General features: G+C 36.9%; 4 protein-coding genes across 9 annotated transcripts; 2 read left to right on the top strand and 2 right to left on the bottom strand.

The window, feature by feature from the left end:
- Positions 1 to 2,188: 2,188 nt before the first annotated feature.
- Positions 2,189 to 4,461, top strand: LOC140765182 (beta-1,2-xylosyltransferease XAX1-like). Its single transcript, XM_073104130.1, has 4 exons — positions 2,189 to 2,559; positions 2,656 to 2,730; positions 2,815 to 2,937; positions 3,045 to 4,461. Exons 1-4 carry the CDS (start codon positions 2,364 to 2,366, stop codon positions 4,229 to 4,231), a joined length of 1,581 nt encoding a protein of 526 aa, XP_072960231.1. The 5' UTR covers positions 2,189 to 2,363; the 3' UTR covers positions 4,232 to 4,461.
- Positions 4,462 to 22,693: 18,232 nt separating this feature from the next.
- On the top strand, positions 22,694 to 25,362 carry LOC140765577 (alpha-1,3-arabinosyltransferase XAT3-like). Its single transcript, XM_073104727.1, has 7 exons — positions 22,694 to 23,068; positions 23,147 to 23,221; positions 23,312 to 23,359; positions 23,435 to 23,563; positions 23,674 to 23,826; positions 23,917 to 23,955; positions 24,034 to 25,362. The coding sequence occupies exons 1-7, from the start codon at positions 22,927 to 22,929 to the stop codon at positions 25,188 to 25,190; spliced, it is 1,743 nt and encodes a 580-aa protein (XP_072960828.1). The 5' UTR covers positions 22,694 to 22,926; the 3' UTR covers positions 25,191 to 25,362.
- A 3,129-nt stretch (positions 25,363 to 28,491) lies between these two features.
- Positions 28,492 to 30,333, bottom strand: LOC140765873 (alpha-1,3-arabinosyltransferase XAT3-like). The gene is made up of 3 exons (XM_073105164.1): positions 30,107 to 30,333; positions 29,933 to 30,019; positions 28,492 to 29,842 (listed from the first exon to the last, which is right to left on the bottom strand). The coding sequence occupies exons 1-3, from the start codon at positions 30,228 to 30,230 to the stop codon at positions 28,635 to 28,637; spliced, it is 1,419 nt and encodes a 472-aa protein (XP_072961265.1). The 5' UTR covers positions 30,231 to 30,333; the 3' UTR covers positions 28,492 to 28,634.
- Positions 30,334 to 35,138: 4,805 nt separating this feature from the next.
- Positions 35,139 to 61,113, bottom strand: LOC140765284 (CDP-diacylglycerol--serine O-phosphatidyltransferase 1-like). Of its 6 annotated transcripts, none has more exons than XM_073104280.1 (13): positions 60,945 to 61,113; positions 59,370 to 59,571; positions 55,643 to 55,708; positions 55,302 to 55,361; positions 54,545 to 54,635; positions 53,946 to 54,000; positions 53,764 to 53,843; positions 53,544 to 53,660; positions 53,391 to 53,475; positions 50,266 to 50,357; positions 35,911 to 36,176; positions 35,617 to 35,705; positions 35,139 to 35,534 (listed from the first exon to the last, which is right to left on the bottom strand). In XM_073104280.1, exons 2-13 carry the CDS (start codon positions 59,528 to 59,530, stop codon positions 35,407 to 35,409), a joined length of 1,290 nt encoding a protein of 429 aa, XP_072960381.1. In that variant the 5' UTR covers positions 59,531 to 59,571; positions 60,945 to 61,113; the 3' UTR covers positions 35,139 to 35,406. The 6 variants fall into 6 exon arrangements, 5 of the variants coding, with proteins under 5 accessions (XP_072960381.1, XP_072960382.1, XP_072960385.1 ...); XM_073104281.1 differs by having other exon boundaries at positions 60,949 to 61,113; XM_073104284.1 differs by having other exon boundaries at positions 35,923 to 36,176; positions 60,945 to 61,112.
- Between the last annotated feature and the right edge of the window lie 10,976 nt (positions 61,114 to 72,089).

Here is a 72,089-nt window from a genome sequence, read left to right as displayed (position 1 = left end):
TGGCAGCTCATCAGAAGAAAATATAACTCACCTGATTCTAGTCATACTTACAATCACATTAGACCATTGAAGTTGCTACTGATAATTGTATATCATCTGGCCTTCATATCTGGATCTGGACTTGGGATTCTAAGATTAACACTTCTGGCAGCTCTGAAGCAGACCTTTCAGCAGCCAATTAAGTGACAGAAGATGCTTCAATTCTAAGTGATCAAGTAGGAGGAACTAAAATGTAGTAAAGAAGCTTTGACTTAATCAAGTAGATTGCAGATTAGTTTGGCATGCCATGATCTACGGCAGGCTACTAATTAGGAGAATCTTGTCTAGAACTGGCAAGATCTTAGATAGGATTAGGTGAGAGTTAACAGCATAGGTATTCTTTCTCTTCTCTTTTTAGTTCCATGCCATGTTTGTATAGGTTGGAGATTATCTTCTCGGTCTTCCAAAACTTTGCATGACCGTGTCTTCGACTGTCGTAACTAAGTATGAAGCTTGTGTTTATATATAAATAAATAAAGAGAAAGTTGTCAACTTTAAAAGCTGGAAATTTCAATTGTTGGCCCTCTTTGGAATCTCTACCAACACTGGCCAGGACCATAACAAAAGCATGCTTTGATATGCATGACAACTTAAAACTAAAAAAAGCTTAGCTGTGTTGGATGACTGGATCAAGAAATGTCTGAGATGATGTTTCATCTGATTTGATGTGGATCATATCGTGATCGAAAACTTCGTAGGAATTTATTTTTATAAGCAAAGTAACTCCATTTTCAGCATTATATTTATCATTATAAGATCGATAGGTGTGCTAAATAGAAGAAATATATAGTTCATGGTGTATAGTCTTTTCTACTCTCTTTGATCATTTTCGCCGACACTTTATATTCTTCCGGAACTTTTTAGTATTGTAGTTGAAGAGAAGACATCATCTTTAGTAACGCATAAACTTTATCAATAGTATCTTTAACAAAAGAAAACCTTGCCTTTCTGTGCTTCTAAGAGAAGCTCCAATTCAATAACCAAACTAGTTTTTATTAGATTAATATATATATATTTTTAATTTTGATAGATCATGAGCAGCATATAGACTATTTATAGGTGAGACAAAAGAACTAATTAAGTCACTATGATACATAAATTGATTTCGATTAAAAATGAATGAATGAATTCTTTCTTTGGAAAAATGATGAAATTTATCCGATCTTGTCGTTTGGAATCCACCCAAATCTAATGAAATCAATTAAATTTCACATCACTCCTCAGTTCTAGACAACAAATTGAAGAAATAGGGCGCCAGTGTGGTAAATCTAGCAATTAAGTTCCTACAACCTGAGCTGCAGAGGATCCCCTTCCAAGGATGTAACGGTCAACTTTTCTTTTTTTTTAAAAAAAAAAAGAAAAACTCTCGGGCAAAGTCGTGGTGTCTTCAAACCCAGCATCCAAGAAACTCCCCATTCTTATCCATTTGATTTCACTCTAACAATTTTATTAGCATCTAGAATGTATTTTTATTCATACTGTCACCAAACACCCACCCGGTACACGGTTTTCCAAGCGAAATCTCTCGCCTTGTTTGACCAATCCAATTTCCTCCTCCTTTTTCTCATTTTTCTTACAACCCCCAATACTCCATAACTCTCGTATAAACTTCCAATCCGTCACCACTTTGCACCCATCACCTAATCGAGCATGGCAGATTGCTCTCATGGAAGGTGAGGTGTCAATTTATTTTAAAACTGATGGGCTTCAAAGTGGTGCAGTTGAGGCCATGACTTCACCCCTCCCTACCACCAGAATAGACCATTTCCCGTAGACAGTGTGTCTCTTATTAGTTGCTCATGAGATATTTGTTTTTTTTTTTTTTCCCTTGTAATCCCAAACCACTTGTTCTTTGACATCTTCCTTGTGCTAGGCCCACCATTGTAGATGGATAGATAGATACCAGTTCAATTATTATTGTTAGTATTACTATTATTATTATTATTCTTTTCCCTCTCAACTAACAGCTCAGGATAGAATATATTTTCCAGCTCAGCCTTGGAGAGGAGCTGCAGCCGAGGTAGAGTGTCCAAGTGGCCAACTCTTTAAGTCTTCTATGACTTCTTAAAATAATAGAATTACCAAAGTAATTTAGAGAGATTATGGAGGAGTAATTAGTCTTGTAAATTGGAAGAGTCAAAGGTTGGCAGAGGGGGGGGGAAGGGAAGGTTTAATCTAGTTATATGGTATTGAATAATATGAGATTGGTGAGGAGTAATGAGCTACAAATGAATGCGGAGTAGCGGTTAGTTTGTCTTCTCTCTCTCCCCCTCCCTCTCCCTCTCCCTCTCCCTCCCCCCCTGAGCATTCCTCTGCTGCAAAGTATGTCTTCTACTGCTTACGCGCGAGTTCCAAAGACATCAGGGGAGAGGAAATCGAGGTATGACGGCAAATTGGTGAAGAATTTAAGCAAGATTGAGCCCAAGAAGCTCGGCCTTGGATTGGTTGCAGGGTGTTGCTTTGTTTTGCTCACCTATATCTCTCTGGCAAAGCTCTTCACCATCTATTCCCCTGTTTTTGGTGAGTTTTTTTTTCCCTCCCCTGAACTCCTTATTCATGACTCTTCTCTTTCCTGTTGATCTTGATGTCTTCTTACAATTCTCGTTCTTTATTCAGCTAGTAGCACAATAACCTTGTCGGAGACTTTAATCGTTCCGAAGAATGATACGACATCGAATCCTGAGTCGCGAGGTTGGAATTGTTCATGCGATTGAAAACTAGTATCTTTTGTGATTTGAATTGTTCCAATAATTGGTTTCTTCTTCTATGGAACAGTTGAGACCAAGGTGAGTTCAGAAGAGGAAGAGGCTATAACGGATCTTGCAGAGAGGAATGACTTCGTCAAAATGGAAGAGATCTCCGCAAACGAATTAGAGAAAAAGGATATTCCTCAATTAGGTGAAGAATTAATCTTTGCATTAAGTTTAGACTAATTTTTTTTGCAAGATAAAGATGTTTAATTTACTTAGAATTCATTCCTTTCTTTTAATTTAATTTTAATACAGACGAGAAGTTGGAGAACAAGCTCACTTGTGATGAGAACAGTGTAGACGAAGGCTTCCCCTACGCCCGGCCGGTCGTCTGCGAGATGACCGGCGAAGTCCGAATCAGCCCGAAAGCATCCTCGGTCTTCTTCGTTGACCCGAAAAGCCCCGGCGACGGCCAACCGGAGCGTCGCGTCCGGCCGTACGCCCGGAAGGACAACTTCCTCCTGCCGGGCGTCCACGAGGTCGTCTTGAAAACGGTCCCGCCCGGCGCTGCCGAAGCCCCCGTCTGCGCCGTAAACTACAACGTCCCCGCCGTGATCTTCTCAGTGGCGGGCTACACCGGCAACTTTTTCCACGACATGGCGGACGTGCTCATCCCCTTGTTCCTCACCTCCTCCCACTTTAAAGGAGAAGTGCAGTACTTCGTCACCAACTACAAGCCTTGGTGGATCCAAAAGTACTCCCCCGTACTAAAGAAGCTCTCGAACTACGAGGTGATCAACTTCGATTCCGACGACCGTGTGCATTGCTTCCCCCACGCATTCCTGGGCTTGATAAGAGACCGCGACCTCATCATCTACCCGCACGCCACAAGGAATCCTAGGAACTATTCCATGGTCGACTTCACCAGATTCCTCCGCGGCGCCTACGGGCTACCCAAAGATTCTCCGGTGGCCCTCGGCCTTCAACCGGCGAAGAAGCCGCGGATGCTGATCATCTCGCGGACCGGAACGAGGAAGCTACTAAACCTCAACGAGGTCATCGCCGTGTCCGAGGAGCTCGGCTTCGAGGTGGTGGTGTCTGAGGCCGGCGGCGACGTGGCCCAGTTCGCAAAGCTCGTGAACTCCGCCGACGCGATGCTCGCCGTGCACGGCGCCGGGATTACCAACCAAATCTTCCTACCGACTCAGGCCGTCATGATCCAGATTGTTCCGTGGGGGAAGATGGACTGGATGGCCACGAATTTTTACGGGCAACCGGCGAGGGACATGAAGCTGCGGTACGTGGAGTACTACATCGAGAAGGAGGAGAGCACTCTCATCGAAAAGTACCCAAAAGACCACCTCTTGTTCACCAATCCGTTAGCCGTCCACGGCCAAGGGTGGACAGCGATAGCCGATACGATTATGAAGCAGGATGTGAAGATCAACCTGTGGCGGTTTAAGCCTTCTCTTCTTGAAGCTCTCAATCTTCTCCAGGAGTAGTACTACGTAGTAGCAGTACATAGATTGATCGAGTTGGATCATCTCTCTCTCGTTGTTGAATTATTTGTTGTTTGATACGATCGAGCACTCATTTTACTCAAAATTTTTTCCCCCGGCTGGATGGGTGCCCGGCCATTTCGAAAGTTTCTTAAAAACCGTATTATTATCATCATTATCATCATCATCATTATTTAGATCAAATCCATAAAAGATGTGGAGGTTTGGATGTCTCTTTAATTTCTTTATGTTGGCATCCGTAAAGTTAATGTAAGCTTCACGAGTTCATCTCCTCCCTCTTCTACCTATTGAATTAATGCTGTTTATATTATGCCTCCCCTTTGCTTCTAATTTACTAAACGCCAATTTGCCAAATACGCCATTAATCCCCAAAAGTGCAAGTAGAATATAACTCGGTGCACTGGGAGGAATCAAGATCCATTCTTTTTGTTTCAATCATTCACCAGTGTGCTCTATAACATACGTAATTGGAGTCAAATACAAGTATAGCACTTCCTATTGGTGTCAGGACTTTTAGAGCTGGTCTTCCAGGTTGTATTTCTAATGGTTAGACGAGAGTGGTAGCTAGTCTCCATCCCTACCGACTTAATAACTACTTTACTTCGTCAGAATGCAACAAACTCATCTTACCAACCATATTAAAAGAATTATTTTTTAATCTTTTCTTCTTCTTTTTTACAGTATAAAACACGATCGTACTCGCTCCAATCTTATGATTCTTTATATTTAACTTTAAACGTGATCGAGATCGTTAATTACACTCAACGGTCATTCAGCAATGCACCTAAACTGGATTGACCTAGAACTTAGAATTATTTTACATAGTATAAATGGGAGTAATATTTTGTAATTAAACGTGTACTAAGTCAATGGAAATTTTACCCTCTCCTTGTAAACATGCACATGGACATAGACATGGACATGCACATGCACATGCACATGCACATGCACATGCCATAGCTAACATCAAATTAATATATATATAAATACCACCAGTTTTAGTACCTTCATTTATAACAATACTTTCTTCTATGTTTTGATGTAGCTTCTCATTTGGTGGTCTTGGTTTTATAAAATAAATGCGAATTAATTTCTCCTAAACATATTTTAATATCCATTGTGACAAAAAGAAGAAGGAGAAGAAATTAAATATGATTAAGACGATAAACGAAACGTGGCTAGCAGCCCATTATGTTCCCAATGCATGGTTGTGTCCTGCATTAACTTCCAACATATAATAAACCCTTCTTGGGGACGTGGCACTGCCGTTTGGAAGTTTCTTATAATAATATATATATATATATATATATACGATTGATAGTAGTCCGAAGTTGAGTTTTTTACCAGACTACCCCTCTCCCAAACTATTCCCTGAATTTAATACCAAAGTGAGTGTTTCAGTCTTAAAACACTGATCTTATTAAAATTTTATTTTTTTAAATAGAAAATTTAGTGTTTATATCTGTAAATTAACAAAATAAAATGCTAATTTTGTTGACAACTTATTAGCATTTTCTTTCTCAGATAAAATGTCGATGAATTTATTATTTTCGGAATAATTACAGTGAAAAATATCATTTTGGGTATTATAATATTTAGAAGAGAGCAAGTTTGGTCAAAATCTCTTCAGAACTTTACCTTAGGCGGAATTTGTTGTGGTAATTAATGTGAATTAGTATTAATAAATAAAGATCACGGATTTTGATGCACAAAAAGGAGTTTACCAATTTACCCCTACAGTAAAAAAAGAAAAGAAAAGAAGGGTGGCAGGGTATCTGCGTCTCATTTAATTATCACTTGGATTCTCACATGGCCAAGTTGGTACTTTGCCCAAAGTTTTAAGGCCATCAATTAAACTCTGGATTGCTATGATTGGAGTGAGTTTGTCTTGTGTTGTGGCTTTACTTGTTCACCTCTTTGTTGCCATGCTAATTATTTTATCAGGAGCTAATTATTTTAGAGTTTGTATGACTGATGGATCCAAGAAAGAGTGGCTGCCATGCAAGTGCAGTGTTAACATCACATCATGAGAACAAGGAATAGTTAATTAATTAATTCTATCAATGCCCTCTTCACCTATTTATGGTAGCATATTGATCTATAATTTTATTTTTTTTAACAAACATATGTTGTGATTGGTTTTAGAACTTCAGGAACTATTTTATCTGGATTAGAAGAAAGAAAAAGGAAAAAAAAATTGAAGGATAAGATGAATACTTCTTCATCAATACTATCAGAGAGAGAGATATATATATATATATATAAAAGTATCACAAAGTTAAATGAGATGATCTAAGGCAATAGTTTTTTAGTAGCCTGTCATATTCCTCTCAGCAAACCTCCATCCCAATTGGAGAAGCTTTTTATTTATTTTATAGAGTCAAAAGTTGTTCTAATTAAGTTGCATGGAAGACTTTTATTTAAAAATTATATAAAAAAAAGGTTGCCTGGAAGAACATGTTGGATTCTCTTTGTCGAGCTGTAGTATACATTTTATATATAAAACAACTGCATGACTGCACCAATATATTCTTAGTGACATATTTGCACTCTTGGACCATCACATAAGAAGCTCTTAAATGTGTAGATTAATGAATTAAGCTCTTAGGTTTATACTAAAAAGCTTCCAAAACAATGCTATGAAAGTGATAGGAAGAAAATAACCTTGCACTTTGTAGTAATGGAATGTTAGTCCCACTGGAAGCCAATCTTTCTGGTGGATAACCCGACAAGGGGAGCATAAGCTTATTCTCTCATATTCCCATGCTGTGACACCAAATGCTTGCTTTTATCTCCTCAGAGCGATCAGAGCCAATGAGATGCGTCCTGAATAATTGCAGCAATTACGCAAGCAGCTTTGTTCATATCTGAGGAGGATAAAATAGCGTTTTGTGGCTGCCAAAGATTCCCACTTCCGGACTTGTGGCCGTGAACAAGATGCCAAGATCAACGCTATTATACTCTTTCTCGAGCAAAGTGGGGGTGGATATGCTCTAATTTCCATGGAAAAAGAGGACCTGTGCATACAAACTGCTCCACCACATCAGATGGCAGGATATAAATTAAGGAACTTTGTATTATAACACTCTGGTTTTTAACAAAATTATAATTTATACTTTATATTTTATTATTTATAAATTAAGCTATATAATTTAACGAATACTTGCAAAAAAAAAAATTCTGAATTAGATTTGAACTAATACTGTGAGAATATTGTGTTAAGTAAAGATATTTTATTTCTAAAATAACTAAAATCTTTTTAGTATGGTTTGATTGAGGGTAATTTTTTTAATTTTTTATTACAATTAATTTAACTCAGATGTCAATCACAGGAAGCGGTGAATTATAGATTCTAATGAGCAAGACTGAGAGAAATAAAGTCGTAGAGATCGATGTGTTGTTATGTAAGTTAGTCTTGTAACTGCTATAAGTTTAGTGATTGATTTTGATCCGAGTTTAGATCTGTAATTTTTTTCTATTTAGGTTTTTTCACGTAAAAATCTTAGTGTTTATTTTTTTGCTTTACTCTTTAATATTTATTCCGTATTTATTTGAGCAATATCATTACCTAGAATTTAGATACATACACGTGTTAAATTTTTTTCAATAATGAGTTAAAAACTCATGATTTTTTGCTCTTAAAGCACACCGTGAGCTCATAAAGTAGCATATTTACTTATATTTTGAGCCTTATGCTTTCTTTTATTCTCACAAAACACTCGGGAACTATCTCTAGAGGGAAGAAATTTTCTTTTTGATAATTTAAAAACATATAAGCTATAAGTCGGACAATAAGATTAGTCGTCCTCTATAATTAAGTTAAACAATTGAACCAATTCTCCTATTAAAATAGGCTACAAGAAGCTAATTTCGGTCACAATGCACTCCGTGCATGCAATCATCCTAACAAGAAAAATTTTCTCATCGTCTAAAGTGAGAATTTGAAACCCTAATGTCTTGATTTATAAGATAAGATCTCAATGACTTATGCTAGTGGTTGAACATAACATAGAAATTTAACATTATATATTTTGAAGAAAAAAAGACCTCCTAAACTTAAAAAAGCAAGTACTCTTACAAAACTATTCTTGATTCCCACGAATTATTCTACTTTCATACTTTATATATCAAAGTCTAATGTAGGACTCCAAATGTAAACAATGCAAAGGTGTTTATAAATCATCGACTTGTGAAATGTAAGTTATCTTTGGTATGCTTCCATTAATGTTTACGCCTTCTTTGAACTCTTTCCTCCACCGCATTCAATAAGGCTCCTTACGTATATACTGCACATTTATTGCTAGAGATGAATTTCAACTGAGCAACATTTATGTCTAGTGAAGTGAAATATATATACAATAAATATGTTACCACTTTGAAGCATAACTTTGGATGACACGGTGGTCCTCTTTGCCTACTATTCACACTTTGCGGCCAGATGAGGTTGATTGCTTGTAAAAATTCAAGGGAAATAGGATTCTTCGTTTGACTATGATTTAGAGACATAGGAAATAAACGGGCAAATCAAAATTCAATGTCAACAATTAAAAATCATATCCCACTAGGTGTAGAAAACCAATTAAGGATTGAAACTTTAAACTCGAAACTAAGTAGGAGATAGAAATTTGCATACTTCTCTATCTATCAAAACTTGAGTAGGAAGCAAAAATCTGAATACTACTTACCACCAAACACGAGCCCCTCATGTGTGTAGAACCAATGTGATTACCACATGACTTACGGGTCAATATTTTAATACAATATACAAATGAAAAATTCACATTTGTACAAATTAAACCGACAAAAAAACCCATAACACCAAAGCCACAATAAACTCAAATTACATATCCATAAAAATATAAGTCAAAACCTATGTAGGAAAATATTCGTTAGATATACATAGCCACAATAAACCTACAAGCCATTTAGCTTAATTTACATGAATAGAATAAAAATACGAATTAGAAGACTAAAAGCCAATCTTCATGAGATCCTCCACGGGCTCGGGCCATTTACTAATCTAGAAATAATCCACCAGACGGTGGTGAACATAAAGCCCAGTGATAGGCTTTGATACCAATTGATAGGCTCTGATACCAAATTGATAGGATCTGGAACCAAAAGATCGGCTAAAAACAATTCATTAAGATCTGAATTTATTGCAGGTTGTAGTCTATGTAACCATGGGAAAATATTCGTTAGATATTCTTCGATAGTCAAAAAATTACAAAATTAATTGGGTTGGATTTGTAACTTCCTAATCTACAACTTTTGTATTTACACCCTTCGTAGATTGGAACTGTAGTAGAGAAGAAAACACGGAATAACATGGGTGATAGTGGTGGTGACGGGTGGAGTGGATGTTAGGGTTATGGATGGGTATGGAGACGAGGGAGGATTGTGGAAGTGGTTAAGGGAAGTAGATGAAGTGAACGAAGTGGTCGAGATCTCAAAGAAGAGGGGTGGCTCGACAGTCAAGGGAGATTAGAAGCGAGGAGAAACCTTGCCAACGGTAGATGTGGAAGGATGGTGAAGAGGGAGAAGTAGGGGTAAAAATGGATCGGATACGGATTGGATAGTGCTCAACCCATATCCGGATCCGTATTTTTAGTTCGGATACGGATTCAGATACGAATATTGGACGGATAGCAAAATTTAAAACCATATCCTAACTAAACGGATACGGATAATTTTCGGATAAAGGATCGGATCTTAAACAGATATTGATTAAATTTAAAATAATTATAATATTTTATTTAAATATAATTAACACAAAATTATTAAGAGTTTTACAACAAATAATTTTTTTGTATGTCAAATATATAAAATTAGATAAATTAATCTCTATAAATAATATATAACGTATTATTAGTAATAATATTAATACTTACTATTTAAATAAGCAAACTAAAAACTGTAAATCATTTAAAAAAATATGCGGATAAACGGATATCTGATAACCGTATCCGAATCTGAAAAATATATCCGATCCGTATCCGAATTTTTTTCAAAAATTCTATCCGTATCCGAATCCAAATCCGATCCAAGTCGGGTCGGATAGCGGGTCGGGTCGATCGTTTTTACCCCTAGGGAGGAGTCTAAAGAAAAGATAGGAGGCAAGAAATCAAGAATCCAATAACATTATGAAGTTGGTTACCATCCACATATTTATAGAGGCTAGCCAACAAGTCCTAAAACAATATGAAACCATAATTCTAGAGGATTCCCGTCGATCGCGTTCGAACACACTCAAAAAAGCCCTTTCTCTGGATTTGTAAACGCAACACAGGCGTTCAAACGCGGGTGTTCGAACTCGCCTGATTGCGTTCGAACGCGGGCATTCACAAGGGCATTTGAACGCGAGTACGCAACTCCACCTACGTTCGAACGCGACCTACAAGAATTTTATTTTAATAAAAATAAACACCTAATGCAATAAGAAAATATCATAACTAAGTGTATCACCTAGCAAGTATCTGCTGCTATAGTTTAAAAGTAGTGCAATATAAGATACAATAATATGTAAATATGAATATATGCATCATGATTAAATAGAATACATCAGTACCACATACTCGTCATGCTCATCAAATGTGCACATGTATTAGTAATCGATAACCTACCATGCATGTCAAACTCAAGCTCGCATTGAGCTCCGCCTAGAGGCCATGTTAATATTACATCACATAACATGCATTCTCTCATACTATCAAATCTATAACTTAGGTTTTTGTAGAGCTACGCTTGTAAGATACATTATCATCTCACAACCGATCACATGCATACCCCAAGGAAGGGTAGATCCTAGCAGTAGAATCATCAGCCCATCACCTAATAAACAGCATGGCTAATTATTCGCCAACGTAGACTAAGGACCTCAGTTGTGAGCCCATCATATAGGTCTATCGCATATCGATAATACCATCCGAGCCCTCTGCTCCATATCCTCGTACCACCATACTGAAATCATAAGCCATCGCTCACGGATGCCCTCACCTTACATCATCGGGTACTGCTAGATCTATATCATCATACCATTCTCTATATCTTAAATACCCTAAAGGTATAACTCTCGTAGTCGACAGTAAATCACTCATCACCCAACGAAACAGCTACATGATTATCTGTGATCAATAAACTAAGACCTCAGGCGTGGGTCCTAATATGTATATAAGTATAATAGTATCTCTCACCCCTAACTCTGGTTGGGGAGGTATCAAGTGTTATCGAGATGTAGTGGTGACCCCCTTTATGGTCGTGCATGTGTGCAAGTGACATGATATTATACAACACAAACATAATGTAACACATGCCATTATTATATTTTGCGTGCTAACACATATGTTCATGCGCAATAAATATGAGCAGAAATCATGAAATACAAAATCTTATCGAACAACAATATAAAATTATCATAGATGACGTGCAATAATAACGATAAGAAAAATGTATGCACATGCATGTTATGAATATGACGATGTCATAAAGTAAGTTATTTTATTCTCTACACTACTCCTAGATTATAGGTGTTTTATTTGCCTGAATTATTTTTCTAATACTAACTGCAACTACGCCATGGTATCATTTTCATATGGTACAAAGTCCACCTTGATAAAGAAAGTAAATAAAAAATATAAGCATAATATTCATATCACTAATTAGCTAAATAATCTTACTGACGTTCATTATAGGCTTGGGTAGGTCCATCTCACAATTTCCTATCTTTATTAATCAAGTAGAGTTGGCACAGCTATACCAATGCCTGACGCGTTATTAAATATGAAATAAAATATTCTACTCAAATTATTGCCCAAATCGCTATTATCAAATTTACAGAAGATTGTAGAGACAACATTTAATTAATAAGTTTTGTTAAATAATGCAACTTGCTTAATATTATTTTTCTACATTGATTTGTATTTTTCTATAAAATTATAATAAACAAATATTAATATCCAATTAGAGCAAGTTCCTATTATGTGTTATTCGTAACGACACTCTTAAGCTATGGTCTAATTCATTAAAATTAATTTATAAAATAATTAATATAGCGAACACTACTATCAGCTAAAAAGGATACATGATTAATTAAGGCTCACGGTTACTAGCACTAAAAATAATTAAAAATAATTTAAGTAGTTTAAAGGGATAATTAGAGGATAATTACTTGGGTTGGGCTACACCCAACTTGACCCGGCACTCGGGCTAGCTACACCTAGCCCGAGCTATAGACACCCCCTTTCCTTCCTCACCAACACTTGGGCTGGCTACATGCTCCCCTCAACAAGCAAAAGCCTACCGAGGGGAAGCCCAGTTGCACGAGGTGACCGGCGACGAGAATCCACCTCTCCTCAATCAATAATAGAAAATTAAGTTCGTAAAGAGAATTAGAGAACTCTTTAAGTTAAACTTGAATTGCCTTGCATTCTCTCTTGGATGGATGCCTTTCCCTCTGTCTTTAGTTCACTTAAATATAAATGAGGAACATCTCTATTTTGTACTAGGAAAGTTCCATAAGAAGTTTCTATTTTCTTATTAGACTGTCATGTATGCACTTGACTTACTAGAAGTGTAACCAATTTTGAATTATAGATAGACTCAATGCACATTTTTTGCCAGAGTATGTACCACACTATATTGACTTGATTTTAGTTTTCTTCTTCACACAAGCATTCTTTCATAAATCATATATCTTGATTTAACATTAAGACTAGATTGTACACTATATTATAGATTGTTTTGCACCCACGAACTTGTCATTACATAAATTTGCAATTATAGCTTGCATGCATTAGTTTTTGTGAGGAGATCAAAGCTGCTTTGTGGAGTTTGCCCAAAGCAAGGCTCTAGGCTTGGATAGTTTGCAAGTCAAGTTGGACAAGCAATATTGGGATACGATGAGTAGGAGCTTGTGTGATATTGTTGCTTAGTTTTTCTTGTAGTGTGCCATGCATATGTTGTGCAATCATAATTATATTACCTTGATCCCTATAAAGGAAAATTCCACTCATGTCAAAGACTACTGACTTATTTTCCTATGTAATGTTGCCTATAAGATAACAATCACAATTCTGGTTGGCAGGTTGAAACCACTGGTTCTTAATTTTGTCAAGACAGAGCAAATGCCATTCGTAGTGGGTAGGAATAACCAAGATAATTTTCTTGTTGCCTAAGAAGTTGCACACTCTCTAATCAATGATAGGTAGACCATCAATGATAATGGCGTAGATGGACATAGAATGTATCTTAGGAGATAGTTCTCCATATCTTGTCCCATATATGGTTGCCCCCTTCCCTAATAGTGCTTCTGGGTTCGGGCGTGCATCTAGTCCTCCCATTTCTAGCTTCTCATTAATGGATTACTCTTCATTAATGAATGGATTACTCTCCCTTGTGGGCACAAGGTGACCCACTATCCCAATACCTGTTCATTTTACTTCTATTCTCAATTCTTTATTGGCTGATGGACATATAGAGGGATTGCTTAAGTTTGTTTGATGTGGGTGTATAGGGGGGTTGCTCAAGTTTGTAGTCGGGAGAGCTATGGCTGGGTCTGTCAGCCATCTCCTCCTGCATTCGTCGCCAGCCTAGCTTAAGTGCAGAGGACCCAAGAAGGAGACCGAATGTGGTGGTTTGGCCTAGAGGGGAGGGGCTGGATCAATACCAACTGAAAACTAGAGTTTTGGGCCCTAGCTTCCACTATGGTTGGGGAAGACAACATCGAGCCTGTCACTTGTGCGACTAGGAGGGTCTGTGAGTTGGACTTGTCGCTTGTGAGGGGAGGAAAGCCGCCTATGGCGCACATTAGTGTGCTTTCTACTAGTTTTTAATTTCTATCTTTTTTTCGAAGGGTAAAAATAGCTCACACTTATAGAGAAGGGAATTGGGCTACTGATTGGGCAGCCACTTTTGAGAGGTAGGCAAGATGATGCATGTTTTGTGTGTGTGAGGGGTAGGGTAATAGTTTCCTAGGTTTCTCGATTTCCCTATAACTCAGGAACTAGCTTCCATTCTTTTGATTTACTCTATTAGTGTTGGCTTCATTTGTAAGTTATGGCTAATTTCTCAACTCCTTTAATAAAAAGAAACTTTGGATGATACTACTAGAAGAGGATATGGATATCAAGAAAAATCAAGAGTTCCTTTATCTATTTTTTCTTTCCTTTATAGGATAATTTTGCCATGTTGCGAGAAGTATAATTACCGTATATGTAAGAAAATTTTGTTTCTTTATCATGTGATATATGTTCTCTTTTAATAATTATTGATGAATTGTAACTTAACATTTTGTACTTCAAACTTAAGAAATTAATTTCTCTGTAGCCTTTTATAATTTATAACTATTTGAATTTTCATCCAAAATTTATGGTGTAAATGCCCTAATTAATGTGGTTTATTTGTTGGCACCAATATTTTTGGCTATAATTAAGTTTCTAAATAACTAAACTATCTCTACCATCCTTAAATCAAAATTGTATTGCTGTGAAAGTAAGTTTTTTTTTCTTTTTGTTTTTGTCTTTGTCAATGGAACATAGTGTTCAATTAGTTAAAAGGGTACATGTTGTATAGGATTTTCTAAATTTGAATTCTAGTGGCATCAATATTTAGTAGAACATCGTTAAGTTTTTACTTCTCCCAAAAAAAAAGAAAAGAAAAGTAATTAAGTATTTTTATTACAACTTAATATATACAAGGATAAGTTCTTAAATTTTAAATACCTACAGATTAACTCTTCAGCGCACTTCTAAAATTTATTTCTAAATGTGCATCCTGTTAGTAACTAAAGCTTTAAACAACATGATTTCTATCTTAAAAAAAATAGATAAAAAATTATAATTGACTGTCATATTTAAATTCAAATTCAAATAATTGAAAAAAAATGTTAGATAATTACCTGATTAACTGATGTTGTCATTGTTGTTTTCCAGAAGAAATCATCTTACTCGCTGTTGCCCCTTATATTGATGGAATAATGATTTAGCTCCCTTTCACTTTATAAAATAGGAATAATTTTTTTTCAGAATAAGTCTCTTTGTTTTAGTATAGCAACTAAATAATAACATAACTTCTTTTGGTATACTTATTCATCATTCTCTCTCCTCCTATTTGTGAAACTTTTAAAAATTAATTTAATAATAATCTAAAATTATTATTTTCCCTTTAGATTGGACACCATCTAATTACTACTACTATTTTATATCCAATATTTTCATTATTTATTTTAAATATCATTAATTCTGAACATAAATTTACTATTATTTATTACTTTAATATTTACTTTATGTATATTGGTTGAAGTTTGGCTCAAATTCAATTTTTCAGCATTTTTCAGTTTTATTGTGCCAGTGCGTAAGAACGGGCCTTAGGGGCATTCAAACGCAGTATCCCGAGAGTAAATACTTTTGTAGGCATTCAAACTCAATATCCCAAAAGAAAATGTTTCTATAGGCGTTCGAACAAGGCCCTGGCATTCAAACGCCAGTCTGCATTCCACATTTGAATTCTGAGGGCGTTCAAACGGGCCTCGCAGGCGTTTGAAAACCCCAGGGGATTTTCTAACTTAAACCAGCTCTATAAATTCTGAAGGAGGTTTTTTAAGGCTTTGAAAATGCTTGAGGGAAAAGAAAATTAAGAGAGCTAGCCATCATTGTATTGAGGAAATTAGAGTTAGGTAACTCTTTGTAATTGGATATTTGTATAGTGAAGGAAAATTGCTTCGCCCGTAGACATAGGCACATCGCCGAAACATATAAATTTTGTCTCACTTTTTCTATATTGTCTCTATTATTTCTATTCTTGATATTACTTGCATTAGGATGTCTAATATGTGATTAGAAGTTGTTTATTGCTATTCCATCACTATTAGCATCATATTAGAGTTTTTCCCAAATTGTTTGGCTTTGCCATTACTATTCCATTAGTAACATTTAGGGGTGAAGGTTTTGCTTCCGCTTCCTTCACCCATTGGGCATTTAGCACAACAATATCAAATATAATTATTATCCCTTATACTAGTATTCAATTAAATAATAGAATAATTTATACTAATATTAGCTCTCTTCTTTTGATATTAAAAATTAGACTACTTCTAGAATTAGCCTTATTTCATAAGTAAACAATGTCTTAACAACATTTTATTTCCATACTTCTTTGAAGACAAAAGGAAAATCATTGGTGCACTGAGCTTAAGGGCCCGACACGTGTGCTGAGCTTAAGGGCGTGCATGTGCGGGGCAGTTGCACCCCTTTCCTTCCCCTCACTCTCTCTTCTTTCTTCTCTTTCTTACCTTCTTTCTTTTTTCCTTCTCCCCGCCAGCAATCCTCACCACATCTCCTTCCCGTCGCATCGGAGCGCCATCAAAACCAGCGACCCCTAAATCAAAGCGCCAGAGTTCTCTCATCCTCCAAGTAAGTGTGATTTGCAATTCATTGGTTAATTAGAATTTTCCTTTGATCTTTCTCCTCCTCTCGGTCACGTTGTGATCCGACCAATCGGTAGCCTCATGCCCTGCCACGTTAGTCTGCTGAGCTTCCCTATTTCGCAAGGATGCCCCTAGTGGCTACTTTCGACGCCCTCATGGCTTCTTTTAGCGCCCTCGTGGTCGAAGCCATTGGCTTCTTCTTATCGAGGGGAGCGTGTCGGTGGGTTCGACAAGGTTGCTGGTGGCTGTGTTAGCCGATGGCCCTCCTCCCCCCTCCACTCACCGATTAGGTTCTTGCCATCGGTGGGTGGTCCCCGTCTTCCCCACAGTCGAGTAGGCACACTGGGTGCCTTCCTCCGTTGGAGAGGCATTAATTGGTTTATCTCCTATCTTTTGATCGAGGTGAGGAAGGAGAGATGGGAGTGCCTCGAGGCTCGAGCTAGGTGCAGCTAGCCTGAGCGCTAGGTCGAGCTGGGTGCAGCCAACCTGAGTACTAAGTCTAGCTGGGTGCGGCCTAGCCCAGGGCCTGCGTACCATGCCAAGCTCAATGTAGTCCAACCCGAGGCTTGCATGCCGGGCTGGGCTAGGTGCACTACATGGAGCCCAGTCTAGGTTTCTATTGGGGTGTGGTTGGGCTGCATGCAGCCCAGCCCAGCCCATGTGTTGGGTTTAGGCTGTAGGCAGCCCAACCTATGTGACGAGTTTGGGCCCTGGCAGCCTAGCACAAGCTATGTTAGGTTTGGGCTGCGACCCAGCCCATGAGGTCTTTAGACCTAGTTCTCTTAGGGCTTTGGCCCATTTTTTTTGTTGGTTTATGCTTGGCCTTGAGCTGGCCAAGCCAATTAATTGCTTAATAATCTTTTTTAATTTATGGTAGTTATCTTATTCTTTTATTTTTGTCAACCTAAACCCTAATCATTAATCATTTTTAGTGAATAATAGTGTTTGCTTTATTATTATCTTATAAATTAATTTTAATGAATTAGATCGTGGCCTGAGAGTGCCATTATAAATAACACATAAAAGAAGCTAACCCTAATTGAGATTTAGTGTGGTCAAGTATACTTGGTTAACTTAATTCTAGCAACCTGGGTGTATCTGTATTAATTGCTTCTATCGGAGTATTAATACAGATTACTATAGGGAAAGTATATTAAGCAGATTATCTAGTACGATCTCCTCGTAGGCCAAGGCTCAATTTATCTCAAATTTTAGATCCGGACATTTAACACGAAACTTTGAAAATAGATCCTGAAAGATGCAGTCGTCGGATCGACGTGAAATTTTGATATGTTGAATCTCTAGAAAAGATCTTTCTTACAAATCTAGTTTCAGGTGAATCGGACGGTGGGATATCTAGATATCATCCAATTAATAGACGGACGTTAAGAAATTCGTCTTTGGATCCGTGGATGGAGGCACGAGATCCCAGGTGATGATGGATGGTGGTGGACCAACAGTAGTGGGGTGGCACCAGTGAATACGTGGAGGTGAAAGGGTTATGGGTGATGGTAGGGGTTAGGGCAAGGTGATAGATAGATTGAAAGAAAGGGATGGAGTGGGCCGCCCCTAAGGGACTAGGGTGATTGGTCAGTCGAGGGAGGTTAGAAGCGGCGATGCCGGGGAACGAGAGAATGAGAGTGAAGAAGACGAAGAAGACAAAGGCAATACTCCATTCATTCCATTCATGATTCCATGGTTGCCATCTACACTTTTAGTGGCTAACCAACAATTCAAAAATAGCAATTATTAATCCTAGATTTTCGCCGACCGTGTTCAAACGCGCCTTGATCGCGTTCGAATGCACATTTTGCATTCTTTGTATGTGTGAATGCGATGTAGGCGTTCGTAGGTGCGTTCGAACGCAATGTTTGAACGCACATTTTGCATTCTCTGTATGTGCGAACTTGATGTAGGCGTTCACAAGCGTATTTGAACGCACTCCATCCGTGTTCGAACGCGACATACAGAAAACTTACTTTTCTATGAATTAAACACTAAAACAAGAATAAAAGACATCCCTAAAGTGTATCCATGCTTGAGACGACATCGGTGAAACCCAAATTGTATCATTATCTTAATTAGCGAAGCAGATTAATTCAGTGTCACCCATGTGATTTACTTAAGTGATAATAATTAGTGGACGGAGAATTTGAGATAAATTAATTTAAATTGATTTTAATAACGTGCTAGGCGCCAGTACAACTATGCTAGCTAAACCTAATTAATAAATATAAGAATCCATAGATGAACCTACTTAAGCCTATAGTGAACATTAATATAGTTATTTAATTAATCAATGGAAATTATTTGTGCTTATGCTTTTTATTCCTCTTCTTGTCGATGTGGACTCCATACCCTATGAGGATGATCCCGTGGCGCAGTGGCGGCTAATATCAAGAAAGCAGTTCAGACAAATAAAACTCATATAATCTAATAGTAGTATAGAGAATGAAATAACTTACCTTATGACATTATCTCATTCATAGCATGCATGTGCATATATTTTCCTTACTGTTACTATTGTATGCAATGTATGATAATTTATTTTGTTGTTCGGTAAAATTTCATATATCACGAGTTTTGCGCATATTTATTAGGCATAAACATGTGTGTTAGCACGTAAATATTATGCCACTTGTACACGTGTAGGGCCATAAAGGAGGTGACTACTACGTCTCCATAGTACCCGACACCTCTCTAATTAGAATTAGGGGCGAGGGATATTCTTATACTTATACTTATATATATTAGGGCCCACGCTTGAGATCTTAGTTTATTGATCACAGACAATCAGACAGCCATTTCACCGGACGATGGGCGATTTACTGTTGATCAACGAGAGTCATACTCTTTAGAGTATGTAAGATAGAGAAAGAGAAAGGTAGGATGATATAGACCTAGTAGTACTCGATGACATAGGGTGGGGGTGTCCGTGAGCGATGACTCATGATTTCTACATGGTGATGCGATGATGTGGAGCCAAGGGCTCGGATGGTAGTATCGATGTGCGATACTGACTTATGTGATGGGCTTACGATTGGGGTTCTTAGTCTATGGCGGCAGAAAATTAGTCGTACTGTTCGCTAGGTGATGAGCTGGCAATTCTATTACTAGGATCTACCCTCTCTTGGGGGTGGCGAAGACTGACTTGAGTCTTTTAATTCTTATTCCTATTTTATTCTTGTAAATTAAGGTAAATGGCTTGTAGCTCCTGCGTAGGCTTTGTCTTATTTTGTTATGGATATATATTTTGGGTTTATTGTGGCCTTGGTGTTATGGACTTCTTTGTCTGTATTATTTATGGAAATATGAATTTTTTTGTTTGTATATTATGTTGAAATATTGACCAGCATGTGGATTTACCCAGAGACACGTGTTTGGTGGTGGATGTTTACATATTAGCTCTGTTCTTCTGATATTAAAAATTAGACTACTTCTATAATTAGCCTTATTTCATAAGTGAACAGCAGCTTAAAAACATTTTATTTCCGTACTTCTTTGAAAACAAAAGGAAAATCCTATTTTCAAAGTACATTTTTTAATCATATCATCTTCTACCTATTTATAAAAATCCAAGAGAAGAACTTGGATTTTTTTTTAGCACCTAAATTTTCTGATTCTTTCTAATTTAACTTTCTATCTCCATGAATTAAAAAAAAAAGTTAAATATATTTTATCATCATGTATTTATGCCCAAAATTATTTTACTCTATGTATTTTAAAAAAAATCTCAAATTAGTCTATGTACTTATGACTATAGTAAAACCGCTAATTTTTCTATTAAATTTAATTACGCATCATAGCTATTTTAGTCATTTAGCAGTATTATCTCAAAAACCCACATGTCTTGTCTAACAAATACAATGAAATATTTTAATTTTTTTGGTGCTAAAATTTTTAATGGTTTTAAAGTACAACAAGGTAAAATAATTTGGGATAGTAAAATATATTTAACCAAAAAAAATCATATCGTAGTTAAGTGAGTGAGGACCACATGATTAGAGATAAAATAGAAAAACATAATATCGGTTTTTTTTCCTCTTATTTCCTTTGATCAAAGTCCGAAGACAAGAATGAATGCAACTTTTTAACACTATTTAGCTACTAGTGAAAACGTAGGAGAGTCCCACATGAATCAAAAGAGAAAGGTGTTGCCTTTTCTTTTCTTTTCTTTTTCTTTTTCTTTTTCTTTGAAAGGGATTGCCTTTAACCTGTAAAAGGATGCCAATCTTGAGATATATGCTGTTCTTCTTTACTGCAGAGAGGACAAGATTGCGACACACATGATATCCACAGCAACGTACACCGTTGTGCAGCCATCAGAATTGGCTGGCAGAAGGACTAAATATCTATGAGGGTTTGCACATTTGTAGTTATCACTAAAAAATACTTCTAACTCTCCACCTACCTTCTTAACAGCATGCATGTCACAATAGGAGTACATCAAATTAAAATGGTATATAGATATCATGTTAGATTTTTTTATTATTTTTAATTTGATTGATCACCGGACTTCGATAAAAGAGTCGATCCGACTTCCTTTTAATATATAGATTGGACAGTTGAGTTAACTCTTTTAAGAAATGGATCAACTATATGTGTTGTTGTTTTCTTCATTCAAAATTAGACTACCTATGAAACCAAGTGTTATAATTATGTTTACCTCTCAGGATTTTTTGTGTTACTATTGGTGCTCCTTCCGCTCTCAATGTTTCTTCCACGCAACTACTTTCTCCTAATCAGTGAATTATTCTATTACTATTGCTATCAATTTAAGATGCTATATATATATATATATATATATTGGAAAAGGCCATTAATTTCCTTGGCTCAAACGACAAACAGTAACAAGATTCACAGTGACGGTGGTGATAAGGAAAAGTGTTAGCTTCTTCTTTCTGCAGGGCTTTTAGGACGTCAAAGGGGAAGAAATTATTGCAATGCCTGCCGAGTGGCGAATGAGGTATCCATCCCTCCATCTATCTATCTATCCACTTGTTTCTTGGACGTTCAAGGAGTATTGTGGGACCTACAAGTGGAGGTGGTCAGTTTTGTTCTCCATTACTTCATAACAACCACCCTAACCCCACCTCACAAGGTTACAAAGGCCATCTGTTCGCCATCTTATGAGTTCCCATACCACTTTGATGAGACAGCTTTTTTTTTTATATATATAATTTTTGAGTCCATACCTACCAAAATATATTTATTTGTTTTTTTTTTGGGCATAGATGGCATTGATACTAATTGTTTTAATGAATTATAAGGTAAAATGTTAATTATTTAAAGAAAATGCTTCATATCCTCCCAAGTGTCATTCTTTGTAAGTGCTACCCATTTATAAGGTGTTCTACGTGGCAAATTTGTTATCATAATATTTTATTTATATATATATATATTTTTTTTATCTTTATTGACATTCAATATCTTTTTATGCATTATATTTTACACTCATTTTATTAATAACTTAATACTTTTCTTTGATTAAAAAAAGGAGCTACTAACCTAACTAAAAAATAATTAAAACAGTTGGGATAAAAAGCCCTAAGGGTGTCAATAGAGAGGATACAATCAAGTTTAGAAGGAAACAGTAGTACTCAGCCTCTTAGAACATTCCAAGTCTATATATGCTTATAATGTCCCGAATGACCCAAGAGGGATTTTTCTGGGTTTCTCATAACATCAATGACTATGCTAGAGTCATGTAGGTAAATAAGAATATGCATATTCAAACATTTTTATAGTTAAATTAATTAAATTTTAATGGTTAATAGGGATTTCTTTTAAAAATAAAAATAAAAATAGGGGGTTTTGGTAGGTTACATAAACAAATATTAACTTTAAATGGATATAAACGTAAATAAGAGAATTTAGAAGGGTATATATGTAAAACTACTTTAGCTCCAACCAAATTGTTCAGTCCATTATTTGGCTAAAAGGTAAGAGGTGGGATGAGGGTGGAAATAGTCGTTCTTACCTTGTTGCAGTCTTTGTCAACTATGGCAGTCATGTAGGATTCCAAATCAGTGAGTTGAACAACTCATGCAGAATAATAAAAGAAAAAGGAAAAAAAAAATCTGGCTCTCATTATTCAACCAAGCCATAGGCAAGCAGGTAGGAAGCTCAACTCCCTGAAGGTCAATACAAAGATGCTTATTCTTCCACATCTCTTCTCCTCCACATCTCCTTGGTAGTAATAGGATCATTATAGGAACAGGCAGAAGAAGATCCAGAACTCTTTGCCAGTGCCAAGATGGGGGACAAGTCCAAGCTGGTTAGAAATCTCAGGGTTGAATCACAGAGATTTAGGCTGCTTGTGATTGTTATTGGGTGTTTTCTTGTCACCTTAACCTTCATTGTGGTGTCCAAGCCTGAAGCAATTCTTTTCACCAGCTGTAAGTTTTCTGAGATCCTTGTCATGTTCTTGGATGCACATCTTCCTGTTTTGAGCTAATTCTGAACACCTGTTTCAGCAAGCACAAAGCTTTCACTGGATGAATCTTTGCCTGATTTCACTGACACAGAAACCATCACTCATCAAGACCCAAGTGAGTTTCTTGTTGTTCTGAAAATCCTTATCTAAGCTAGAAATATGCCATGAATCATTTTTTTCACCCCCATTTTTTGGTCTTTTTCAGGTGAAGATTCTGAGGCAGGGATTGAAGTAGAAGAGAGCAAACCCAAATGTAATGGTTTTCTCAATTCTTGATTTGGTTTAGTCCAAAGTTTTTGATTTCTTAAAGGCCTTAAAAATTTTACAGGGAGCAACAATGAAGCTGAGCAGAAAATTGAAGATGTGCCAAAGCATAAACTTACTCTCCCAACAGTTTCAAACTACACCATCAAAGACTCAGATCAAGAGGAGAAAACATTTGAGTTAGATCAGCCAGGTTACAAGTTTCATGCAGTCTTAAAATTAATTTTCATGCCAAATATTTTCTCCTCTGCAGCTCTCTTGATGAGTCCCGATTTTGTGACTAATCTTTTACAAACATCACAGGGACTAAAAGAGAGGCCGAGGAGAAGAGTGACCAATGTAATGATCCAGGATCTTGTGTAGATAAAGAAAAGCATAAAGTTACACTCCCAACTGTCTCGAATTATACAATCAACGAGTCAGACCAGGTGGAATTAACTGAGACCAAGCAACCAGGTATCCTATGATCATTCTTTATTTGCTTTGTTTTCTTTAAGGAAATCATGATTGCATACTTGATGAGATAAGTCCTCCAAATCTTTACAGAGAGTGAGAGAGAAGAGACAGCAGAATCCAGGCAGCCAGGTATGTTTCATCAGAAAAATTTACTGCCTACATCTCAGCAAGTGATCAAGGTGTCCTAATTTGGAGGTACAACAACAGGCATGAAGCTGGAGATGAAGCAGCTTTGCGATTTTTCAGACTTCAGATCGAATATCTGCGAGATGGACGGCGATATCAGGATTCAGCCAAAATCTTCGTCGATTTTATTTATGGAGTCCTCTGACTCACAAAGGGATGAATTGTGGAAAATTAAACCTTATCCTCGTAAGGGCGATGAGTTTTGCCTGAGCCATGTCACAGAGCTGACAGTGAAATCAAGCAAAGAAGCTCCTCAATGTACCAAGTATCACAACGTGCCTGCCTTAGTCTTCTCGATCAGCGGTTACACCGGAAACCTATTCCATGACTTCACCGACGTGATGGTACCGCTATTTACGACGGCCAACCAATTCAATGGTGAAGTCCAATTCCTCTTAACTGATATGCATCCTTGGTGGGTAATTAAGTACGAAAAAGTTCTTCAAAAGCTGTCAAACTACCCTGTAATTGACTTCAGCAAGGATGATCAAGTGCATTGCTTCAAGCATGCCATTGTTGGTCTTCGAGCTTACAAGGAATTCACCATTGATTCATCGAAATCTCCTAATGGTTATTCCATGATCGACTTCAATCGGTTCATGAGGCGCGCATTCTCATTGGAGAGGGAAGCAACAACTGTGGTAGGGGAAGTCCCTAACAAGAAGCCAAGGCTTCTTATCATATCAAGGAAGCGAACTCGAGCTTTTACCAATCTTAATGAGATTGCTGCAATGGCTGAAGACTTAGGCTATGAAGTTGTTATCAATGAAGCAGATGTCGGCTCAGATATCTCAAAATTCGCAGAGATAGTTAATTCTTGCGATGTTATGATGGGTGTCCATGGTGCTGGACTAACCAACTGTGTGTTCCTTCCTCCGAACGCGACATTGATTCAGATTGTTCCATGGGGTGGACTAGATTGGATAGCTAGGCTGGACTTTGGAGATCCTGCCAATGCCATGGGTATTCGATACTCGCAGTATAGTATTACAGTAGATGAGAGCACTCTTCTCGAGCAATATCCAAGAGACCATGAGATCTTCACAAATCCGTTTGCATTCCACAAGCGCGGTTTCGACTTCATCAGGAAGACATTCATGGATCAGCAAAATGTGAAGCTTGATGTCAGGAGGTTTAGGAGTGTTCTGTTGGAAGCACTTGATCATCTTCACTCTTAGACTAGTCTGAGGCATTCTATTTGGATGATTCTTGTAAAAGTTAATTTCAATTCATTTTTTGGTTTCTTTCCAACCCATTAGTTTCAGTCTTCTGTTCAGTCACAAGAAAGATGATATTTATTGATGTAAAATTTTACTACTGGAACATGAATCAAATTATTACTGGCTCAAACTCACTAGAAAGATCAAACTCTATGACTTCTCAATTCAGCTTTCACACCGAAATTCCGAGGAAAATCTTCAGCAAATAAGAGTAATTGTGACTCTTTGGTAAAAAGTCAGTAAATCTAGCTGAACTGGTTGATATTTTCACAGCTTTTAAGTCTAGCAAACAACTCATGTTGTGCCACGAAAGAAGTTAAAAAAGAGGAATTCCTGAGTAGACTTATTCCTGTATACATTTCATCACCAAATTGAGGACTTATTCCTGTATCATCTTTTTCCTTTTGAAGTGGTAAATAAAGTCTTTACCTACTCTTATCTTTCTTCTCTAAGAAAACAATTGAAGGAGAAGAGTAACAACTATGCTTTTCTAAAGTGGAGGTACATTTAAAGCAATTCAACTTCATTACAAACTCTTAGTTCTATATTAGAGTATGGACTCCTTTGTCATCTAGGTAACAATAGTCATTTAAGTTCGAACTAATTAAATTCATGTAGATCATGCTGGCCTTCACTTGCTACTTAGTCAAACTTCAATTATTCATAGTTTTGTATATACATCAATGAAGGAAATAGAGATAGATCTACAAGTAAAATATCAATGACTGGTAGGAAGAAAGTAGTATCTCCTTGAAGAGGTCATAATTTATTTGGGTAGGTTTGGGTCGACTTTCAACATTGTTTTCAGAGCTTAACTTGAAGTTGTCAATGGAAAATAATAGTTTAAAAAAATATAAAAAATAATGAGTCAAATACCAGCTATAGTTATCTGTAACCGTTAAATTATACAACATGAGCACATCAAGCTAGACCATGCTCATATTTAATTCGAGATCTACGCGTTGAACCGCTAGCTTAATTCTTCATTTATGTCCATAGTTTCATAGAATATACTTCTTAGGAAAACAAAATTTAGCCTAACGGCATAAAATTTATTGAGCGTTATGTTTGTGTCAAAGTCTGTTTCACTGAGATTGATCGAGATCAATCGCACGTCTCCTCCTCCTTCATGAAGCAAAGCATTAATATGAAAAATATGTATTTTGTTGCATGTGATGCAAGATTGACCTAACTTGTTCACATAGGAAAAGACTAAGTGATTCATATGCGACAAAAAAATATAAAAATAAATCAAATTGCTGGCCATGAACTTAAAAACGAGGGCATTGTACTTTGTTGACATAGTCTAAGCCAAAATTATGTCATGGTGGTTAGCATGGCATTGTCTCCAAGAGATTGATTGAATGCAACATCCACCGTTTTGGTTTAACTATATATCTAACTCGGTCTAATTAATATCTCCATCCATATTCTTCTCCCATACACGCTTAACTACTCACCAAGTAGAATGAGCTGTTAATTTATGTATAGTTTCTAGTCAAATTTGATGGCTCATCTGCACCACTAATAGGGACAAAGAGCTGGATTTTTGTGCAAAGATGATATAATATTTTACTGCAAGAGAAAGAAAGAGAAAGAGAGAGAATAAATTGCTAGCTATTTGCCTTGGGAGATGGAATCTTAGCATAAGGCAACTAGGAGAGAGGAGGATGGGAAGAGCACGCAAAGAACCAAAATTTGTGCTCCAAATTGATACAAAAATAAAGTAGTCCTTTTTTAAGGATCAAAGCATGAAAGTGCTGAAAATGCTCAAGTGTACATGTCTCTTTATTGTTATGTTCCTTTAATGATCATCTTTTTCTCTCTCTCTCTGTCCATGAGATTAGAGTGCATCAAGTTTAGGTTAAACTTGGGTTAATATTTTTAATCACATTACTTCATTAAGATACATACATCACTTGACTATGAGAAGATGATTTTTAGTTCTACTGTTGGAATATGTGTAGAAATAGATAAAAAAAAGTACTCTTTGTTCTTTAATAATTTTCGCAATTGAAAGTACTCATTGGTAATAGAAAAAAAAGGGGAAAAGGATGTTGATGTTGATATGTGATTGAAAGAGAGAAATTAAGTTTTGATATTGTAAAGCATTGATATCTTTCTCATCAAGTTTATATATGCATTTTTTTATCTCTATCATATCAGATACTAATATATCAATAAAGATAGATTTTGATTTTTAGTATTTGTAATATGACAAAGCCCAAATAGTTCTTGATATCAATTATGACAAATTTTTTGGAAGCTTGATTAATCTATGGATGGCTTTTTCTAAAGCAATTCACTCAATTCTTATGAGGATCATTTTAGATGTCAATTGTTACAAGTTTGTCACACATGTACCTGACAAGAACTTGCATTAATCTCTTCTTCTTTAGTAATAATAAAAAATTTGAAAAGATAGTGTGCACAAGAATAAAGTATTGAGACTAATTCGGTTCTAAGACTCAGTCGTCTGAAAGAAAAAGAGAAAAAAAACAAAAGAATTTCCTATTAGGTAAGGAAAATAATATGAAAATATGTGGTCATTTTCGCATAAATTGACATGTAGTTTACTCCTTCGTCTATAAGCCTGTGAATTCTAATTGACCAAGGTTACACGGCAATGCTCCTATAAGATATTTTACATTCATAAAATATCTTTTATTTCTATAAGAATTGCTTATCTATTTTTCTGACTTAGTGTCTCCGGACAATTTAAAAATAAAAATCATGAAAAGATTTTGATATGCTATTTCATTTAGGTTTTTGTTAGATTTTTCTGTTAAGTGAGCAGAATGTGATCACCTGTTACCTTTCTAGATATGATTTACTATTGAGGATAAAATAATTATTTGATGTTTTCTATTTACATAATATCATTATAGGGGGAAAACGTTTTAAATAGTTTAGAGTTTTAGTGTAATTATTTAAATATATATTCTTGGTCTACTTGTTAGTGTGGCCCCTTTATTTGTTTGCCAGCCAATAAATTTGATAATAATTCAAACAATAATAATTGTAAAAGATGATATCCTCTCATACAAGAACATATACACTTCTTCTTAAGAAGAAGAAGAAGAAGAAGAAGAAGAAGAAGAAGAAGAAGAAGAAGAAGAAGAAGAAGAAGAAGAAGAAGAAGAAGAAGAAGAAGAAGAAGTGGGTACACACTTCAAAAAATATGTAGAAAAAAGAAAGAAAGAAAGAAAGAAAGAAAAATAAACAAAATTAAAGTTTCTCTACTCTTAGCACAATGTAATAAGACAGATGAAGTAAAACTTTAATCTGTTTGTGGACATTTACACCGAAAAAGCTTAATCGTCTTATAAACGAAACAATTCAAAACGAATTTGGAAAAGAAAAGAAGAAGAGAAGGAATTAAAATGGATGGTAATTATATAATTAATGGGTATGGGGCAAGAGCCTGAGCGCCTCCATTAGAGTGTTCTTGAGCCTCCCGAGGTGAGGCCTCACATTCTGCCTGTCCAAGTAGACGGTCTTGAGAGCATCCCATCCTTGCTTGTGAATTGAATCAGGATCCTTGAGCACTGGGTGATCCTTTGGATACTGCTCGCTTAGCGTAGTCTCATCCAATTGAATCATATACTCCAAGTAGTTGATCTCCATGTCCTTGGATGGATCTTTGAACGTTCCTCTGGCCAGCCATTCCAGCCCACCGAAAGGAACTACCTGTATCAGCACCGCCCCTGCGGGGAGGAACACCATGTTGGTCAGCCCGGCGCCGTGCACTCCGATCATCACGTCGGCGGAGTTCACCAGCCTCGCGAACTTGGCCACGTCGGTGTTCATGTCCGGCTCCCCGATCCGCACGTCGAACCCGAGGCTCGTCGCCATGTCCACCATCGCCCGCTCGTTGAGGAAAGTCCTCGTGTTCTTCCGTGAGATGATGAGGAGCCTCGGCTTCCGCCTGATGTCCCAGTTGTCTCCCGTGGGCTCCGCCGTCGCCCGCTCCAGCCCGAACGAGTCGCGGAGCAGCTTCTTGAAGTCGGCCGCGCCGTACCCGGTGGGCGTCTTGGCCGCGTCGACGCCTAGTTCCTTGTGGAAGGTCGGGCCCACCACGGCGCGGGGGAAGCAGCGGATCTCCTGGTCGTTGTCGATGTCGATGATTTCGTACTTGCTGAGTTGCTTGAAGATTAGGATGAATTTGTTCACCCACCAGGACTTGAGACTACTGACCAAGAACTGGACTTCGCCGTGGAAGTGGTAGGAGCTAATGAAGACGGGGACTAACACATCCGTGTAGTCGTGGAAGAGGTTGCCGGTGAATCCTCCGTTGGAGAAGACCATGGCAGGGACGGAGTGGTTCTTGGTGCACTGCGGCGGCGACTGTTCGCGGGACAACGGCTTTAAAGTCCATTCCTTGACGTGGCCCAGAGCGAAGGGGTCGTGTTTCCGGCAGTAAGGTTTGATCTTCCATTCTTGATCCATTGGATCGACGAAGATGGTTTGGGAGATCCCCTGCACTCTTATCTCGCCCTGCGCCTCGCACGTATCCGACCGCCGGCTCGTTTCGAAGCATGTCGGCTTGCCAAGCTCTATTGGATTACTCTTCCCTTCATCTTCTCCTCCTTCTCCTCCTTCGTCCTCCTCTGCATTAAGATAGAATTTTTGGCTACTTTCTTTTGTTTGCTAATCTTCTGCACTACTTCATATAAAATTTTTGCAGAATTTAGACTAACCTGTAACTGTAGACTCTGTTTCTCCTGTTTCCAGCTTCAAGCTATCCTCCTTCTCTGGCCCAAAGTTCGGAGTTTCATCTGATTGCCCTGCAATGGTGACTCATAATACTTTAAAGAAATCCTCAAGTAGAGAAAGAGAGAGAGAGGACTCAAGAGGAGCGAAGTTATGCATACCAGTAGGAGCAAAGTGAGCCTTGATGAGAGAAAGAATACAAAGAGAGACAAGCATAGATACTATGATGATAACATTTCCAACCCTTCTGGGCTCTGGTCTGGAATAATTCCTCTGCGACTTCATCTCTTCTCCCTTCTTCCTCCCACTCCCCCTTCCAGATTTCCCCTCTCTCTCTCTCGATGCTTCCAAGCTTTGAGTCTTATACCAAGTTTAGCTTGTTTTTAATTGACAAAGCCTAAGTTGCTGATTGCACATCAGGGTTGACTATGACCCAACTACCAATAACATGTACAAGGCGCAAACTTATAAACAATTCCTTAAATAAATTGGAAAGCATAAGATCTGCAGGTTTTTTTGTTTCTATGCTAACTGTAAGTACATCCTTAATCATGTTTTAAGGCAATCCCTTATTCCCAATTTCCATCTTGTGGTCTGGGATTTTCCTCTCCTTATCTTTGACTTTTCAAAGTTTTTAATCACCTAGAAGATCCTTAACCAAGTCGTTACAATGGGCCTTTGATGTTGAGATAGAGATAATGCGAAGTTAAATAGATCCCAATTACCACAGAGATATTAGAGCAGAGGGCTCATTTGTTTTTCTCTACTTATGATTATTTTTTGTTTTGTCATTTCAATTTCAAATCAAATTAAGCCAGTTGGGAAAAGTAAATAACGAGAAATGAACTGGTAAAAGGGTTGACATTTTCATCACAAATTTATATACCATGTGAATGCTCTTCATCTTCAAAGACCTAGTCATACCATCAATTTTGAAATTAGTGGAGTCTAGGGATGTTAATTATTATGCTTCTTGAATGATATATATATATATATATAAAGATATATGTATTGGCATCCAAAGCTACAAGATTCCACTTGTGCACTGTTGGTATGTATTAGCATAGACGGCTCAAAACCCATGCTCATTTGCCTGTGGTTTTTGTACAGGAAACAACCAGGAAGATCAACACATAGGTCACTGGAAAATTTTTTATTTGCACATCAACACTTTCAGTTCAGTCTTAATGTTAGATATATTTTGCAAATATTTGTGAAAAAAAAGCGTCCTGTTCAGAAAACTAAAATGCTCTTAAGGTAGTGTTTCTCTCTCTCTCTCTCTCTCTCTTTTTTTTTGGGTTTCCAAAGGTTAAATAATGTTTTCTTGGTGATATTGATTAAGTATAAATTTTCAGAAAATGACTTAATTCTGTAGAAGAATGAAAAAAAATAATAAAATTACCTCTTAATATATATATTTTTTCTCAGTTTCTCCATTTTTGGATCTAGATGCAAGTTTTACAATGTGATCCTCATTGCCATGCAATCTTTTTATCCTCTTAATTAAAGTTTTTGTAATCAGGAGCTCGCTCCCTCTTAATATCAAAAAGTTTAACAGCAGTAAACATGTGATATATTCAGAAACGCACAAGTTCATTGTCAGAATCTCTAATAGCAGTGAGCAACTTGATGCCAAAAGGTCTAATGGAATACGTCATTATCATTCTTTTGGACACATAACAGGTGGAAAGATGATATGAGACCATTTGATTATGTTCAAGTACAGCGAAGGGAGCATCTTGTCCTATTGACGTATCCATACAAACTGGCAAATGCATGATACACAAATAACAACAATGGTGATGCAGATCTGCAACTCCAAGCATGAATTCTTTGTGGACTTAATGAAGTTAATCTGCAAACAAGTTTCCAGTAAAATGAAAGGGAAAGAGTAGAAAGTTTTCGCATATATCCACCCATCTTTCATGCTAATTTACAGCCTAAGAAGAGAGAGGTCTATGATAAATAACTCAACTTGAAATGGTATTGCAGATAAACTGCAAGGCAGGTAACAAACAAAAAGAAAGAAAGAAAGAAAGAAAGAAAGAAAGGAATTGTTGAAGAATGAGTGCAAAGGTACTTCTTTTCAAAGAAAAGTTAAAAGAGTACAGAGGAACTGGCCCAGTTATTATTGTAGTTGGGAGTCAGTGATTTTCATGTGTGTGGTACTAAGTTTTGGAATTTCTAAGCGGAAGGAAGAATCATGAATCTGAAACCTGTCAGATCTTTGATGGAATCAGCTACAATTTCTAGAACTATACTCCCAAGGTGTAGATCCATGTAGCCATGTAGGTGGCAATGAGCAACTATGATCCTTTGAATAAACTATTGAAATCTACACCCTCTTCCAATATTCCAATTGCACACCCAATAATTTCACTGGAAACTTTTAAATGCAAGCCTTCATAGGTGGTGAAGTGTTCAAACTATTACTTAATTGCTGTCTACCAAATGCTACCAACCCCTTTTGGATTCTTCTTCATAGACGTAAAGAATTGGGTGCCTTTCTTCTAAACACTAAATGCTTATCATCTATGATCTTTATCGATCTGATAGCTTGGCTCTGTGGGACCATTAGTTACAGCTATAACTTAGCTACATATATTGGAATCAATGGGCAGCCTTTGGTAGATGTTTGGTCATCCTCTGCCAACTCCAAAAGGAATGGATCAATATGATAACTATATTAGACAGGAGGTGGGCTTCCACATGGTACATGGAATTTTGAGGTTTAATGATATCAACATGGCATCATTCAATTCAAGTAGAGATAATGAAGTAAATTTGTTAGATTGGTTCTTTTTTTTTTTCACTTTTTTAAAGAAAAAGAAGTTAACGAAAAAAGCTTAATGCGTATCTTGAACTGTGACTCATAACCCAATACATTTCTAGGATTAAAAGTGTTGCAGTTTGATTCATCTTAGGTAGAATGTGATAATGTTAAGGAGTGAAAGTATAACTAACCCTAAATTTATCACTACATTAAGCTAATTTTTATTTTCACAAATAACAAAACTATCCCTGAAAAAGAAGAAGAAAGCATCCTTACATCCACTTCTTAGCACTATTTATAAGAGAAGTCCTTGATACATTAAATAGCCCATCTTTCCTAGAGACGACCACAGCTAAAGTTGATCCTTTCCACAATTTCCTTGGACCACCGTACCAATGAAGTTCAAATCATGTGAAGTAGCCAAAGCATTGAGAGGAACAGTGGCATGACATAAATGTTTCCTGTCATTTTCTTAGCCCTCTTCCTCAACGCACAGTAATTGACAAATCATTGAAGGGGACAGCAATGGACTACATACAGTAATCATTGTTTTTGGGGGGATATAGAAGAGCTGGAAACTCACCTAAGACTTATTGTATACTGTCAGAGAATACCTACAGGTTGAGTCCCAACAAATGATGTTAGCTAAGCTAGCTCATTGAGATATGGGGGCCAGGTCCACCCCAGGAAAATTTTCTTTTCAATAGGTGTGAAGAATTTTTACACACTCAAAAGAAGAGAAGAGAAGAGAAGAGAAGAGAAGAAAAGCATTCAAAAACTTATGTTGCAGATGAGCCAAGGGCTTAATTCCTCACCCGTAAGCACCCTTAGTATTTCAGGTTTCTTGAAAGCTTTTAAGCACTGGTCTTCACTTAGAATAGGAGAGACATTTAAGGGCAGAAGTTTGAAGAAAAGAAGCTGCACCAACCATAGATTAGAACAGTTCTGCCAATGGTGGTATCATAAGTGTCAAAAAGGAGCAGATTACGTAACTCTTGGGGGAGCCCCTCAGCAGACCCCAAAATGCACCCTTGGGAGGCGGCTTTACCCTAGTTTGCTGCTCACTCCGTTACCTAATTCCTTTTCCTAAATACATGAGAAACCTACAAACGCATTAATAAGGCAGAAACTCTCATTCATCAGTCTCCATTAAACATCTTCTTTTTTAATTGAAAAGTTCTCCCGTTACTTTTTTTTGAAGGCTAGATATAGCCTAGATAGAAAGCATCTTTCATGAATATAGAGATACTTAGGCCTCACTAAACATATGAACTATCTAGCTTAGACTTTAAATTATGTATATTATTGAGTTATTGTTCCAAGCTAAATACAACCAGAATATCAATCCAAAGTATTACGCTGCTAAGCTATTTCTCTAAACTACTGTACTATTGATCCATTAAACGAGCCAGATCATTGAGCCATCGAGCCATCAAACAAGCAAGGCCTCCAACTCCACTAAGCAATTTTCTCAATAATAATTATTTGAAATTAAAGTAGATGAGGTCGTTAATGAGGTTACCTACAAACTATACAAGAGTTAGTTGTCCATTAAACATCCTTGTCGGGGCAGCAGGTCTCTTTGACAAAGTGAAAGTGAAAGGGAGCAGAGAGAAGATACTGCAGAAATTTCCTGCTTCACAGTGCTGCCAACAATATATCTTTAAACTAATTCGTCTTCCTATCAGAGAGAATGGAAAACCCAAAATCTAATTGCAACCTCAAGATCATGATGTTTTCCTAATACTCCTATATGATTGATTAAAACTTCACCAACACGAAAGAGAATACAACAATAACTATAAGCAATGACAAACTCAGAATTACACGCAACAATGATACGTTTTACGGTGACATTTCATCTTGGGGCTGTCATAAATCCTATGGATGCAAAAATTTATTAAATCTAAATGTTGTAATTTTGTTAACTAAAGCAATAATGAAGCTTCAAAGGTCCAATTGGCCCAACCTCAGTATATTAATCCAAATCAGATTAATTTTCATCTATGGTAGAGTTTACTCCAACAAGGTTGCTTCAATCAAATAAATAATATCACATCATCTTAGTTCAAAATCAGTGATTTAAAATCACATTAGCAAGCATGGTTCAAAATTCAAAATCCATATTTTCTGATAAAGTCTACTCTGGCTTTCCTACTGTTCTCATTTCATGTCTACTAAGTATTCACTTTTTAAAGAACTGAGCATTCTTCTTATGTGTAGTGTGTTATTGTAATTGATGGGAGTACTGCTCTTTTTATTTACACCCTAACATATACAGTGTATACATGTACAAGACACCATTACAATAAGTAGACCTTGTTTGCAAGCAATATGGGTTTCGGTCCACCTTTAATGATACGATTATAAAGTGGAAGTATCTTACAAAATATTTCCAAAATCAGATTAAACATAATAGATACATCATAAATCTAGGATTCTCTGTCCATAAAACAAGAATAGGTGAAAAAAGGGGAATGTTGCATTACAAGAATAGATGCTGCAACCACAAAAGGCGCAAAGAGAAAAAAAATAAATAAAGAAAAAGAACACCCTCAAAAGTTTGCACACTTTATCAGTCTAAGAAATAGATCGTGAATTTACAGAATTGAAGATGATGTTTATGTACATGATACATGAAGAAAGGGAGAATAAGAAGAAAAGAATCAATTATAAGAATGATGGTTATCATGACCTCTTTCTTGTAATTGTTCGATGAATTTGTAATGACCAAACAAGCAGGAAAGTAATCAGAACTAAGCCCACAGATGTCCAGAACCTTATCAGCCAGGGAGGCATTGTGTTGGGGTATAGACCTGCACAGAAATATTTAGTTAGATTGTCTCAAAACAATTTAGTACCATTTATGATACGAGCACAGAGAAAAATAGCACTCACCATGGCCAAACTTGATGCAAATTAGAAGCTCCACAATGCATATTGCCAAAGCAAGCCAACAGAATGCTCCTACCTTCTTCACTGGTTTCCTAAGATTGCATTCATCATTTGCAGCTATATCAAATATTTGTGAGCACAACTGTCTTAGGGAAAAGTATTGTCCTCTATCTTGAATGTGTTAATATCAGAATGTAAAATAAATAATAAAAGCACTAAGACACAAAATTAATTTCTTAGACACATACCAACTTTAGGAAATGATTTCATTCTCTCAAACTAAGTGTCCAGACTTACATAAGAGCCCACCTGTCTTGCAAGTAGGTATTATACTCGCGGATAGTTGGTATTGCAATTAGCCACCAAAGGATCAATCTATATACAATCAACGGGTTTCGAGGGGGAATCCAGAGACAAAATTTGAGGAAAAATGTGTTGAGCTCCACAGTCATAAATGCAACACAGAGGCTTAGAACTTGGATAAACCTCCAAGGGCCAAGTAGAGGATGCCACTCATCTTTGTCCCATCGTGCAGGTGTGAACTGGCCCAATGTTCTTTTCACCTAAGAAGACAAACAGAAAATGAAAACATGGATAGATATGGTACAACCTCACATCCTCTTCAATTACAAGGGATGTAATAATAGGATAGTGTAATAATCATGTCCGAGTTACTTTAGACTTAAGAATGACACCTTACATTCTCTCTAAGCATGTATGTTAATGGTCGGGATAATATTTTACACCTTTCTAGCCATTCAATGGCCCCTTGAGATCCAAAATACCTTCCCAAAGGTGCATTAAATGGTGAAAAAGTGTTAATTCATTTGCCAAAGCTCTAAAATTAAAGTTTGCAATGCAATGTTATATAAAATAAAGTTTGGAAATATTGATACTTTCATCAGATACTTTACTATGTGTGGAATACTTCCTTTTACGTATCCAATCTTTTGAAAATAAAGATTAAAGAAAAGGACAGATACCTTAAGATACTTCTTAGATGCTTTTGAGAGTTCAAAGGCAAGTCAAATTTGAGATTTTCTATTAAGGTAAGAAGGTTGTATTCATAACAATGTTAATCCCAAGATGCAATTTTATTATGCATGATCTATGAAGCTGAAGGGTATCAATATTAAGATTTCATGCCACAATGCATAATCAGCTCATTTATAGACCAAGCCTTTACTCTTAATGTTGATGTCCAGCAATTTGTTATAAATGATTAGCTTTATTGACGAATAAGTTATAGAGATGCTGAAGCATATACTATCACAATAGTATAATTTTAATTCAAAATAATACAATACACACACGCCGACACGTAGATATACACCCTACGTCATATTGTTTCTTTTTAACATTTGCCTTCATGTACATGTATCATGTTGCATTCGTAGCAAAATGCTATAGGGGTTAAGATGATATTATTTGGTCCAAATCAATAATTGCTTATGCATGATCCCATAGGTTTAAAGAGTGTGTTTTAAGTATATTGAGGCCATTTATTGTGCCAGCAGAATACTGATTTGGCATGAGACATGCTATGCCGAGCTAAGATCTGCACGCCCTCTGGCACAACAATCAGTGAGTTTAGATTTTAGAGTTACACATATTATGATATTACACTCAGATATGAGAGTATTCATCTCACTAGTCAGAGTCTGATTGTATGACTTTCTTCAAACTTGGTATGTTTCTTACTTTAGTACAAGTCTTACAGTCTAATTCTCTTTTTTCTACCAAGAATTCTAGATTGATGGAGAGCACTTTCCATATCTAAACTAGGAGTCTTAGGAAGAACCATTTGGCAGAGTAACTTTGATAGAAGATTGTTGGGCTCAACCTTGATTTACACAATCCTATTGGGGGTTCCAATGTAAATATTACTATTAAAAAGGTGGTCTGTTAATACAATAAGCTGCTACATGACGGCATCCTATGAACTTTGTAACTTCAATGACAAGAAATGAAGCTTCCAACCATAATCAAAGAATCATGATGTGCAAGAATCAACCAAAGATACTTATCTATCAAAATGAAATGCAATATTTGAAGATACAGAAAGGTATATAGAAGATCATTGAGGAAATCGGAAGGACTCAAGAATACGTTAAAGGCATATCAAAGAGATATGAGGACAAAGCTTAAAAGAAAGGGAATAAGGAAATATGATATGAGCTTATGATGATCTATTTCTTCCTTTAATTTTCTTTTTTCATATGGTCTCCGCTTTGATGTATGGTAGGGTCACAAATAAGGGGTGACGGGTGTATGGAAAAGCATCAACGAATGAAGCTTTCTATTTTTGACACATGAGAGTTTATTGTGAGACCTTCCCATTTGGAGTGAGTCCAGATTACTTGGGAGTGATTCTAAGGTGTTTCCAGCTTTCCTCTTAGCCTCAATCTCTCTCTTTCCCTTTTCCTAGACATTCCAAAATGCAGCAACCACCCAAAAAACCCATGTTTCCCAAACACCTGCCCACCTAATTCCTACAACATACAACCTTTCCTCACCCAATAGAGTATGGAATACCAACTTTTATCCCTGCTGTCCTGTATCAAAGACAACAAGAAAGCTCTTCCCAATGTCCTGTTTAGTGATATCACTCTGAGGACTACACGAACAGAGGACAGGACAGCAAGAAGACAAGGAGATGTGACTTGAGATTCCTCAACAATATTTTCTTCCTTAATCCATGTAAAGCTTTGTAATCGATCGCTGTGCTAGTCTTTCATTCTTGGATTATATGTTTCACTAAATCTATGCAGTATGCTTGATCCCTTCCACATTCTCTTAAGCCTAACCAAGGAAATGAAACAGAGCAGGAAGACAAACCCAAAATTTATATCCATTTGTCATGATATTAATAGAACATGAGTCTAAACTCTAAAGTAACTGGGACATCGATCACCAATGTCCATAATCAATCTTATAACTCCAGCATACCAATTCCTCCAAAACAACACAGAAACCCAAACATTACAATTCAGTTCTAACTGTCATAATTACTGGTTTAAGATCTGAGTTCGAATAGTGAGATGAAAAGAGATCAAATTAGAGATGCAGGTAACTTTAATAAGATGAAATCAATAAGATAAGCATGAGTAAAAGGAACAATGTCTGTTATAGAAAATGGAAAAATGACTAACATTCAAGAATTTGAGAAGCGATAGATCATGGGCTGCAAGCATCTAACAAAGCGGATATAAATTATGTTCTCTAAAAGGAGTTGCTTAACCAACACCTACTGAGAAGTTTAATTCTTTTTTCTTTTGCCTATTTATCTTTCCAAATTGTTAGTTACTACAAATCCTCCGCCTTCTTTAAAGTACTGTTGTCAAGTTTTTGTTTACAGTTTGAAGTCTATAGTAAACTCATAGAGATTATTCTTTTTCTTTTATAGATCCTTTTTAATTTTTAACCTCCATTCATTATGGGTATTTTGCATAAAATAAAAGGATGCCAAATGACTGTTCAAATCCTTGCTAGTCTCTCTAGAAAATAAATTTGGAGCTAGAAGAGAAGCTAATATTGCTAATTTGTAAATGAGAGTTTTATTTTTCACAAATACCTATAAAGAATTAGCTTATGGGAAAAGAGGTTGTAATCACTAATGGCCCCTTGCCGATATCCGATCGGCACATCCCTACATGCCACTGGTGCTCCTTTGGTATGCCTCCAATATATTTTTTGAGATTTTCATACATGTTTTTGGTTTGAATATAAGCATTAAAGCCTAAAATATATCTTTTATCTTTAGATATTGTTGTAAATGATTCATTTTATTGAAGATATAGCAGTTGTCAAGTAGAAAGATAATTCAAAATCTAATACGACTAAATACATTTTAATTGACAATAGCTCAATAATTAAAACTAATACCTAGTTAAACATAATTAATCTAACATGTTTCTATATCAATTTTGACCTAATTTGAATAAATTTGACACATTAATTTTAAAATTTTGAAATATAGGAAAAAATATAAGTAAAATTTAATCATATTGAAATCTTAGCTAAAAAATTATAAAATTTGAATTCAAATCAACTCTTATGGAGTTAATCTAATATGTTTATATATCAATTTTGACAAAATCTAATCATACTAAAATTTTAGCTTAAAATTATAAAATTTGAGTTCAAATCAACTCTAATGGACTTAATCTAATATGTTCATATATCAATTTTGACCCAATTTAAATGAATTTGACATATTAATTTTGAACTTTTTAAATTTAGGGAAAAATTGTGGGAAATAAAATTTTCCCCATGATTCCTATATTTTAAAGAGTATTTTCTTTTTATACATTTAGAACCAAGATGCTAGATCTATGTAGAAAAACTCTTACAAACAATAAATCTAGCAAATTGAGTTAGATCTATTATTTTTACACCCCAAAATAGATCTACTCAGTTGTGTTGAGTTGCATCTAATTTGGCAAGTTCTAATGTTGCGGCTCACATAACTTACCTATTATTTAACTCAAACTCTATTTCGGCCAATTAGATGGTTCGAATTTGGAGGGCTGGTTTCACATAAATTGGATTCATAAACCTAAACCAGTTAAACCTACATTGGTTATGGGCCCTCCTTTTCTTCTAAATTTCTATGCAACAATCAAGAGAAAAAGAAATAATAGGGCGGAAGCACTGTAGCAGTATACTACAGTGCCAAAGAATAAGTTAGAGATAGGGAGAAAGAGAAGAAGAAAACAATGTCATCTTCTACCACGAGTATCTCTCCATCTTATATTAAATGATAATAGATTTAGCGTGAGAAGTAGGATCTCAGTATCTATATTGTGGTCACGTTCTTTAATCAATCAATGCGAATTAAAAATTGTTTTAAATCTGATTATAAGAAAAAATGTGAGATAAATTCTGTTTATTGTTAAATTAAAATATGAATTTGTTTACGAATAAAGGTGTGGATATTTCATCACACTTGGATTATTGATTCGACTTATTCCGTGTTTACGACAAGCCAATGGATTTACTTATGTTTTCCTCCATCATGTATTTTGTGAATATGTATATGTACTATCATATTAGCTTCATGCAAAACTTCATCATGATTATCTAACAAAACCATGTTATAAAATAAGTTTGACTATAGACAAGTCCTAGCATAGATTCGCTCCATGACTTTTCATGGTGACTCGAGTCTACTTTGAAATACAAGGAATAAATTTATTCTAAATCACTATGCTGACTTGTTTGGGTGACTCTGTAGAAGTAGGGAATAATTCCCAGCTAGATCAAAGAATTTCTTGTGGTGACTTTACTCTCTCCTAATGGTTAAAAAAAAATATAAAGTATGTTTATCATTTAGTGATACCAATTGATGACTCTAATTGATCAGGGAAAAAAAATTAGTATTATCTTGAAGGTGACTGTTATGAACCAGATTTAGAATGATCCGTTCGTAAGAGAATTATAAAAATTTAAGTGGAGGTAGCCTCATGAGTTAGGCTTCTAATGGTTTTGGTTTCACCTAAATCGGAGATCAGGATGAAAAGTTAAAAATAAAATAGTGGGAATAGGTCAGAGAGAGCAGAACGGTAAATATCCGATGTTGTGGCGGTCGTCGGAGGATGGTAGATGGCCAAGGGTAGTGGTGGATGACCGTATTGTAGGGTGGTTACTAGAGGTAGGAGGTGGCTAGGGTTTGGATGCTTGAAAGGGATCTACGGTTATGATCTACTCCTACGAAGATAAAGACAATCTAACGGCTAAGGTAAAAAGAAAAGGACAAAAATAATAACTGGCTAAACTCAGATTTCTCTCAATGATCTTAATGATTCTTATCAGCACATGTCCACTCCTATTTATAGGAGTAAAATCCCTAGCAGATCGGATCCACATGTGGATTATTCGATTTATTTAAAATTCAAAACAATAAGATAAAGCTAAGTAACTAATTTGATTCGACTCGACTTAACCCATGTGGTCGGATCGTAACAATCCATCATGCTTCCGACACCTTGTCCTCAAGGTGACTAGCACGCGAATTGGATTTTCTGATTTACATCGTGCTCGTAGGCTTACAAGTTTGCATACAGATACGACTCAGTCCGATAGCACAGGCCCACTGATTCGTTCCACTAGTTGTCCTTGAGCTCCAGGTTGTGCTCATGACCTCCCAACTGGTTCGCGCAAGTTGATCGAACTGGATCGCGAAAATTTAGTACGCCTCAAGATATCTGCACTTCATCTCTCTCATAGGATTGCCCTAACCCTAACCATAGGGCTAAAATTAGATTTCAGCCAGTGACGACTACTAGGTTTGGTCGGGGGTCACTAGCAATTGACCCCTGGCTGATCCTTGCGGTGGTGGAATGGCGGCGAGCGATGGAAGAAGGCTAAACTCGAGCTCGAGCTCAACCTGGTGCAAGGGCAGCCATGGTGCGTCGCCGACAGATCCATCGACCCCCGACGGCTGCGGAAGGGACTAGAGGCCCCATTGTAGGGGGAGCAGCGGTGGCGGAAAGCCACGGTAGAGCAACCCCCACGTAGGGGAAACTTCCTGCGACTATGGCAATCGGATTCGACCACCCAACTATCGCCGGCGGCTGCGGCGGCCACCACTGGCCAATAGTCGACCTGAGGAAGTCAGTTGTGGCCGCCGGTGGGCGTGGGAGAGTCGGACCCGCGACCACTAGCCGTGGGTTTGCCGTAGCATGAACCGCCGTCGCTGGCAATCTTCTAGCCGGTGCCAGTGCGAATGGGGTCGAGGCTCGGGTGCGGGGGTCCCATGGGAGGGACCAGACGTGGCGGCGGGGACCAAGAGCAACCGGAGGGCCGTCGGTGGGAGGCTAGGGTTTTCAGCCCTAGCTCCCACCGCAGGTGGGGAAAACAACTCGAAGGCTGTTTGTGGCGGTTGCTTCGGCTTCGATGCGGCGACGGGCTCGGCCTGCAAAGATGGAAGGTGTTCCTCCACGACCAGAGGAAGGGTTCTCGCCGGCGGTTGGGTCTCCTCTCCACCTCCTTCACGATTTGAATTTGGTGGCCGTGGCTGGGCTATTTCCATTGGGCTAGGAGAACGGTCGTCAAGATTTCCGTTAAGATTTGGATTGCCTTCTCGATCCTTTCAAAACTTTTTGTAGCTCTTCTCGATGATTCACACAGCAAGCCCATGGACTCTACCCATGCCTTCGCCTACGCCGGCAGCTCGTTGTCAACTGTTGGTGGTGGTGGTGGGGGCGCCAGATCCACTCCCACAGAAACGAAGATGAGATCGCGGTCCTCCATGGTCGATCCCTTCTTGTGGGTCTTGAAACGTGTGTTAACCATCGTCCGAGGAACGTCGGCTCTGATACCAGTGTTACGAACTAGATCTGGAATGATCCGTTCGTAAGAAAATTATGAAAATTTAGGTGGAGGTAGTCTCGTGAGTTAGGGTTCTAATGGCTTTGGTTTCACCTAAAACGGAGATCGAGATGAAAAGTTAAAAATAAAATAATGGGTATTAGAGTTATTAGATTTATATATTATCAAATTATCTTATTTCATGGTGACTTTGTATAAATAGGGGTCAACCCCTCTTTGATCAAATGTGAAATACAAAACATTTTTCATCACTTCCTCTCCACTCTCTTCTCTTCTCTCTCTTCTCCTTTAACCCAATCTAGGGTAATCCCACTATCGTTTCATGGTATCTGAGCGTCTCGATCGCTAGCTCTTATTCTCCAATAGTCATCTCCCTCTTCGATCGTTTTTCACCATCGTTGAGCTTGGGAGCTACCGCCTCACTCCTCGAGCTCGCTGACGCTACAGCAACCACTGCCGCAACCTCCATCACCACAGCCACTACAGCAGTAGCCGCAGCCCCGCCAGCAACAGCAGCAACGATAGCTGTAGCTGCCCCTATTTTCAGCAGCAACAGCACATTCATTCTTCCTCGCGAGTTCCTACAAGTGCAGCAGCAGCAGCAGCACAGGTATCATTCTCCTTCCTTTTCTTAGTTCAGCAGCAACAGTGCAGCAACCACCCTTCAAGCTGTTGTTCTTGATTGAGCTGCCTTTCATCTCTTTTAATTCTGATAGCTCGGCACCACTGTTTTGGTTAGCGCCCACCAGGTGTTCGGCGAAAGTTACCTACCTCCACAGCCCTCTTTTTCCTACAATTCTTTGATTCTGCACTTGCAACATTATATTTTCACCTACTGCCCACCAAGTATTCGACGAAAATTTATTGTATTCTCAGCTCTTTCTGCTGTTTTGTTCAAAAGTTATGCTCACCAGGTGTTCGACGAAAGACTTGAGTGGGCTAAGTGGAAAATCTTACATCTCTCAAGGTGGCTGATCAATTGTCGTTCCTTCCAATAGCATATTATGTTCCGGTCGATCATGAGAGTGTATCATTAGTCAGTTTTCTACTTGTCACCGAGCGGGATTGGATCACATGGGCATCATCTTCTATTGAGACAGTCCTTCGCGAGCGATGTCTTCTCGAGCACATTGACGACATCTCTACGGGATGTGCTCCCCCTCGCACTATCATTCAGATCACCACTGTGACCTCTACTGAGTCTGACACACCCAAGGTTGTTCAGTTGAAGGTTCCGTCTTCAGAGTATGATGAGTGGGAGCTACGTGACATGGAGGTTTGCACCTACCTTATCTTGTAGGTTGATCTATCGTTCGACCTCAGCTTCAGACCTTATTTTCTGCTCAGGCCATTTGGGCTTATCTTAGTCGTCGATTTGTTCAATCGATTTTGATGCGTCGCTTTCAGCTCCGTCGCGATGCTCAGGAGGTCAGACAAGGTCAACTCTCTATCTAAGACTTTTACGCCCGCATGACTAACATATAGTGTGAGCTTACGTCAATGGAGCCCACTTTCAGCCACCCCTTTGACTTAATGTCCGCTCAGCGCCACCGTGACGAGGATCATCTGATGGATTTCCTAAATGCTCTTTGGCCGAAATTTGGGGATTTGACTCGTCATCTATTGCATCGCTCCACTCTTCCGAGCCTGGACAGTGCCATAGCTAAGTTACAGGCTGAGGAGCTTAGGCAGCGTCTTACACCACCTTCTTTAGCCATAGAGAGTGTGCTTGGTATTGCTCCTACTCCTATATCAGTCACGCCTGATATTTCGACTGCTGCTCGCGTCACTCATGTGCCTGGACGAGATCACCACTCATCGCGTCCTATGTGCACTTATTATGGTCGTCCTGGTCATCTTGCCGCTCGCTACTATCGACTTCAGCCTGAGCTTGTCCCCGTTCTGGCAAAAGGGGATCAAGCAAGGATAGGAGTCATCACTTAGCTTCCTCTACCGCTCAGTCTATCTGATCACTCCAGCAATCTCACCTTTAGCAGTGCGCAGCTCCAGCGAATTCAGCAGCTCATTCATGGAGCTCTCAACTTCACTGGTACCTCTACTTCTGCATCTGTTGTCTCTGGTATGACTAAACGCTGGATTTTTTATTCTCGCCTCACATCATATGACTGGTGACCCTTCCATCTTTACTAGCCTCACCTCTGCCCCTATCACTCTTCCTTATGTTCATATAGCTAATGGGACCTATTACCCTATCTCTCATATTGGTTACATTACTCCTACCACGGATCCCACAAGTCGTCTTACTTTATCTAATGTTTGGCTTATTTCCGGCCTAACCATGAGTCTTATTTCTATTACTCAGTTTTCTGACTCTGATTACACTGTATCCTTCTCTTCTACTTCTTGTGTTGTGCATGACCCGTCTACAGGCTAGAGGATTGGAATTGGTAGTCGGATACATGGGCTTTATTACCTACATCAGCTTCACCTTCCATCATCCTATCCCAGTGCTTGTCCAGTCACTTCTCTCTCTCCTTCAGACCTGTGGCATCGACGTCTAGGTCATGTATCGAGTCAGCGTCTCAAGACCTTGTCCCGGTCTGGATGTTTAGGCAGTGATCATTTTTCTTGTTTGTCCCCTTGTACTAGCTACAGGTTGGCAAAACACCGAGCCCTTCCGTTTCCTCTTAGTACGAATATCTCTGATTTCCCTTTTCACCTTGTGCACTCCGATATTTAGGGACCCGCTCTACTCTCTTCGGGTCTTGGTTTTCTCTACTATGTGTGTTTCATTAATAATTTTTCTTATTTCACTTGAGTTTACCTTATGCGTCAGCGTTCTGAAGTGTGTCAGATTTATCGTGATTTCTCTTCTATAGTTTGTACTCAATTTGATCGATCCATTAAGATCTTCCAATCTGATGGTGCTTGTGAGTATCTTTCCTCTGAGTTTCGTTCCATTCATGCTTTTGCCGGTACTCAACCTCAGCAGTTGTGTCCCTATACCCCTGCTCAGAATGGAGTTGCCGAACGAAAACATCGTCATCTTCTTGAGACCACTCAAACTCTTCTCTTTGAGGCTTCTGTTTCTCATTCTTATTGGGCTGAAGTCTTTCTTATTGCTCTCTATCTCATCAATCGAACTCCATCATTTGTCCTTGATGGTTTGACTCCATACGATCGTCTCTATGGTACTTCCCCCTTGTATGGTAATCTTCGTATTTTTGGGTGCACATGTTTGTTCTTCTTCCTCCGCCGAGTGAAGGTAACAAGTTATCCCCTAAGGCAACTAAGTATGTCTTTCTAGGATATAGTCCTGAGCATAAAGGCTATCGTTGCTATGACACTTCTGCTCATCGTCTTAGGATATCGCGCCATGTCACTTTTCTGAAAGAGATACCTTTCTTTACCACTGATATCTTAGCTCCCTCGGATTTATCTTTTCTAGATCTCCCTACTCCTAGTCTATCCTCCATCCCCTTCGAGATGCTAGGTTCAGCCCCACCATTTATATCCCACATGCCTCAAATTTTTCTACCCATCGACACGTCTTTACTATCAGTTCCTTCTCTTCCACCGGACTGCTCTCTTGTTGAGTTCCCAGCCCCCCCAGAGAAGTACCCCTCTCCCATGACGACTTTGCCCTACTTCTATACTCACAGGTCCTGTCCTCCTTCTACAACTGAGCCTCCCACTCTTGATAGTATCTCCCCGATCGTCCCATCTTCTACTGTGATGGCTCCTACGCCCGCTTGTCGTTACCCCCAGAGCGTGAGCATCACCCTCCTGGCTGGTATGGTTTTAAATGTCTTCCGCTACATACTCCCCCTAATTTCACACTATTTTTACAGCCATCCACTCCACCCCTCAGCCTAAGTCCTATCATGAGGCAGTCTAGGTTCCAGAGTGGCAGTAGGCCATGGCAGATGAGCTTCAGGCCCTTCAACAGATGCATACTTGGGATATTGTCCCTCGCCCACCGGACATTATGCCTGTCAGCTGTAAATGGATCTTCAAGGTCAAATATCGACCTGATGGATCCATTGCCAGGTACAAAGCTCGTCTGGTTGCTTGGAGTTTTACTCAAGAATACGGGATAGATTATGTGGAGACTTTTGCTCCAGTTGCCTGAATAACTTCTGTCTGCACTCTTCTAGCTGTTGTTTCAAGTCGCCAGTGGCCTTTACATCAGATGGATGTGAAGAATGCATTTCTTTATGGCATTCTTGACGAGTTATACATGGACCCTCCACGTGGTTTCCCTTTTCCTCCAGGTCACATCTGTTGATTGCGACGAGCTATCTATGGACTCAATTAGGCCCCTCGTGCCTGGTTTGATTGTTTTCATAGTATTATCAGCCTACGGATTTCAGAAGAGCCCCTCTGAGCCATCTATGTTTCTACGGTCTTCTACGGAGAGTCGGGTCATCCTTCTATATGTCGATGATATGATTTTCACCAAAGATGACTCAACTGAAATCCGCTCCCTTCAATAGCATCTTCAGAGTCAGTTTGAGATGAAGGACCTCGGTCCTCTTGGGTACTTTCTGGGTATTGAAATTGCTCAGTCATCCCATGGTCTTTTACTGTCCCAATAGAAGTATATTACAGACATTCTTAGTCGTGTTACTATCACTAACACTCGTCCCGCTGCTACCCCAGTTGAGCTTCATGTGAAGCTTCAGCCTGATGACGATCAACTTTTTCCAGATCCGACTAGATATCATCAACTGGTTGGGGCACTCGTCTACCTGACCATTTCTTGGCCTAATATCTCTCATGCAGTTAGTCTTGTCACTCTATTCATGCAGACTCCTCGATCTGCTCATTATGCTGCTCTTATACGTATTCTTCGATACCTTCGTGGCACCATCACTCGCTCTCTTTTCATACCATCGACTTCCATCTTGGTTCTACGAGCTTATTGCGATGCGGATTATGCTGGTGACAAGTCTGAACGAAAGTTTACTACTGGCTTCTGCATTTTTCTAGGAGATTCTCTAATTTCTTGGCGTAGCAAGAAACAGAATGTGGTCTCTCTCTAGTATTAAGTCAGAGTATCATGCTATGTGTGCGGCAACTAAGGGGATTGTTTGGCTCCGTTGTCTCCTTAGTGAAATGGGTGTTCCCTTACCCATCCCAACTCCTCTTCATGTCAGCAATGATAGTACTAAAAAGCTTGCTGAAAATCCTATTTTTCATGAGAGGATGAAACACATTGAAGTCGATATGCACTACACTCGGCAGCAATATTGAGCTGGTATCATTTTGCTCCATCACCTCAGCACTGAGGAGCAGATTGTCGATTTTTTTACGAAGTCTCTTCCCCTTCCGCGCTTTGTGCATTTAGTTGGCAAACTCTCGGTTTATAATCCACCTTGAGTTTGAGGAGGGGTATTAGAGTTATTAGATTTATATATTATCAAATTATCTTATTTCATGATGACTTTGTATAAATAGGTGCCAACCTCTCTTTCATCAAATGTGAAATACAAAGTATTTTTCACCACTTCCTCTCCTCTCTCTTCTCTCTTCTCTCTCTTCTCCTTCAACCCAATCTAAGATAATCCTACTATTGTTTTAGTGGGGATAGGTCAGAGAGAGCAAAACGGTAAATATCCGATGTTGTGGCGGTCGTCGGAGGGTGGCGAACGGCCAAAGATGGCGGTAGACGGCCGTATTATAGGGTGGCTGCTGGAGGTAGGAGGTAGCTAGGATTTGGATGCTTGAAAGAGATCTACGGTTATGATCTACTCCTATGAAGATAAAGCTAATCTAACGGCTAAGGTAAAAAGATAAGGACGAAAATAATAACTAGCTAAACTTAGATTTCTCTCAATGATCTCAATAATTCTTATCAACACATGTCAACCCCTATTTATAAAAGTAAAATCCCTAACGGATCAAATCCACATACGAATTATTTGATTTATTTGAAATTCAAAACAATAAGATAAACTTAAGTAACTAACTTGACTCGACTTAATCCATATGGTTGGATCGTAACAATAACTTCTATTTGATGTGGATTCACAAGCAGACACAAAAAAGAAAAATGATATTTATTGAACTTAAGAAGTTTCATATAATGAAATTTGAGCATGTTATTAGTTTGTTAATAGCATTGTCAGTACTTGTGCCTTATTATTCATGTCATGAGTATGCTTCGTTTATATCATTTATTATTCATGTATTATAAATTGCTGAATTTTGGAGTCTAAAATCATGCATTATAGATCATGATTTTCACTTGCTGTTATATATTTACAAAGTGGGTTAAATCACTGGGTTCTAAAACTCTCTTAAAGTTGTTAGCACTAGAATTTTTTGTCACATTAATTGTTATCTCCACGTAGTACTTTGATTTTCCCTTAAGTCGCATTAGTTGTTTAAAAAAATATTGGTTGTCTCACTTTGTACTTTTTTTTATTAACCTTTAGAGTTTTAATTAAATAACTTGTAGTTAACGATAAAAATTTAATTCATTTATTTGTTTGGACTCTAGGATTAAATGTTTAAACTTTAAAGCTTATGCATCTCAAGCTCTACTGAGGTACATGGTCATGATTTTGAATTCTGGTCAAGACACATGTATGATAATATTTGGAAGCCCACTATATAATTTATAAAAGGTATGACATACATTGTTAGTTTATCATCTAGTAGCTTAAGTTTTAGAGAAGATGGTGAATTAACATTGTATCAAAGTCAGTTTTCTTAGACATCAAAAGTTCGTACCTTGTCTAGCCTCATTTACTCTCTATTTTCTAGAATTTTTTTGATGCGGTGTTAAAGGGCCGCACATATCTATATTTGTCTATGTATAAAGATATAATATACAGTGTTGATTCGTTACCTAGTGGCTTAAACTTTAGAGAACATGGTGAATTAACATGATTAAATTTTTAAAAGATTTAATACATATCAAAAAGCAGAAAAACATAATATTCTAGAAAACCGAGTTCCACATTGCGGCAACTCACTTGTCCTAGTAAGGTAGTAAAGACATGTCCCAAACCAATTCAGGACAGAAAAAGTATAAACCCCACAAAAGTGACTCATATTTAACAAAACAGGCATACCAAATCATGCAAGAGGTAAAATAGAACAGCCATCCTATCATTGGAAAAGAATGAAGTATTCTCCATTGTAACTTTGTGGACATTGCATTAGTTTCACATGATGATCATACTACATGACCTGGCTATCCATTTCCTTAAGTAAAATATTGTAACTTTTAATGGAATTCAATGACTTGCATATATCTATAGTGATAAAATATACAACAGCAAAGGAACTCTCAAAAGAATAACTGGAGGCCCAATTTCATGAACACTGGGAAACTATCATAAAATGTACCTTATCAATGAGATTTGGTTGGCGGCTTATACCAACCCATTGATATGTCTTCCCATCAAAATACCTAACAGTATGCATTCCTGCCCAAATACCTGCATCACAGACAAGATGTTTACCCTCAGAACAAGTAGAAGAATTAACAATTAGATAAGTACAACTGATATGAGACAAGATTAATCTTCTGTAGAGATTAAATATGTTTTTAAGGTTTCAATAAAACGAGGGCCATGGCCTGTATGTCAAAAAAAAAAAAGACTTTTATACTTGGAAGTGAGAAGCACATAATAAACATATGACACATGAAAGGAAAAAGGAAATTGAAAATAAAGTTGCCTCTGCCTTCAGCCCTTCACAAGATATAAGAGGGCTACTTGGAAGAATTATCAAAGAGCTTGTATCTGAAAAAGTTGACAAATTGCAGGATTATCCCAAATGAAAGCTCCAAGAATCAATGCAAGAGGTTCAAAAGTTTTTCTTGCTGAACAAAGACAAGTAATATTATCCATTCTGGAAATTCGACTGTTCAGACTTCAGAGAAAGTTCAATCTTTTAGCAGGATCATGATAAGTTGTATAATTGTAGCAACTTGAAGGTTTCCAAAATAAAAACCAATCTTGTGAAAGAGAGCTATGCTGGAGGTCAAGCCACCATATAGTGCATATGCAACATCCAGGGCCCATCTCCAGGTGCAGGTACAGTCTAGTGATAAAGGGAATTATAAACTTATACAGAAATACCTTAAGGAAAAATCCTGTCATGAATAAGATTGAAAAGGAAAGAGAGATACCAGAAATTGTAACTTATAATTATTAAATACATATGAGGGCACTTATTTGCACATATTCATATGCGGTCCATGAGGATTGATGTGCCATAGGCATGCACTTCCCAGCCAATATGGCAAATGGCAAGAAAGGAGAAATTGAAGGAGAGAAAGAGGGAGGAAGTTGATCATACACCTCTTCCGCCTCTTTGCATGCGCATGCCCTAAATTGGAGAAGTTGTTCTTCTCACTTATCGGAGTTGTTCTTCTCACTCATCGAAGTTGTTCTTCTCTTCACTCAATTGCAGAAGAGGACTTTTGAACAGATTATCTTAATTGACAATCCACTTCAATGGATTATAATTGGATTGCCTTAAGCATATCAAACTTATTTAAGTTAAACCCGCTTATAATTGGATCCACTTCTCCAAAGGGTTGTATAGCAGTCCTATCCTTCTTCAATAGCCGTTGGAGGGCTCATGGAGATTCTTATGGCTATAGAACATAGTTCCCAGTGTCGGCCAATTCCGATCCTGGCCGAAACCAGCTGAGATATCGGCCGAACCGCCGATACTCGATCTATTTCGAATAGAATCGGCCGATCCGACCCCACCCCTCCATAGTAGATCTCCGGCAACTTTGACCTTCGACGATATTCTCTGACAAAGATCCGACGACCTCAACCTCCAACGACCTCGGATGAGTTTTTTATTTTTTATTTTTTAGTTTTTAATTCCTCTCATTCTCTCTCTTTTTCTCTTCATGCACCGAGTAGATCCAACGACCTCTACTGTTGCTGCTGCAGTGAAGCAGCAGCACTAGTTGCTAAAAGCTTGAGAGAGAGAGAGAAAGAGAGAGAAAGAGAGAGAGAGAGAGAGAGGAAGGGAAGAAATAAAGAAAAAATAGGAACCTTATCTATGTGAGTAATTTTTGAGTAAATTTTAAATTTTGAGAGAGATGAGAGGAGAAAGAGCTCAATATTCATCAAAATTTTAAATTTTAAGTACGTTAACATTTTTAAAATTTTTAGGCTTCATATGTGAGTAATTTTTCTTTTCTTATTTTCCTCTCATTTTTTCTAAATTTTTAGAAATTTTTCTGCATTTTAAATAATATTTAGAATTTTACATAATTAAAACATAGTCTGATTTGATACGAGCGGCCGATATGGCCAATACTACCAATACGGCCAATTCATATTATTTTTCCAGACGGCCAATTCTCATCTCGATCCAAATTTCAATACTGGGAACTTTGCTATAGAACATTGTTAAAGGCATTTTGCAGCCTTCCACATCAATTATTGGGGATTATCACCGACACCTTCTATGCCACATGCTCACCTAGCATCAATGCGGTAAGTGCTGGTGGGCATGGTCCGAGCCAACCAGCATGACCATCCATGGAGATCCATAGGTAGTAGATGTGGGTCATGCAAATGCTATACAACCCCATGTGATTGTATCCACTTAGAAAAAACTATATAATGCATATGTTGGGGGCTTTATCCACAGCCAGATTCTATTGGGTTGCATATGTAGCCTGTTATGCCACATGCTAAATATTTTCTGGTTAGAACGGACCTCAACTTCTTGATCAAGTCAAGGATCATCCCAGCCAAGCAGGGCAATTTATGTCTCATGTTTAATAATTTCTTATAATGAAAAAGATGAATTACTGTCTATCTCTTTATTTCTTCAATGCTCTTATCTGCTGCTATTTTTTAATGAAAATAAGGAATCTTAGCATGGTTGGTTAATCTAACTGCATCAATAACAAACAAGGTGTTTCCTTCTTTAAGTTTCTATATATAGGCTTATGATGTGAAGGTTGGACTTACCTACATTCTATATTAAGGTCACTATGGTTTGTCAATAAGTGCAGATCATGGGTTTTTTAATTCTGATGTAATCTAATACATGATGTAGCAATGTTCACACCTGTACGAGAACTTATCTTCTTTCCTAATAATTCAAGGCCATTAACTAGGGTAGACCACCACACTTAAAATATGACTCTGGAACACAAACAAAGGAGAAAAGAATGAGAAAATCGGAATTAGGAAATATTTCACATAGAAAGAATACATACAGTATTAGACAACACAATGATTAATAGGAAAGAACCATTCTCTGCATCACAATAATTAATCATTATCAATTTTATGCGTTGAAATATATCACAAAGCATTTCATAAAGCACAGGCCCCAAAGTTTAAGTACATATTTCCACTTAAAGGCAATTAGTTCCAAATGTAACATGCTGTAAATGACCTATTGGTTCTACGTAATAACTAAAATTCATAAAAGTGAGCTTGGGCAGAAACATTTACAAATCCAAGGAAACAGAGGTAGAGTCTCACCGAACCAATTGCAGAGAAGAATATCCAGAATAATACTATCCCACCAGCACTCATTAAAGTTTGGCAACATATGACGAAAAGTTAGCTGCAAATTTTGAATAAAGTTACAAAGTATTGCATGTGATTAATCATTCAAGAAGAACTTAGATTCACCTCCATCAATTCGAATCCAATTGACAATACCCACAGAAGAGGTTGATTCCGTATCATTATAGCTTTGCCCCACCATCCAAAAATATGTGCAAGAACAAACTCATCAAACAATGTCTCCTATATAAATCAAATACTCAAATCAATATCTAGTGAAACCTCAGCTATTTTATATGAATAAAGAGGAAAAATCAAGATAGCTTGGTGAATAAAGTCATCATACATAAACGTTGATAAACCTGCTTTTTGGATTCTCAGGTACATAAATACGACAATCAGTTCCATAAGATCTCTCAGGTAGCTCTGCAGTAATGCAAACAAAGCAGATAGACTTATTCAACTAGTGAAATGAGCCCATATAATTCATAACTCACAATTATCAAATTTTCTAAAATTGAGTGTTACCAACACCAAGATCAGGGTGGAGATACTTCATGAACTGTCGGGCATCATCACGGTTCTAGAAGAGAGAAGTAAATTTTACAGAGTTAATGACCTTCAGGGAAAAGAAAGAAGCCAAATGCTTGGCAATCATATATCTTTAATGTTTATCTATTGCCTGAGTAAAGCCAAGAAAATAAATGGTAAGATTAACATGACAGGTGTGTATGCAGAAGCCATAACCACAACATGAAACGATGAAAAGACTTAATAAGTTAAGAGTTCCATAGACTGTAGCATCCTTTTGAAAACATGAATTATAAGTTTCAAGAAACCCTATGATATGACAATAAAATGGTATCATACTCCTATAGTTATCCAAAAGGCTACATTGACACATGACGTGGTGCAATAACAAGATGATAAAAGAAACAAAGTATCGGTAGACCTTTTCTAAGTTGAAGTCATGTGCCTCAATGTCATTCAAATCATCAGTTTCAAGACATCTGTGATGTTTTATTACTTAATATAACAGTTTTTAGTTAGTAAAAATTTGCAAAGCCATCTTCCATGGCAATCAAATCTGCCCTTCATAATTAACAAAAAGAGGATCACGAAAGAACCTGGAATAATAAAAAGGTAAGGGCAACAAGGTAAACAACAGCCATCCCATGAACCAACCGCCAAATGGCAGGATGTGGCCTACTAAGAACCCTGTAATATTCAAAGGCACGAAACTATCAGTGTTTATTCAAGTAATACACCAGAAACTACTGTGTAATGTAGAAAATAAATAGGCAAAAAATTTCTTTCTCAAATGCTAAGTCTTTCAATTCTTTGCTATAGTGAGAATCACCGATTCATTTGTTGGGTGATACATATCATGCCAGCAGCCGGCAAAGCTTGGCATTGTAAAGGCAGGCAATGGTATAGTGTACACAAGCTGTCTGCACACTAGCATGCCAACAAGATAACACATATATTTAACATGATAAGAAGCCAGTCTAATAGTTTATTTCTATCATAAAGTCATGTGGCTAATCCTGAACAAAGAACAAAAGGATCAATTGTTCAGAGAAAAAAGAAAAGAACGTTTGAGCATAGGCTGTTTTTTGCTTAAAAAAGAAGAAACAAGCTACAACGAGCCAATAATAACTTGAAATCCTCAACATCATTTTCCCCATTTTTTTTTTTTTACTTATGTTGAATCCAACAAAGTGACTTTACATTGCACCAACATAGTGATAAGGCTTACTAGTTCCTATACTAAGATGATCAGAACATATAGTATGCTTCAAAGACAAATAATTTGTACAGCAAAATCTAATGTCCCTATTGTGTCAACTCATCAGAATCAATACTAGGGAAGCTGCAACTCACGTTGAAGGTGCTTGAAGCAATGAATAGGCTAAAAAAATTGCAACCATTGCCCACAGACCACTGCACATAGAAAAATGAGGGTATGAGAATAGATATCCTTACGAACCACCAAAGAATAAATACAGCTATAAAGATATGGAAGGATATCAAGACCAACTAATTACTGTCAGGGCAGTGAACAGGAAATATGAAAAATAAAAAATCACACAAAGTGGATGAAAGAATATCGGAGACTTCAAATAGACAATCAAGATACATTGTCATAAAAAGGAAGCATGCAACAGTTACAGTTAAGAATATATGTACATATCTTAAAACTGTGTTGCAACATGTTGCCATACCTCTTAGTAGATGAGACATGACCACTAGAACCGGTGCTTTCTGGATCAATAGCCCCACTAGCCCAACTGAAAAAGAAATTATCTGTCAAGTATGGAACTAACTAATAGACCCTCCAAGAATAATAATTATTCCACATTATCTTGGATTTTCAGGAAATTTTGAAATATGTATTATGATAATCCTCAAGTTTCAGTCCCTCCAAAAAAAAAATTATCCCACAAAGAAAAGTCTGCATATAAACTAAACAAGTAATCTAATCATACATAAGTAAAAAAAACTTCTCAATATCCTAAATATAGTGAAATTTGAATGTTGATGTACCTCATCGGTTGTGAAGCAGTTGAGAGAAAAAATTAGTATAAAGTAGTTCCAGGCCCCACAGATTACGCAATTATAATGTTATGATACATAAAAAGGTTAAAAGAGTAGGTTATTTCTTAATCCATCAAAGCATCTTAAAATGCCAATTCATTACTAAACCTCCCAAAAGAACAAGATAAAGAAACCTGTCTGGATAAACTTAAACATCTCAAGTTTTGGTGCAATTTTGACCGAAACAATGAGATATAGCAACCAAAGTCCTTGATAGCTATACATTTGAGAAAAGCTAAATGTAGCCAAATAAAAGACACTAGCATTGTGGTGCTAGTTCAAGCAAGAAGCAGCTTATGATGAAAAATCCATAACAAATTTTTGAGTTCCCAAAGAAACCATGAGCCTAAATACTACTTAAGAAATGCTTTCATTAATTTAGGCCCCAGTTGATCCATATCATATAATTATAAAAGAAAGCATTCTCTAACTAAAGCTATGGATGCTTTTGTTTTTATTTTGTTTTCTTTTTTATAATTGTTTACATCCTATATGATAGTGGGTTTTGACAAAAATTTCCTGCATAATACTCCCTAGGACACCAAGGAGGAATCCAACCCAGCATAGGTGCTTAAAGACACCCTTCCAGGTGGTACACCACAATGATTGTCATGCTAATACTCGGTTGACACAAGGCATGCTAGCTCAGCACCCCCTTACACGCCAGTGACACATACTAACACACCTCTCATATATTTTTTAGGGTCCTTATACATGATTTTAGTTAAATATATATATTAAAACCTACATTAGTGTCTTTTATTCTTAGATAATAGTGTAAATGACTTAATACAACATATAATATGATTAAATATATGCATTAATCAATAATAGTTCAATAATAAAAATCAAACTAGTTGAATGCAGAATGACTAGAAAGATCAAAAACTTTATTTGCAGACACAAAAGTAATGCGAGAATGTTGCACAATAATCTATAAAGCTCATTTATTGATGGTAATGATCATTGTAACATCTCATATACTCGTCATACTAATATGGAGCTCGCAATTCTCGTATGACGTAATATACATAATGAACATGAACGAGAATGATTGACACTGGAATAGGCACAAGCATACCATAGATCTAGCACCAGCATACTACATTTATGTAGGAAGACACTAAAAAATAATAAATTAGCAAAATTAAACTAGATCTATCGCAAAGCAAGGAAAATACTTAAGAGAATGAAAAGAAAATTAATTTTTTGATGGGATTTGAAGAAGAAATCTTTAAATCCTTTTCTTCTCCTCTTTCTTTGTCTCACTTCAATCTCTCTTTCTTTAGTAAAGTGGCTACCAATAGGTCTCTTTGCCTTGCCCTTAATGGTTTAGTGTGTTTCAGGGGGCACCTTACCCATGCCAAGTGGCATGACTCTGCACAAAGCTAAGTCAGTTCGCACACACCCGTGCCGACCATCCCAGTGATATGCCACTAGCACAGTCCATGTCAAGTGTCGTTTCTTCATCAATATGAAGTGTGCCAACTGGCATGGCCATCCTTGGTTCACCATATATTATCAATGTAATGGATATTTCCAAGTTTGGTTCATCTCAAAACTAAGCCCTTATTACAAGGTTAAAGCTTTACTTCATTACGCTATAAGCTTCTACTTTCTTAGTCTAGATTCTTTTATAAGAGGAGGCCTAATATTCATCTTAACCTTGGTACCAAACCAATAAATGCATTATCAGTGATACAACAAGTCATATATGAAAGTCCTTGGCAATTTGCATTATTCATATGTGTTGTCCAGAGGAAATTTGGTCACAACTCACAAGGTGATAGAATTGCGGATTTCAAAGTATGGAGTTGATCGTACACTATGTGACGTACTACCCTTTTATAACTTTGAACTGAAAGTCTGAAACTGCTCTAATTCTCTTTCAATATTTGTGATCTCATAAGCCCTTGTCGAGCAAATGCATCCATGTATCGTTGTCTGGATTGTCAAGCCTTTGTCATTCAGCTAGTCATTTGGAGTAAGACTGCACCTAATGTTGTCATTTATCTAGAGGATCTGAACTTCTGATCACTTTAAAGGTATTAACTTTTCTATTATCAACCTCAAATTAATCTAGTTGTATATTCATGCATGAACTTTAGTTCCTAGCTAAATGCGATGATATATGCCCTGTATTGGTTCGCTTCTTAGGTTTTACATACTTTTTACAGACCGCCACATTTGAACTTCCTAACACCTCATTCTAATGATAGTCACATAGTGGACAATGCTAAAAGAACTATTTGAAGTTGGTTGCACCTCTTACCTCCAGGCAACACTCTCCTAAGAATCTTTGAGCCTCATGGGTGTCTTAAAAGATGAAAAGCACATATCGCATAGGGAAGCATGTGACAAGTATTTAGTTTAGAACTTGTGTCTACTATCTTGCCTTATGTGAGAGGCAGCCTTCTTTTGTTGCATTTGTATTAATGGGGATAAGAAAATGGAATTATTTTATCATTGTTTGATATTTCCTCCAAAATTTTGATTAAATTTAGCTGAATATCTTGATGTAGAGCAAATAATTATGTGTATATCTTAATCCTTCTTCCAAGCTTTGAACTAGTTATACTAAGATATATTTTTACTTATGCTTCTTGGTGATGGAAACTTTAAGGGTATTGAGTATGCCATAAAATATGTGAGGATTAGGCATTGTTATGGCTCATGTCACCGTGATTCCAACTGCCTTAAGCCGCTAGCTTCTCAAATAATGACAAAAGATATGTCAAGGGTTCTCCTCCTCTAACCACTATTCTGCAGAACTTTTTCACTCCACCTCAAGCATCGTTTTAGAAGAAAGCTATATGACGTCCTTGTATGTGGCACAACTGCATATGATCTGCCTATTCTAGATTAAAGATTTTGACTTGGTCCTCATTTTCAAGCCTTTATCCTTTTGATCTGTTAAAATTTTCTTCTATTTTCAAACAGGAAAGGAATCGGCTTCCAAGTGAAACCCGGCTGATCTAGGCAGCAATCCACATATCCTTACTCTTAATATTTTACAACATAATTGTAATTCTTCTCTAGATTGTTACATGTAGAGACACATATTTTACTAGTAAATCTAAATGAACTCTTTGTATTTTGAACATCCAACTTATCTCTGTTTAACATGCACTCCTTTTCTATAAAACTGTTTATTTTATATTTTCAGGAATATTAAATAAATGGATCTAAAATAATCACAAAAAATATGATTTTGGTGGCAAGAACTACTGAATATTGACAAATTAAAAGAAAAACTAAAGGGCATAAGAACCTTGAGACTGAAATCAAGAAAAATAGTAACCCTAAAAATGGTAATAACCTGAAAATTGGCAAACATAAGGAATCAAGACTTACACTAGAAGACATGTGCCAAATATTAATAAGGAAACAGTGTGAGGCGTGTATGCCCATTCTGTCCATGGATCAACTTCAACAAAATCATTTAGTGACTTCAGATTATAATCCCATTGAGCAATATAATCCCTTCTTATTTTTCTCCCTCCATTGACTTCCATGAGACCTTCAGATTTGCTTAAGCAGCTCTTTGAAGGAGTAACTGATGAGACACAGAATACTTTAGTCATGACGTACTATGATCAAACAGAAATTATCATGTCTCAGTTTGCAGAAACAGAGGAAATGCAGAACTTGTATATAGCAAAAAAATAGCTAGTAATAGACTATTGAAGAAAACTACATTCTTCTAGTTCAAAATGCGGAGGTTTTCTGCAGATATCAAGAGAAGCAATTAAGGAAGAAAATGCATGCTAGTAAACATGCTGAAATAAATTTCCAGAGACGACTACAACATCTTACCAACCACACAACATCAGAGGATAAAAGAAAGAAATTGTTCTTCCAATTAATATAGTGAACGAAATATACTAAAAGGGAACTGATTAATCAACAAGAGAGAAACCGAACAAAGTATGAGATCAACAAATCTAAAGCACATTTCCAACAATATGGCAGCATTAGAAAGCATGAGATAAGCAAATCCAAAGTACAAGTCCCTCAGAGGATCTAATATCATAAATAGCAGTAAAGCATTTCAAAACTGATGATGACAAACGAAACCATGTTCACCTCACTCAGAAATTAGAGGTCTCCACTCATAGCATTACAACTGGAATGCTCATTCACATTATTTGGAAAGTATGGCAGGAGAAAGAAACCCCAAGTTTACATGGTACCCCCCAAAAAGTTGCTTTTACAGGTGCAAGACAGTCACACCATCATGAGAAAGATAGACAAAAAGTTCACTTTAGGATTCAACATTAACTATCAAATGAGAGCTGACCAATAGAAAAGGCCTATGCAGGTAACCAAAAAGAATACACCTTCTCAAGTGTAATTTAAATTCACAAAGTAGAATTAAAAGATTAAGAACAAAAAAACGTTGGCCCAGATTCCGGGATCAATAAAACCAAAAGGAAAAAGGTAAAATAGAAGCAAAAATTTAAAAAAAACAAAACAAAAAACGAAAGAATAACATTAAAAGAGGTGACAGCTGCTTGCAAATCAAAATAACCAACATGTCTTATAATCAAACAGCACATTAGACATCGTAATGAGATCAAATTAAAGCACCAGAATACTAAGATTGAGATAGAATCTGAACTGAGCATCGAAATACAAACATCAATAGATGCAATGTACATAAAAATGACCTTTTTATAAGCAATAAGAATCTGGCTTCACCCCAGAGACCAATCAAATGCCAAAGTTCGTCGAAAAATCACCAGAAAATAAGGGAAAATGATTAAAAAATAGAAACCATAGTGTCAGAAGATAGGGAAGTCTGATTCGGTATTTGGGTCGGATAATAAATTAAAGAATCATATAAAAATGACAATTAAATGGGGAGAACTGTTAGAGAAGGGGAAAGAGAGGCAGTTCCTTTTTTCCGCTATATGAATAATTACTCACGTACAAGAAGCCGACAATGTCGCCCCGGCCGTACGGTCGCGAGACGAGGAGATCCTGGCCGCCGAGGGTAATCAAAGGGTCACCATTTTTCACTCTCCTTTTCCCCCTTTTTTCTCCTCTCCTTTTCTTCTTGATGGAGAGAGAGAGAGAGAGAGAGAGAGAGAGAGAGAGAGAGGGGAGGGAGAAAGGAGCACAAATAGAACAGAGAGTCCATAGAATATAAATGACGAAGAGAGCGACCGAGAGAGAGAGAGTACGACGGTCAAAGAGAGGTTCAAGATTTGGGAAGAGAGTAAAAGTTCGGTACCCCTGGCTAGAGAGATATTTACTTGGCAGGCCATTCATTTGGATTTTTTTTTCTAAATTATTAATGCTTTTAGCACTTTTTTAATAAAGTATTACTCTTCATGCATGCCGGTTAAGGCCCGAAAACTGATGCTACAGTGCTAAACTCATATTTTTATATAATTTGGTTGGATTGAATCCACTCAAAATATTAGGTTTATTAGGATGAGCCTATTTATTTAGTTTGTTTTTGTTTGTAAGAATAAGATCTTTTACTAAAGAGGTGTTTGAACGCCAGTGACCCGCGTTTGAACAGGACCGTACGTACGCCTGAACGCGTTCACAACGACAGAGAAAGGAATTTGCACGTTTGAACGCAATCTGGCGCGTTTAAATGTATCGCGACGAGAATTGTTGGTTTATCAGGATTTTAATTTAGTTATTTGAGTCACAAAGGTGAGCCTCTATAAATATCTGGAGAAAACCCTAATTGAAAATCGCACTGTGCTTTTATCTCCTTCTCTTCTTGCTCTAGCCATTGGCACTCACTCCCTTCTCCTTCCTTCCACCGCCCAAGTTTTTGGTCGGCTTCCTCTAACTCCTAATGCCCATCTTCTACAGCAACTTCTCCCCCTTCATACCAAGAAATTAACCTAGCACCTATCTAATCATTGAAGAGCTATCAAGCTAGGATTTATCTGACCTTCGGCTACTGTTCAGTTTATATCTTAAGATTTAACTATCCAAACTCTACGATCTTGGAGTCGTTGGAAAGCTCTTTTTAAAGGCGACAAGATATTCAAAATTTAGGAAGATCTAACGGTTAGATTATCCGCAGCTTCCTTCAAAAGTCACATTCACAATTTAGTACAAAACCATTTTGGATTGGATCAAACCGGTTCGAAATATATTCAATTTTATATTTTTTTTGTTTAGATAAGAATTCAAGATATTGGGGCACAAAATTTAAAAAATTATCCTAATTATATTACGGATAATTTTTAAATAGGAATTAGATTTTAAAAAGATATGAATCGAGGTTTAAACGAATTATTACCTTTTTCGGGGACACAATTAGCACAAAATATTAATAGTCTCAAAAAAAGTAATTTCTAGTATGTGAAACACATATAAAGTTAGCAAAATCAATCTTTATAGATAATATAAAATATATCATTAGTAATAATATCAATATTCACTATTTAAATAAGCAAATTAAAAACTATAAATTATTCAGAAAATATGCAGTTAAATGGATATTCGGTATCCAAATCTGTATCAAAAAATATACCCCACCTATATCCAAAGTTTTTTAAAAAAACCTACACGTATCTGAATCCATATGCCTACTTTTTTCAAAAGCTCTACCTGAGCTGAATTCATATCAGAATTGGATAGAAATTTTTCACTTTCATCCGATCCGGATAGGATCGGATAGCTAGTTGGGTCAGAGTTAATGTGACCTTCACCCTAATGCCTATCCGTAATTTTTTTTGTTTCAATCTCAGTCTTCAGTGAAGAAAGTCCCTCTTTTTCATTTTCCTTTTTTTTGTTAAAAAAGGCAATTAATATTAGCTCAAAGGGCACTAATAGTTTTTGACCAAACTAATTTTCTCTCAAATTTTATGTACCGAAATTAACCGTACCCCAACTCAATACAAAAAAAGGTATGTTTTACACTATAATTGTCAGAAAAAACACTGAACTTATTAATATTCTCTTTTAGATGAGTTTAGCAATTTACCTTCATAGTAAAATGCTAAATTTATCAGCATTTAAGAAAACGCCGAAGAGTTTAGCATCTTACTTTTTGATAAACGCAAAAAAATAGACAAAAACTTCAAAATTAAAATCTTGAGGAACTATTGTTCTTTTTTCTTTTTTTGCAATCTAAGCTGACCTTGTCACATGGAATGGAATGGCATCATTCCAACTCATAGGTCTTTTTTATATCTTCATAATGCTATATTTTAGAGAAATTGATCGAAAAAACTTTGCATTTTGCTTTTATTATTATTTACATCCTACCTTATCAATATTTATCAATCGATCCCTATATTATGGATTTAATCCTCAAAGTATCCCGAGTTAAATTTAACCTGACAACATCTAATGGGATAGAGAATATTCTATTATTTTTGAAAGAAATTTAAATACCTAAATTATCTTTCTTCTTTCCTAACTCTCGCACCTATTCTTCTTCCCTAATCCCACTTACGTCCTTAGCCTTTTGGAATTAGGGTTTTGCTATAGTGAAGAGAGAGAGGAAAAGAGAGATCAACAAACCCTTAACTTTTCAGAGATCTTTCAACGATTACCACAAAGAAAAAGGGTTTTAGGAAGTAGTATTTTGGGAGAGAAAGTGTTTTCCAAGAGAAATAGGAAAGTTACTAAAGGGCATTTTAAACTTTTCTTCACCTATAGTTATCTATCGTATATAGTCAGGTTCAATTAAGAAAATTAATGATAGGGTGTTTTTGAGGATTGAATCCATAATGTAGGGGTCAATTGGTAAATATTGATAAGGTAGGGTGTAAAATATAATAAAAGCAAAAGACAGGATGTCTTTTTATCAATTTCCTTATATTTTATAACCAAAATAAGCAAAATTCTCAAAAAATTTCTTTATATTTTCATCTATATCTTTCTTATTTGAGGTTCAATTAAGGTTTGATTAAATCATTACATTTATTTCTCTTTCATCTTTGTTATAGCATATCATATATTCAAAATGGACTATTTGTTATAAAATTATAATTTTCCAAACTTATTAACATCTTAATAAAATGCTAAATAAGTTAGCATTTTTAACAATAAGACGTTTAATTGCTTAAAATTTTATGTGGAAAAAATAGAATCTTCTTTACCTTTAATAAATTACTAAATTGTCCAGCATTTTCTATTACATAAAAATATTTACAAGATCATTAGTTTACTTAGAAGATAAGATGCTGAATTTTATCTAAAAGTAAAATGATGTTAAGTTCAACACTTTATTGATAACTACAATAAAATAAACACATTTCTGTGATCTATTTCAGTAAATAAAGTTTAAAAGACGGCTACTTTAGTTACAAAAATCTTAAGACTAGTACCTTGAGTATTCCTATATAGAATATTTAGCAAATAAAAAGGGTAGCATAGTAGAAAAAATATGATCGCTTCCTCGGTTGGATAACCAGTCCTAGCATAATTATCCTCCCGAATGCAATGAGAAAAGATAGGAGGAAGGATTAAGGATTTACCCGATGTGAGATATCACATTGTTCGAGGAACCCTATTTCATCAAAAATTTGTTTGCACTTTCACAGAACAACAATTGAGTGGTATTGAGGCATGAGCACGGGCTAATAAAAGTGCACCATCAGACAGCCTGAACCTTAGCTTAAAAAGAGTCCTTGCACCTTGCAAAACCAAATCCTGCTAGAAGGAACCTACCAATGCGAAGTTTAGCATAAAATTTGGAGTTAGAGAGGAATCTATCACAATTAACTTTGGTGAGTCTTTCAATGGGCTTGGCCCACTTAGTAATATGTGAAGATTCACTAGGGTTTCTAGAGACGGAGCGATGGCATGAATACTCACTAGCTAAGGGTGGCAAAAATTGAGTTAGTCTCATAACTTGACACAGAACTCCAATTTTAAATAGGTCTAGCTAGTTTTAGTCTAATCAGGTCAAGGTCATAAATGGACCTACCTAATTCGATTAATACTTGATTTGTGTTTAAATTTACACCACTAACACGTTTAACTATACAGGTCAGGCAAAGTCGATCTACCAACTTGCATATGCACACACACACACATACTTTATAACCCTAATCCTTGACTCACTTTCACAATTTCTCATTTGAAAGATAGCCATTGTGATTTTATATCATTCATTCTCCTCAAATCTCCTTACAGCCTTACCCTAGCTTTCCTTTTTTCCTTTGCTCCTCTCTTTCTCATTTTTCAGCATCCGCCTCCAACATCCTATGACAACATCTATTAATAGTGCCCCTCTCCCCCGACATCTTGTGAAGACGACATCTTCTAATGGTATCTTGCTTGCTTGTTTATTGATGATTGGGGCTCAAGCCATCTACTCTTCTCAGGGTCACAATAAATAGATAAATAGTCAAACATCTTTTGTGTAAGATTTTTATAAAAGTTAGAATTATAGGCAACAATTAAGCCACACTTCTTTTCTTTAAATCAGATCATTGTGTTGGCAACTAAGGGAATCAAAAACAAATTTCTAATTATCCAAGCTTATCATTGCAGTTGATTTGCCAACTCCATAATATCATAATGCACGTGAGTTTCTGTTTATTCATCTATGTCTTGGCATGATGGATAATGGATCTAGAATATTGAATAGTTTTTATGTTGTAGGCATATGTTGAAATAGATCAAGTCTATGCACAAATGACGCTACAATTGTTAAGCTTTATAAGTCTAGTTTTAGATCATTGTTGTCTACTTGGGATTTTGTCTTTAATATCACATGAATTTGAGAATGGTTGCTAATTCATATAGTGGAATTAAAATATAGTTACTAACTTATGGTGATAGGTCTCATAAGCAAGCAGCTAACAAACCAAATCAATGCAAAATCTCAGTAATGTTTGAAAAAATTCCACATAGTATTCATCATGCCTAAGTTCTTTTCCCCAAGGCATAGGCCACAGGGTAGCCCAGATCTCATTCAAAGAAAAAGATCTAATAAGTTCATCATTGCTAGTTAGCGTAAGAGAATGCAACTCAAACCAGAGAGTAGGTTGAAGAGATAGTCCATTGGACTTCCAAATTTTACTATAAAATTTAAAAAGTAATTGACAAACACATTTAAGTTATCTAAACAAGCACTATTTTCATGCATTAAGATACTATGTGATTATGTCAATGTCTAACAAAAATAGAAGTTTATTTATTTTCTAATAATTCTATCATGGAGGATCCAATTAGTCATAACCTTAACTTTCCACTTATAGTCAATCTGTTGTAATAAAGCAATAAGCTTCTTGTATGTAATCTGGAACTCGATAGACTCACTAGGCTGAAGCCCCCCTTCACAGTCATCTACCTCTAAAGAGGTAATGTGAGCTATAATGCTCTCAACATGGTTCTCAATTTTACACAAGCCATGCTTATTCCAATACAACCATTTATAGTTAAGCTTATTGAAATTGTGCAATCACATAGTATAAGAGATTAGCAGCATTGACATTCCATTACTCAGAAATCAAGTTATTCACATCATCGTACTCAAATCTAAAAAGGCCCATTAGTTTTAGGGTTAGAATTAAATAGGTTGAGCAACAAAGACGAATGATTCAACCTAGTCCTCTCAAGATGCTTATTATAACAATGAGAAAAATATTTAAGCCTGCTCCCATAGCCAGACCACAGTCAAGCCTAGCCTAGACCCTAGCTCTACCATCTTTGCTATTGTTCCAAGTGAATGGGGGCATGTACAAGCCATGTCTATTAGGTCATTTTCAGAGACAAAAGAGCAAAAATCCTTAACTTTGATATTAACTTAAGAAAGTTTACCCTTTTTCTTTTACTCTATTTCTTTTGTCCTCTAATCAAAGATAGTGTTAAAATCACCAATACAAATGCAAGGAGCATTAGTAGAAATCACACATGAAAGTTCAATCCACAGATTCCTTCGAAGCAGCATAAACTTTAGAAAGAGTCCAACAAGATATACCTCTGAGGCTGATTGTAGCACGTAAGATTTGTGAATTTTAAAAGAATAAGGTAACTCGTATTTCAACTTCTCTTCAAGCCAAAGGGATTCGACCCAACATGCCACGACTCGATATCACCATAACCTTCTAACCTCATCCAAATTTGCGAACAAATGACATGACCTTAGTAATATCAATTCTTATTTTTAGTAAATAAACATGAGTGGGTTGTAAATGCTACTCAACTCTCTACACAAGTTTAGAATGTCTTACTTTGTTGTAGTTCTATACCATGATGGACATAAAACTAGTTTTGGTTGTTTAGCGTCTTAGCTAGACAAGAATCCTTTTTCGGTCCTTTAACCTTTTTGTAAGGTTTAGAAGCTTTCTAATTTGGTTTCTTCCTGATGACCTACCTACCTGGCCCATCATTAACACTAGCACCGAGGAAGAAGCTCCTACCTTTTTGAGTTCGCATCCATGGGCTCATTATGGCTGGCCCATTCATCCTTAGAGTCTTCAATATCCAAAGCTAGCCCAATTTTCTCTTGCTCAAACTAATGGATCACAATAGCTACCCTACCTAGCGGTGATCAAGCATGAGGTTCTCCACCTCCATAGCACGAAGAGGAGGCATAGGAGTCGAAAAAGGTAAGAGAGGATCACCATAAGGCTGGTAGAAAAGGGAGGGAGAGGAAAGTCGAGAAACTTGGTCAAATGGAGACAAGCTAGGGGAGGAGCGGATAGGAATGTCTTGGTCCGCGATAAGAGTCAGAGTAGAGAAACATCATGATACTAGCCTCCACATTCGAAGTAGATGAGAGGAGCAGTAAGAGGAGATTTGCATTTGGGCAATAGTGAGGGTTACGACGCCAACTTTAACTAAAGAAGAGGAGTACGGAGATGTATTCAAGAGAAAAGAGGATTAGGGAGAAGTCAATAAAGGCAAAGAAATGCCAAATGTCACCATAAGCATAGGTGAGTTGACAAGCTGGGACAGCATAGCAGAGGAGGAACCCCATCTAAATTCTCCAATAGCCACTCCAAGCAGACAGCAGTTGCCTGAGATTCTTGTAAAAGTCAAAGGCAAATGCACATGCATGCATATTAGCTTTTAGTAGGCAGCAAGTCTTTGAACCTAACCTATACCATGGCCAATTTAATGACCTTATTGGACACTTGAAAATCAAGTTTCTAAGAAATTAGGTCTAGATTTGGTCACCGAAAATCAAAGGACTCTATCTCAAGACCCTTATAAATCATCTTCAAAAGCTAAGCGAAAAAGATAAAAGTCTGCATCCATGTTCGATGCTAGCAAGAGAGATAACACTGACCAAATTTAAGGCAAGATACCTCTTAGAATAGTAATAGGAATGGGTTTTCTAAGGATTTCTAATATAGACCAAATTTTCAATCTTAGCCCAATCAAAAGAATCAGAATTTATAATTTCCAGAATATGGCAAAGAATCATTCTTGGAGGCTAAGGTTGATGAAAGAGCCTTCCTCTCTATTACTAAAGAAAGATGTGAGACAAAGGCCTAGGGGTTTTTGCCAAAGATCAACATGAGATGCTAATAGACCTCGTTGTGGTAGTCATTTGGGAAATCTTTTGAATTAGGCACCTCGATCGAATCAAAAGATGAATAAGAGGCCCAAGGCAGTAGATATATAAGCTAAAAGTACATTACATGCCTCGACGCCGCGGAGTTATATAAGAAGGTGAAGAGAAGTAGAGAGTAAAATATGGCAAAATTCCACTCTCTTCTACCTAGCTAATGCTGGACATTGTCTGAAATTGTCATAAGGTGACTAATAAGGATATCTTCAATCGATGTAAAGAATTATACTTTCTGGATAACCCTACATTGGTATGTTTAGTGGAAACTAGAATTGATTCTAAATAAGGGTATGATTTTGGCATTATGCTTGGTGATGCATAGAGGACTTTTGCCATCCCTACCCATGGATTGTCAAGAGGTATTTTGCTAGATTGATGTGAAAATAAAATTAGAGTCACTCATTTCTCATTGCACTTTCAATCTCTACAAGCTACTATCAGCCTTTAAGGTATGACCTCTTGGATTACGTTTGGTATTTATATTAGCACTAGCTTCTTAACTCATAGAATATTATCGAATGATTTATCAACTTTGGTTAATATTTCTACCCCATACTACTTTATTGGAGATTATGATATAATTCTTGGTGCTGAGAAGAGAAAAAATAGGGAAAACTCTTCACAATTAATTGTAAGTTTAGAGAATTTAGAACATTTTTCTATCAAAATGAGCTAATAAATGTTGAATTCTATGACCCTCCCTTTATCTTGAGCAATAACAAGGTAGAGCTAGGTTTGAACTAGGCTTGCGGTGCTCTAACCACTTAGCAATAGCTCAGTGCTTTCTTGTAATGTTCTTTTAGGTATTGTAAAATAACAGTGTATGATCATGCCCCTCTACTACTTAATCTATATAATTTTAATCCTCATTTGATTCGGCTTTTTTGATTTGAGCCATTCTGGTTTGAGTATGATGATCTTTAATCTCTTATTGCTACTATGTGGAATATGGATACCTATACTCCGTTTTTACTACGAGTAATTTAAAAAGTTTTAAAGTTAAATAATTGTATTGGAATAAAATTTCTCTAGGTAGAATTAAGAATCGAGTGAGGGTGTTAGGACTCGGATTGTCTCCTTGGAGGCTAGAGACTATCATGAGGGTTGAACTTGCAGGAGTCTCTCAAGCTCCAAAGTGCCTACAAAGAGCATATGCCTTTGCTTTGCCAAATTGACTGTAAATGGTGTGCTAAGACCAAATCAATTGGATTAATAAAGGTGATCATAATACTTAGTTGTTCCAAATAATTGTGCTTATTTGTGGTAGACAAAATAGAATCATTTCCCTTAAGAATGACCTTAAATTTTTTAGTTGATGATTGGAGTGATGTAATGAAGTATTTGCTGATTTTCTTTTTGCTATGATATGAAATTCCAATGATAGTTCTCCTAAATCTAGTGTATGGCCTTCTATGTCCACCCTTGAGATCCCTTGAGAGGATGAGCTCATCGAACCCTTTTCGATTAAGGTCGATCTTTACAGTTTTTATGCTAAGTTTTATAGAAATTATTAGATTATTATGGTTAAGTCAATATGTGATGCACTTATTCAATTTCAACTTATTGCTTCTCTGCCTATTGAGTGGGGAAGAACCCATATTGCTTTAATCCCTAAGACACTTCATCTTATCTCTATTAATAATTTTAAATCAATCTTATTATGCAATGTTATCTATCACCTCTTAGCTAAGCTCTTGATTAATATGATGAAACTTTTGATCTAAAGTCGGCTACATCTTTCTTATGAGGCAAAGGGGAGTTAGAGAAAGGGTTACATCTTGTCAATTGGGACACTTGTCGCTAGCCAGATAAGGAGGGGACTTGGTTTTCGTTGCTTGTCTTGAACTACCATGTCTGGGCTCGAGCAATAGACCTTCTTTGCTAGTCTTCCAAGCTATGAGTTTAACTTATGAATCACAACTTTAAGACACTTAGCCCTTGGAAGAAAATCTAGAATAAGCCTATGAAGTCATTTCTTTTTAAGCATTTCGTTGACTTTCTTTATGCTATTTGGCTTGGGATGTTCTACCTTATTAGGAATTACTATTCCACTTCATTTGTGGATGACCCCTAGTCGTTTGACATTCTCTTGGCTTTTAAACCCACTTTTGTGAAAATTAGCAATATCCTTAAACAAAAGAAGCTTGTCTGGTTCATCTTGAACTAGAACAAGAATGAGAGTTAAGTCAAGTCTAATTTTGGTTATGTAATAGCTAAAAACATCATGACCTATCCATTACCTTTGAACTTGTCCATTAATGAATGGGTGTGGGCTCCCAATCTGATGGGCAATCTGATCTCTACCTGTATTGCTAGATTCTTGGATGACTCTAAGGACGATAGCTTAGTTGATAGGTTGGTTGGTCAGTACTATGGAGTCTACCAATTGCTCCAAAATTAAGTTTTTTTTTAGGAAGATGTTATAGGACGGCTCCTCACCAATGCTTGTCTCCACAACATCACGCTTTCTGAAAATAACATTTGCTCATACTACTCCACGCAAAAGGAGATTGTGGGCCATCTCTTACCCTAGGGCTACAGACCAGTGGTATGCGTTGACATTATTTTCAGGCTCAAAGATTGGTGGTTCTAGAGGAATTGGTTACAAGAAGGTGAATATCTAAAAAATTAAGATATTATTGCATTGTAGTATACCATTGCCCATGGCATATGGCAGCTAATGGAAGGCCTACAATACACTTGTGTTCTCTACAAGGAAAATGACCATGAATATAATCCTCTTTAGGTCTCGCCATGACCTTAGAAGAGCCCAAGCTAGCTTGCAGCCTTAGCCTAATTGAAACGATATTAAATTCTATTTATTTATTATCTATGTTACGTTAGATGTTCTATGAAGCAACCCACTCAATCAACTGCTTAAACTAGGTCGCTTAAAGGTACCATCAAGCTCAATTGCGATGGCACCTTCCTTAACCCTTCCTTGGTTGGTCTATGTTTCATTGTGCATAATTCTCTTCGCATGCCTATTCTAATGGAGACAGCCTCAACTATTATGGATGATCAATTCATTGCTAAAGAGAGAGCTTTGTTGTTCACTCTCTCTTAGGCTCGGGACAATCACTATACAACCTTGCTCATGGGATCCAACTCTAAGGTCCTAATTAACATCATTTACCACAAGTGTATAGTCATGTGGAACTGTAAACATCTTTGTTCTAATACCCTTCACACCTTAGCTCATTTGTCTCTATTTTGTTATCCCACTGCCCTAGGGCTAGCAATCACGCCACTCTTTGGCTGGCAAAGTTGGAGCAATCTTAGGGATATTTTATTATTTGGGTATTGCTCGCCTGTTGTGGTTTATATAAAATCTTATATAGGGATACACTAAGTATTGTTATAAATGCCTCATATTTTGTGTCCTCCTTTTAGGATTAATAGAAATTATTGTCTAACAAAAACATATAAAGATTTTACCTAGATTATTAATGTGAGCTATTCCATGTAGGCCAAAATTAGTGGATCACTCGTGTTTTTATTCATCTCGTATTTTGTGTTATTATATCATTACGTTATTTTCGTGCAATATTATACCCCCATGC

This window comes from Typha angustifolia, chromosome 8 (assembly GCF_048772165.1).
Source record: "Typha angustifolia cultivar Huaian chromosome 8, ASM4877216v1, whole genome shotgun sequence".
NCBI lineage: Eukaryota > Viridiplantae > Streptophyta > Magnoliopsida > Poales > Typhaceae > Typha > Typha angustifolia.
This window is presented reverse-complemented; position numbering and strand designations above follow the sequence as displayed.

Coding starts and splice junctions, on each gene's coding strand:
- LOC140765577 (XM_073104727.1), top strand. CDS start 22,927: ATGGGGGACAAGTCCAAGCTGGTTAGAAATCTCAGGGTTGAATCACAG. Junction 23,222..23,311: donor CATCACTCATCAAGACCCAA/GTGAGTTTCTTG, acceptor GGTCTTTTTCAG/GTGAAGATTCTGAGGCAGGG. Junction 23,956..24,033: donor AGCAGAATCCAGGCAGCCAG/GTATGTTTCATC, acceptor GTACAACAACAG/GCATGAAGCTGGAGATGAAG.
- LOC140765182 (XM_073104130.1), top strand. CDS start 2,364: ATGTCTTCTACTGCTTACGCGCGAGTTCCAAAGACATCAGGGGAGAGG. Junction 2,731..2,814: donor ATCGAATCCTGAGTCGCGAG/GTTGGAATTGTT, acceptor TCTATGGAACAG/TTGAGACCAAGGTGAGTTCA. Junction 2,938..3,044: donor AAAGGATATTCCTCAATTAG/GTGAAGAATTAA, acceptor ATTTTAATACAG/ACGAGAAGTTGGAGAACAAG.
- LOC140765284 (XM_073104280.1), bottom strand. CDS start 59,530: ATGGAAGTCAATGGAGGGAGAAAAATAAGAAGGGATTATATTGCTCAA. Junction 54,636..55,301: donor TTGCTTCAAGCACCTTCAAC/GTGAGTTGCAGC, acceptor TGAATATTACAG/GGTTCTTAGTAGGCCACATC. Junction 36,177..50,265: donor AACCAAATCTCATTGATAAG/GTACATTTTATG, acceptor TTGTCTTCTTAG/GTGAAAAGAACATTGGGCCA.
- LOC140765873 (XM_073105164.1), bottom strand. CDS start 30,230: ATGAAGTCGCAGAGGAATTATTCCAGACCAGAGCCCAGAAGGGTTGGA. Junction 30,020..30,106: donor GGCTCACTTTGCTCCTACTG/GTATGCATAACT, acceptor TCACCATTGCAG/GGCAATCAGATGAAACTCCG. Junction 29,843..29,932: donor AACAGAGTCTACAGTTACAG/GTTAGTCTAAAT, acceptor ATCTTAATGCAG/AGGAGGACGAAGGAGGAGAA.